This window comes from Tasmannia lanceolata, unplaced genomic scaffold, assembly GCF_043159265.1.
Source record: "Tasmannia lanceolata isolate RefF3 unplaced genomic scaffold, GAP_Taslan_0.1 ptg000037l, whole genome shotgun sequence".
Lineage (NCBI taxonomy): Eukaryota > Viridiplantae > Streptophyta > Magnoliopsida > Canellales > Winteraceae > Tasmannia > Tasmannia lanceolata.
In genome coordinates this window covers 20,430,457-20,494,405 of record NW_027518714.1, presented here as the reverse complement: position 1 = coordinate 20,494,405, position 63,949 = coordinate 20,430,457, and the positions used below count along the sequence as shown (strand labels likewise).

Below are 63,949 nucleotides of genomic sequence, written 5' to 3'. Positions count from 1 at the left end.
GACCTAGAAAAAGTCTCATACACTAGCAATCATGCAAAACACTTCGTCTCAAGGACATTAACCGTTGCATCCTTACTCGGATAACACCATATCCTGATGCAAAACTGTGACCATAAAAGTCTAACTGGCACATACGTGCATATGGTAGATCCGATCTAAGAGTCAATACCATACTATGAATATTGACCCTCGTGTACACTAACACAGTCAATATCAATAATAAACTTGCATACTAAATCATATTCAATAAGTAGAATAAATGTGGTAAAACAAGTCTACTCACCTGTGGTACTTGTTTGATTTATTTCCCATGAACAAGATCCTTAAATTAGCGTGTAATGTCACCTACAGTCCATATTAATCCTTAATCAACACCTAGGATTAACATCTAAGTCCCCCGGGGCAGATTTGTGCCCTCCAAAAATTTATCGGAAACCTCTACAAATGTCAGCCCAATAGTACGTTCGGGCGTCCGAAATGGGCTTCTGAGGATCCCCTTCAGGCGTCCAAGCCACCCCCTTGGGCGCCTCTGAGATTTTCCCTCTCTTGGGAATTCTCGGGTTCACGCCTTCGGGTGCCCGACCCTTGCCCTTGAGGCGTCTGAGAGACCCCTCGGACGTCTCCTTCGTGCATCCGAGAATCGCAATTTGGGTTTTCCCAATTCGCACAAGAACACAATTTTTCTCCGGTTTCCTACCCGAAAACCTTCCTTTCTTCTTCCTTTAACCATATTAAATATCTTAATAAGTTATTTATCAATCTCCTCAATTGATTAGGGCATCTAACGCGAAAGAGTGCGAAGATCTTGCGGGAAAGCCAATTTTTCTCAACCCTAATCAATGGTTCTTCAATCGAAGAATGCAAAGCATGATTTAATCGCTATAAATACACCATAATCTTTATTGTCGAGAGATTTGAATATCTTTAGAGAGTAAAATAAACCGTAATTATATTTTAATTATATTTACATACCTCTTGGAAGATAGATTTCCCAAACTTTTCTTCGTTCTGCTCTCCCAAAAGCTCTACACAATTTCTCTTTAGAGTTAAAGTTCTAAAATCTGTAGCTTAAGAGTGTTTTTATAGACTCTCAATAAGAGTCCTAAAGTAGCGGTGTTTTAGAAATCCTAACCTATTCTAATTAGGAAACCAGTTTATCCCTTTTTTCTTTTTCTTTTTTATTAATTAAATAAAATTTAATTATTTTCAGGACAATAATATCCCTCCCCAAACGAATTTTTGTTTTGGGGTATTTCAAAAAGATTAGTCATAAATAGGCTAGATAGGAGTAGCCCGAGAAAGAAAGGCGGTGAATATATCGCTTCTCCTAAACAATTAAGTTCTTACTCCGATCCCCACTAATAGTTGGCATTAAAAGAGAGGAGTTGGAGGGTATTTTTGTCATTTTCAAAATTTTAACAGAATTAGGAATTTTGTGGCAATTATTTTACAAAAGTATAACTTTTGGCAAATATGGAATTTTTAAGGAAGTTAAAGTAATAATTTTGAAAAGTTGGGACTAATTATCAAAAATCCCTTAAACTATGTCAACAAACAAAAATAGAAGTTACGACAAACTATCACACCCCCTTATAACCTGATTTGACCTGAAAAGTGGGCAACTTTATGTCAAATCATGTTATAAGGGGGGTGTGCAAGTACTGCAGGGGGTGAAAGTGTGCAAGTACTGCAGGGGGAGTGAAAATAGCATCTCTCTTTCGAGAAACAAAAGATAAGCAATTTCACAAGAAGACAACGAAAAAGATCTGATATTTTTTCAGGAAATGATAAGTTCTCCCCCTTTTCTTCTGTTGTGCACCCCCTTTGCTCCTTTAGTCATAAATACACTAGAGCAGGTGGCCATTGGCAAAGGGAAGAACAAGTCTAAAATATATCACTCCCCTTCTTTTTTTTTTTAGGGCGATGATATTTTCATCCTCCTTGCAGTACGCATGCGCCCCCTTATAACGTGATTTGACATCAAAAAGCGGTAAAGTTGCCCACTATTCACATCAAATCAAGCTATCCTATCTTTTTGGGAAGGGATAAGCTCAAAATTCAAATAGGACTCTTTTCAGCGGTGGAGATCGAATAATTGTGATGGGCCCACCAATAAGGAGGTGAACGAATTTGACTTAGAAAGAGGTTGGAATTTATTTTTTTTAGTTCTCCCTCTTTTGTATGATTATTGTAAGATTAGCACAATCACTTAATTGCTATTATCACTTTCGATCTAACGGTTCTCATTAGTTTTATTAACACTAATTTAAAGAGGAATAAGGATGCCACATCATTTAATGGTCCCACCATAGAGAGTGAACAAATTCTCCAACTCTAAGGAAGAGTTTTAGACTTGAACACCCCTTGGTTGCATCTAAAACACCTTTCGATCCAACGATGGAGATAGAACCTTGGGATGATAGGAGTCCCATTGGGAACCCATTAGAACATGTGGCCCACAAGGGAAACCGATTAGCATAGGAAACATAAAGGAACCGATTGGAGTATGGAGTTTGATTGGATGAGGGACACCATGTGAAACCGATTGGAGCTGCTGGAGATCCATTATGAGAGAAAATATAGGGAGGATCGGTCATGATGGGAAACCGATTAGCGTGGGAGAAAAAGTAGGCAAGATCGGCCATATGGGAAAACCATTAGGGGAGAAAAGTAGGGGATAGTCGGCCACTTTTGTAGGGAATTAGCGCCACTTTTTTAGGTGAAAAATATGTTCCCTACTGAAATTTAAAGGGTACGAGAAGTTAGTTATTAATTCATAATACCAAGTATACTCTTTGTAATGTAACTACCCCAACCACCTTTTGAAACGATCTCAACCATTCAAATGACAGACTACATAATGCATCCAGATATTACCTCCAAATCAGCCCCTAATAATGATCCAACCGTCGATTTAATACCATATAAAATAAATCCATTTGTAATCCATATCCCATTTTCATCGGATAATCCGAACCCTTCATTTAACAAATTAAATGCACATCACCATGTAATTCATACTTAGACCAAAATAAGATGATCTCCACCGTCCATTTGATGATCCACCCCCTTCATCTTGCGAATCACAGTGTATTCAGGCTCTAATCTTAAGGAAAACTAGATCCAAACAAGTTTCAATTCATTCTTCACCAAAACAATGTGCGGGGCCCCCTTGGATTAACCCAATCCAAAGCAATATATTCAAAACTTTTCCCTCATCCGAACTCTTTGTGAGACAACCTCACTCCATACTGGATGCTAATCATGAGGGAAATAACCAAATTACCCCTCAATGGTACGAACCCTGAAAAATGAGAAAAACCCTAGGAAATCCCTAAAATAGCGCTCTGCATATTCGATTAGAAACACCAAATAACATCCATCGGGACCTTTTAGGACACCCTGGAACCTCTCAGGATCACTCTAGACTTGACAAACTTACCCAACTCTTTGCTTTCTAAAGCATAGGAAAATGAAGGTGTCTACAAACACTACTAGAATTCCTCTAACTAATGACCCCCACTTGAGGTCGTTCAGTTTGTTTCAGGTCATATAGGTACCCACACGTCTTGTCAAAGGAAAGGTACTGGAAGACTAGTATTGGCCAGTTCTCTGGACTTTATGAGGTGTATCTCAAAAAGTCTACCCCTGTTTACATCTTACCAACAAAAAGATAGATCATTTCAAAACTTGTAAAATATAAAAGATTAAGGGAAATTTTATCAGCACTGTCGTATTTTGATGAGGGCACTCCTCACTTTATTAAAAGTACGGTATGGCTTACACCATACGATGATCCAAACCGTCCATTAGATGGGCCACAGTCTAAGTACGTTGTGCCCCAAAAGTTATTTCCATAAGTTGATCCTAACGCTCCGATCTTTAGAAGGTTAGGATCAACCCTGTAACATTCAGATCGGAGGGCTAGGATCTGTTAAACCTAGGATCATGATGTTCAATCTATATTCCATGATTGTAACAAATTAATAAAATGATCTACCATGCAAAGTACTAGAATACAAAAGAAAGAATTGTGAAGCTTACCACGATCTCCCACGGTCGTGGACCGAACGGGATGATCTTTTACTGTCTTTCTACTTTTACTGATCGCTTGTGTGGGAGATCTCCTTATGACAGGTTACACGGCAGCAGAGACCAACCCTTTTATTTATAGATCAAGACCTCCTAGAGTAACGCCCCCAATAGAGAACTCTAGTTGGCTTAATCTTTTTAACCAACTGATACAATTGAATCCAGGGCTACACTAATAATCCATGTCTCAATAAAGATGAGATGCACTGATTACCCTAATACCCCTCAATGATCACAATGGAAATGGGTAACTCTAATAATTTCACACTTAATCTCATTCTTCAATATAGACCGTAGATCTTATATCAATGATTGCCCACATAAGAACTTACATTCTCCCACTTGGGCAAGCATTGAGCATAAGACTAACCGTGATACGTATCTAGACTGGGAAACCTTTTGGCCAAATAAGATTAATGTGATAACATCTCACAAACAGGATCCTGTCTAACAAGATTCTAATAACGAACCATAGAGGTCAATACTCCAACAAACGGTGTATGACCAAGTATGATCACGAATATCAGAAATCTCGTTCACAAATGATTGCCTACAAATATGGAACGTGTAGTATGGAAATAACGCACCTTTATGTGATCCTTTACGCTAAATCTAACATTGGTCAACCTTTATCCTTCTCTCCTGAAGCCCTTATGTGACTAATGACCGTCATGCTTAAGTGTATAACTTAATGCTCTTTTGCTTCTTACCTGAAGCTCTTATGCGACTATTACCGTCATGCTTAAGTATGAAACTTAAGGCTTTCATTCCAGGAATATTCCCATACTTAACCAGTGAATACACATATTCCTTTACTGATATCAGAATTTTATTTTAATAAATCAAACCAGCCACGGTCTAATTAACCTTGAGCTATCCATGGCCCTAGAGTGGAATCAAGCCCTTATCAAGTTCTTATAAATTCTTCACAATAGGCCAAAAGAAAATCAATTATTGTCCCACTAATCCTGAGGTATATATACTGATCGATTAATATGGTGATCACAGGATGTAAATCCAAACACAATATTTGATTTCTTATCGAAAAAATTAATTGAGCTCCTTAATTTACAGACAATATAATGAGCGATCAATGAAGTATTATCAGAAAAGAATTTCAAAAATTATACACTCCCACTGATGTCCCCATCCATAACAAATTAGCTCATTATATTTCTATATCCCAAACATATGACCTCTACCTTGATAATCTTAAAGAAATCTTCAACATTGAATCAGGATCAATTTAGGAACATACTATTATGTTTCATATTCGTCTGGGTATTCATCCAAATCTATTGTTTGCTCTCTTTTTTTTTATGAAAAGCTTTGTCTAATGACATTTAAGTACTAATTCACTTTATCAGACTTTGAATACCTTTCCTGATGGCCTCATATATAAATCATCATATATACTATCAGACAACATATGCATTCCACTCTCATTTACTTTTAGATTTGGATTTCACATTATGAGAGCTATCAAAATAGGCTCATCCACTCTCAACAAAATATTTAAATTCTTCCTTAAATCAAATCTTACGGAGAAGATCAATTGGGAGTCCTAACCGCACCTTCGTAATCTTTCCTTTGGGACAAGAATACAATATGCAATGGTCCTCTCCAAACATACCTCAATGAAAACATAATAAATGCATTTAAGAATTGACTGGAAGTCCTTCCTGCACCCATATGATCCTTCCTTTGGGATAAGATCTCAATGTGCAACCGCCATGTCCAGAACTTTATCACTGGATCGGAAGTCCTTCGTGCATCCGACAGGTAAAGGTCCTGTCCAAAACTTTATCACGATGCCAGTCGTCGAAAATTCTAACAACTTTCGAAAATATAACACCTTTGGGCTGAAGAGATATTATAGGATGTTAGACTTCTGTCTGCTGCATGTGCCGTCTTGAATTGAGCCAAGTAGAGGTTTCCTTTGGGCTAACCTCTACCCGCTATAATCCAAAACGCAATTTCCTAACATGATTTGGAAAGTCCTTTAGTCTCCTGAATGGACCACTTTGGTGGTTAACCACCAACTCCAACTCTTTCCGGATCATGTGAATAGGACAAGTATATCAGTGCTTTCATTTTATCAATGATAATTCATTATCTAAAGCTTAATTATTGTTATTCGCATGCTATAATCCATAGATGGTTCATTTTAGCAATAGTACACCTAATAAAGCAATATTCCACGAATATCGATGTTAATTCTTCAAAATTATCCCACTATCTTTGATAAATAATCACGGGACAAATTTATTGGCAATTTATCATAATTATTGTACTGCCTTTAAACAAAATAATTACTACATTGCCATTGATCAATTTCAATAATTACTAGAATGCTCATAGATTAATTATCATGGTTAATAAATCACCTTTGGGCAATTATAATAATCACTAAACTTATCTAGAGCATTTTATCATAATTATTAAAATTAGATAATTTTTGTTAGCCCAAGGGTTCCCATGGGTTCAACTATTCACCTTTACCTTCTTGTTTTGATGCTAGCAAACCCAAATTGATTAGTCTTTATGAACTAATGTGTTGTCTTGGAGTACTGTGCCTTCAATAGGAACTGCATATGTCATATCGTCATTACACATTACAACACAACACAAGGGTTGATGATCAACATGTGCAAAGGAGAAAAGAGAGCTTGCACACATTGGAGGCATCATCCTTGGAAGATTTCCAAGCATAAAGCTCAACTTAAAGATCTGTAGACACCCCATTTTGACCGAACCCCTTTTGAACTTAATTTGATTAAAACCCAAGGAAATCTATGATATGGTGACCCAAATTTGTCCCTAGGGCAGATTAGGACCCCAAGAATCTCTTTGCAAAGTTTCAGAAATTTCCGATGAAAAATGGCACTAAGGACAGGGTAAGTTTGTGCAATTATAAAAAATGGGGGGTGAATTATCCAGGCAGATTCGCGCATTTGTGCGCCTATCAAAATGGAGTGTCAATATCAAATTCCTAAAAAAAAAAAAAAACTATAAATACTAATCTAACCCTCATTTTTTAGGATCGAGAGTTTTTTTTTTTTTTTACAAACTTAGAGAGAGAAAGAGTGGGAGAACAAGAGAGAAAACAGATCTAGGTTTTTCCAAACCCTAACCCCAATCTTCCGATCGTCTTCTCCGCTCTGATTATCTTCTTCTTCTCCGGCCAATCCTTCTTCTCTAAGTAGATCTAACGGATTCTGACAGGTTTTCCGGCCGATTTGTTTTCTCCGGCAAGCTTGAGTGTCAGTTAACTTAGTTTCTTCTTGTATTACATAGATCTGCCATTTTTCTCCATTAGAAATCTCCAAATTCTTCAAACCCTAACTTTTCTCCTTCGATCCTTTCTTCTCTGATGAGATTCCGGCTTTGCTCAAGTTAATCTCCGGCCGGCCTTTTCGTCAGTTTGCTTATGATTCTCCTTGCTTCATTAGAGGCTCATTTCTCATTTAAATTTCATCAACGGCTCAGCTTGTTCTTGTCTTCTCCGGGCAAAATCCGAAAAGAAGGGCAGAATCTGTAGAATTATTGGCATTAGCTTCAGCAAATCTCTGGACCTTAGCTTTTCCTTTGGAATTTCACTATCGGTTCTTCATTTGGAGGAGTACAAGGAAGTTTTTAATATTTTAAGAAAGAAGAGCAATTGTAAGATCTGGCATTGTGAAGCTTCACTAGTGAGATTGAATCTTCAGCAAGTTTCTTTGAGCTTTGATTAGAAACTATTTGATTAATTCCTCACTGATACGCTCAGGTAATTTTTGATTACTCTGCTGAGTGAGTTTTTACGTGTTATGTTGCTTGAATTGATGAGGAGTTGTTGTTCTGAGCTTGTAATGAAGTTTCCATATGTTATTTTTGCTTTGATCAATGAAGATCTGTGTTGCATTTGACATGATTTCTGGATGAGTAAAATAAATAAAAAAAAAAAAAAAAGAGTATTGTAGTTGATTAGAACCTAGTGATATAGTTATTAAGAGGTTGAGAACATAGGGATTGTCTATGTATAATCACCTTTTGATAAGTATTCTGATTATTCTCTTTGCTTTGTTTGATGCTATCAACAAGTTTGTAAGTGAGTGGATACCTTTGTGGCTAATTGCAACATTATTATGTTCTCATTAGTGTATAGATTATAATCATCATTCTTAGCCATTACTTAGCCATAGAATCCATTCATTTCTGTTTATAGTATATATATATATTAATATCTTTTCTTTGGAAAACAAGTGTCAACCCAATCATGTTCTATGGTCGTGTAGGTTTATTTGCTTAGATACGGATATTTCTTTTTAGTTTAATATTTATCCCATGGTCACTATGCACCTGCATATATGACTTTTATTTTTAACGAACAACAGTTGGGTCAGGGGTTTGCTTTGTATTCCACACTAGAATATAATTCATTTTTTTATATAATAAAATTTATACAAGCAGATTTTTTTTTGACCTTGTCATTTTGTATAAATATCATTGTGCCTTTTACTACACAGTTGGATTCCTAACCCTGTTTCTTCTTTGACCATGTTCTAGTTCTCTAACCCATCTAAGACAACCATTATTATAATCATCCTTGTCACCCGTCACACCTGCTTGATATGTATAGCCCTCACTCCTTGTAATACTAACAGCCCTAACCACTGTGATATTTGTAGCCCCTTAACCCTTTCTGATAATGGCAATCATTCTCTCATTTTGTCATTCTTGGAGTCGTTAAGCTGAAGATGAATTAGTCTTGATTGGATCACAGAAAGGACAGATTGCAGAATATTCTGTTTATGCCTACCCGGTTTACTATGGAGTCTTTTATTTCTCTCTGTCCAAATCATATACATAGGCACACAAAATCCAACTCTTATGATAGTGACTGCTTGTCCATTCCCACTGAATTTACTATGGATCTACTCCTCCTCTTTGATGATAGAATTAAGAGCTCTTGTATGATAACCGCACCTCCAAAGGATTGATCTCCAAACCCAGGCAGAGAATATTCTGTCTCTTAACTGTGGTCGTGTTTTTGACTTTCTGTGATAGAAGGAAGAATTTATGTCATTATTATAGTGGTGTTAAGTTAGAGGTTGTCTGGTAATTAGTGGTAAAATTATAGTATCTGTTTCCCATATAGCATAAGTTTTAAAAAGGGGATTATGATCTTACATTTGATATGAAAATTATGCATAGTAAGGTAATTGTCAATTGAAAATATGTCTTGTTCTAAATTTATTTGCTTTGGTACTTGTCATTTGGTCTATGGTTCTATGAGCTTTTCATTCATAGGCCCATTAAATAGTTTGTTTTACCACCTTCAACTCATTTAATACATGATGGTGATTGTTATAGGCATAAGAAATGGCATTAACATAGCCACATGATTGTTTTTAAGCTGGTTATAGTAGCTTGCTTTAAATGATTTATGCGATTGCTCTTGTGTACTTCATCCGCTGATCTTTATTTATCGAAAAATAAAGAGGTTGGGTTTTGATAGAGAATGGGTAATAATGTGATTTTCATGGTCTTTTTGCTTTAAAAACAATAAAGAAAAATGTATTTCATGGAAAGGAACTGACCTTCTTATTTAAATTGTGGACATTGATATGGACACCCAAGACTAGTGTGGACCCCGATCCGGGAGAGAGGTGGGGGACGAGCCCCCAGCGGCCTCTAGGATCATCCACGTGTGAAGGAGAGCTCTACCAAGGAACTCTCGAAACGGATGCCACCCTCATAGCATAGCACGAGTAGCGATATAAAAGAGATACCTTTCGATTCGGGAACAAGTCCGGATTCGAAACGTACCTAAACAAACTCAGAGTCGCCATCCACGGTATACGGCCATGGATCCTTTAAACAAAAATATGCTCTGTATACCATGGATAACCAGAAATATATATGGGTTCGTGCCTGATTACGAATGGAGAAGGTCTGAGAGCACCCCCAATTCGTCCGAGTGCAAGCACTTGGTCTCTTATGCCATTTATTATTAAATTTAAAGGGTTTCGGGCAAAAATCATATGAAATAGGAACAATTCTCAGGAATCGTCTACCTAAGCATGCATTTCCTGAGGATAAAGAAATAAGCATACAAAATGAAATGAAAAATGTGTCACCTAAGCAAAGCTAGGTTGTGAGTGACATGTCTAATGGGTGTCTAAATTCTGATGTGCAAACACATGCAAGCTATAGCTAAAGGTATAGGATCAGTACTAAAAAGTAAGAAAACATATCAAATCATACAATAATTACACAACAAATCCTAAAACTCTAAATTATTAGCCTGAGTCCTCGGATGGTCTGGTATTCATCCAAAGAAGCCTACGTATCCCCGCCTCCACGAGAATCAAGGCAACGTAGTTCTTCGCGCCTATTCTAAGCTAGGATGCCTAAGACACCTAGACCTCTATCCTAGACTCGATCTAAAAGACCGGACTAGTTATTAAAGTTTCTTGTACGATTATTTAACTTTCAGTGAATTGTGGATTTTAGGACACCCTATATGCCCTAACTAAATGCAGATTAGCCCTAGGCTAATGCAGGTGGTTCCTACAACCTATGTGTAACTAGGCTGTATTCCCTAAGGAAAACAAATGGTTGACTAACGCATCCTATTCTAGTCATCAGTCGGCGATGTGGATCCCCAACTGACAGGACGGAGGCGCTCCTATAATTCTAGGACAAACCCCTAACTCTAAAACAAACACAAACAAGCACACAACAAATCAAAGACAAACTCCCTAACTCTAAAACTCTCTATCTAGGACAAACTCTTAACTCTAGGGGAAGATTTTGTTGAAAACAAGGTTTTGAAGAAAAATGGTTAAAACATTTATTTACAAAGTTTGGCTGGACTTGGGATGTAAATCCCAAGCTGCACTACGTACCTCGTGGAAGAGGATCAAGCCAACGTAGTTTGAAACAAACTCTCCTAATACGCTATAAAACTCAACATTTTAGCTGATTTAAGGTTTTTTAAAGTTTTTCAAATGCTTTTGATATTTTTAAAATTTTCAAATATTTTTGAGTTTCAAATTTCTAATGTTTTTGGATTTTAAAGCTTTTCCAATGCTCTGGACCTTTAAATGCTTTCACTCTTAAAGGGAACACACAAGTACAATCACAAACTAGGGCAAAGCCCTACATCCAAAGGGAAAAACCCCGAACAAGCAACTAACGCCTCAAAGAGACGATCCACAACAAGTAACTAGTGTCCCAAGAACAATGAAAATGATCTAAGATCCCTAGCAGGTAAAAGCATCTTAAATGATAAACTCCTATCTAACAGACGAACCAAAAGGCTACGGGGCAAACTCCTAACATATAGGATAACCAACTCTAAATGGGAAGCCAATGAGTCCAAGACTCTCTATTGCTCTATAAGGGAGGGCAAATGAATCAAAGACTCGCTCTAAAAAGGAAGGCTCTAACATGAGGCTAGGTAAGCCTTCTAAAGGAAAAACTCTCTAAATGAGACAAGACTTGTCTCCAAAAAATGAAAACATTCTAATGAGACAAAGTGTGTCCCCTAAAATGAGACTCATGGAATTTGGAAGTGATCCTAGAAATTTAGATGTCTAGGTTGACATATAGCACGAGTTCCACTCATTTAGCATATAAAAAAAAATTTGAAAGCACTCTGCACAACATGCAATTTTCGCAAATAAGGCTTTAAAATATAAAGTAAATCATGAAAATTGATCAATATGTGATTTGTGACTTGCTAGCATGCTCATCATATCCCAATACAAGCATTAGAATCAATATAGGCTCAAAACAATCTAAAAAGAAAAAAGAAATGGTGAAATTTCCACCCAACATTTAATTTTCACCAAAAATGGTCAAAAATGCCAAACAAATCATGGGAATGATTCAATATATGATTTAAAACTTGCTACCAAGCTCAAAACATCCCAAACACTCATTAAAATTGAATAGAGCTCATATTGCCCATGATTTTCAAGAAATGGCACAGTTATGTCATATAATGTGAAAAATGCAACTTTGCACTGACTTTTAGACCCCTTAAACATCAAAACCATCAAAAACTCTACTAATCAAAATTGTAGATCTCAGCATGAATGACATTCTCTCAGTTGACCATTTTGTTTGGATCTGGCCAGAAGTGGCCGGAAAATTGTCTCTTCCGATCCATCGCCATTAAAAGACATATTAGTGTTTTTACTGAAAGTTCGGGCTCAGTTTTGACACTTAAAACATCGCTTCAGGAAAAATTCACTCAAGGACAAAGTATTAGAAAAAAAATTTAAGAACATTTTTTGTTTATATGGCTTCGGACGAAACAGACCTCGAATAGCCTAAAAATGGCCAACAAGCTGCTGTTGCAGAAATGACAGTTGTTTCAGGAAAACTGAAGCTTGCAAGTCGTTTTTGACATATTAAAAAGCATTTATAAAAATATTTGCTCAATAAGACAGTTTTAGGAGATATTATAACGAACACTTTTCCAGTTGACAGTTTCGAACAATTCCGATCAAAAGCACCCCAAAAATTACTCGACACGAAAATTTCTAAACAAAATTACTCGACAACGTTATGGGCTGAAAACTTTAAACGGGCATAACTCTCTCGTCTTTTGGCCAAATTTGGGCCGCCATATGTCGAACTGACCGGATTGACGAGATCTACAAAATTGTTATGTTTGTTTTGGGTAATTTTAAGCTTTAGAAATCCGAAAATAGAAAACAAATGGCTGGACAGCAAGCATTTAAGGGTATTTTCTAAGCATACAAAGTGTAAAATAAAAGAAACATTCACTTTCATTGTATGAACAAAATGACACTCAAGCAAACATGGAAACAGGGATGATGCTAATATCATAGCCACATGTTGAGGCATGCATTTTAACCCAATGTTCAAACGAAGTTTGGTTAAAAATTGTTAGGGACAAACGATTAGATAAGCTAAGCTTGTGTCATTATAAGAAATGATGATAACCTTAATAATCAAGGGTCCTTACCATTCCTAAAAAGGATTCTCACAAAATTCATCTAGAATAAATAGAAACATCACCAACTCATAAGCAAAATTTGAAGGAAAACAAGGTGGGGCTGCTATGGGCATCGCCATGCCTCACGAATTATACCAAGGTAAACCACCTAAACTATTGTAGTTTCACGAAAGGATATGATGAGCAATTGATTGAAATAACAATGGCAGACCCGTTTCATACTATTGCTGAAACTGACTAATGCTATAGGTTAGGACATAGAATAGAGCAATGATATGAACAAAAGCTTGCATTTCTTGTCTTGCTCTCGGTCAAAATGACCACCTTTCTGAGAATTCAACCAACTGTCTAATATGATGGGAGGAACAAAAGGATTCAATGCCATTAAATGAAATTGATGGTGTATATACATGAAAATCCCCTGCTCAAAGCTATTCCCATAAATTTGGTGAGCAAGAACCAATTAACACATAACATGGCTATGAATATCAATAAAGCTTGACAGAAGACACTTTATATGATACAATCACATTCATATAATCATTTATCCCAATTGAAATATAGATATTTATAATACCTTCTCCTCTTTATCATATGAACCAACTATACACTCACATACTCATACATATATATGTATACACACACACATAACTTGGGCTGAAATATAAATTAATGAGCTGACATTATGACACAGAAAACTTGGGCTGAAATGTGCATAAAAACAAGGGCTGAATTTTGGATTCGGACTGTGCATAACAAGGGCTGAATTGGTGGACAGAACTTGTGCCAAACAGGGGGCAGATTTGGTGGACAGAATTTGTGCTATACAGGGACAGATTCTAATCCAAAACAGGGACAGATTTGGTGGACAGAATTGTGCCAAACAGGGGGCAGATTTGGTGGACAGAATTTGTGCTATACAGGGACAGATTCTAATCCAAAACAGGGACAGATTTGCGCCTCAAACTGGGGCTAAACTGTGGACAGATTTGCGCCAAAACTGGGATTGAAACATGGAATGAATTTTATGCCAAAACAGGGGCAGCAACATGGACTGAACTGGGGACAGAATTTGTGCTAAAACAGGGGTGAGAAATGTACTTAAAATGAGGCTGAACATGGGCTTAAAAACAGGGAGCATATGCTCTCTTCAGAAATTCCTCTTTTGTAAATTCTAAATGAAGTAGTGATGGAGGATTTTACAGATCTAAACACTAACATGATTTCATACAATTCACAGCAGAGCACAACCACATATTAAAAAATAATCAAAACGAATTTCAGTACTACATAAATTCTCTGTTCTACTTACCTGCAATTTTATGCTTCCCGAGCTGAAAATTGCAAAAGGATCGCATAAGCCTCACAAAGAGAATCGAAGAACGTAGAACCACGAGAAATTCGCCAAATCCGAGTGCTCCAATTGAAGTGATTGTGAATTCAATGATTCAACCTTCTTTTTTTCTTTTTTTAAGAAACTCAAAGCTTGATCTACTGTTCTCCTTCTTGAAACAGTTTTTTTAAGTAGAAACTTGTAGAAATTTGACAACGCTCGTTAAAGAAAAACAGTGATCTTTCTTGTCTCTTTCACTTGAAAATCCTAATTTTACTCCTTTCTTTTTCTTCCAGCTCCCTTCTTTCTCTAGCTCTTTGATCTTTCTTGTGGATCTATCCCTCTTTACATGGATCTAAGGTTTCAAAGTGAAATCAACAGATTTGAGGTTAATGAATGTAAGGATCTAGGTTTTCAAGGGAAGAAATAAGGTAGAAAGAATGGCTGAGAATTTCATAGCACGAATTTGACCTTTCATAGCTTAGATCTAGAAATTTCAAGCTTAGAAAAAGAAAAAAAAAATCTGCTAGGGTTTGAAACACGAAAATGAGGTTTGGATCAGGAATTAGGGTTTGAGTTTTTCAAGAAGAATGAAAAATAAGAAGAATAAATAGAATATCAAAGTGAAACAAAGCTAAAAGAGTATGCCAGTGGTAAAGGAATGGCCGAAATCTTGTCGGAAGTACACCGGAGAAGATGAAGTTAAGCTAGGCTTTCAAGATTTGGGTTTTTCTCTTCCTAGAACTCTCGCTCTTTCCCTCTCTAAATTTTCTTACGAAAATGAAAAAATGAGAAGAAATGAAGGGGGACACCTCTATTTATAGATGTTTTTCCCCATAAATTTTCACCCCCATAAGTTGTCTTGGACAACCCTCCTCTAAATATATTTTAACCTGGCCTTGGTTAAAAGAGGTGGTCCATGGAAAAAAAGCTAAATGAAAATTAGGAGAATAAATTCGAGCTCTATTAGCTGCCCCAAGACACCTTCCTGCAACAAATTACCCTTGTTTTATTCCCAACAGGTCACCTCCTGGTCAGGATAATGCACACCCCTTCTGCGACACTATCTTACACTACGCTCACGAACTAAACTCGTTCGCTAGGCAAACTGCGACGGATTTAAACGAAATTTTAAAGAGACCTTCCTAGGATCTTAAACTACCCTAGGGTAAGATTTGGGACTTTAGTTTACCTAATTGATTGGGTTTTGATTAAACGCACCTAATTAGGGTTCGGTCAAAATGGGGTGTCTACAACTAGTTGGTGCTAAACCTGGTCTATCATTCTTGTTGTGTATTATATTTTGGTCTCAAAATCATTTCCTATTTGGCGGGCACATTTCTGCCCTGTTTTGAAACTAGTTTAGCTCATTTTCAGTGCACAATTCAGCTCCAGTTTTGCTACACATAATCCCTATTTTTCTGCAGCCTTTTACTTCAACCCCTGTTTTCTACCGCCTTTGTCCCCCCCCCTGTTTAGAACTTGGGAATTTTGCATCATTTGATTTATTTTGTGAATGGTTAAATCTATCCTTTTCTTTGATGGTTAGATAAGGCTACTATCAATAGGGTTGTGGATATTAGATTGATAGTGGTTCTGTTTGGAAATCGAATGATAAAATATAGTTCTCAGCTGATCATGTGTTTTGATCCTTCAGTTTATTTCATCATTTTTCATCCTTTGCCGGGTTTTGTTATGATTCGGTAAGTGATTTTATTTATTAATTAGGACAGTTGCTTTGCCATATCAAGATCTTTCCACTTTGTCTATGAGAATTGCCATATAACCTGGAATCTATTAGCACATAATCTGGAATATGTTAGCACATAATCTGGAATCTATTAGCACACAACCTGGAATGAGTTGCCATATAACCTGAAATCAGATAGTATAACCTGAAATTAGTGAATATATAACCAGAAATCAATGGCATATAACTTGAACCAGCTAATAGGTAAATGTGAAATAAGTTAGTGCATAATCTGAAACCAGCTAGAAGATAACCTAAATTAGTTGGCACATAAGCTGAAATGAAATGTATATGCTAGCATAACCCCGGTATAAAGTGAAATGTGTTTAGTTTACTTTCAGTTCTCGATTTTTTATGTATGTGTACATGTCTGTGAGTACTACGTATTAGTATAGTCTCTTTTGGTTTAAAAGGATCGAATAAATTGTCAAATTCTTTACAGATACCTTGCTATAATAACAACACTTGTCTGATTTGAATCTTTTGTTTTAAATAAGATGATGTCAACTCATAAAAATAGATAAGAATGATAATCATTCACCTTTTTCATGTGAGTCCACATGGCACACCACATTGACACTCGTATGCCACTGGTAACTAATAAATCTTTTTTTGGGAGTTTAGTTAGGAGATACATTAATAATTTCTTATCATAGTTTAAAGATGAGTAGTGATAGATGTTAGTGCAGAAGAAAATTGATGTTTTTGTTATTTTTTTATGACTCCAGTATTCCTTTATATGTGCAAATTTGGATTTCTGTAGCGTGATTATTCATTTTCTTGCATCAGTTTCATTGCGCCAGTTTAGTTATCGATATGAAAGAAGATAATATTCATTGGTTCAGCTATGGGTATTTATAGTTTATTTTTAATAGTTATTCATCATACATATAACATGGAAATCACTGCAATATGGATAATTTCTTTATTGAGACTTAGTCTTTTAGATGTGTTTTTTTTTTTTTTTATTTGATATTAGAATATCATTTTAAGGGCGAGGAAGGCGTTAGCCCAAGCCCATCCTTAGGGGACTTACATAGTCTGTATAGTGTTCCCCTTTTTTATTTAAAAGACTTGCCCAAGTCTTTTAGATGTGTATCCCCTAGACATTAGGTTTCCCTCTATCATTGCAAGGGCGATGAAAGAATCATCTAGAGCCACTGGTTAGAGAGACAAGCTATTGTCTCGTGCAGAGAAAATCATACCTTTTGAAGACAAGCTTTGTCTCATTAGCGAGTCATTCATAGGAGACTACCCAAGTCTCAAATAGAAAATCTCCTTTAGGTTAAAGACCGACTTGGTCTGTTAAAAACCGTACCCATCTTGTCTTTGCAAGGGCAATGTAGCCCATCTCTGTGTTTAGGAGACTAGTCTAGTCTCACTAGCACCATTCTTATCTCATCTTCTTTTAGGAGACTAGCCTAGTCTCATTGACACTCCCTTCTTAGGTTTGTGCACTAGGAGTCAGTCTTAGCATTTGAGTTTGTCTTTAGTTAGAGAGTCAATTTTTCAGGAGTCTGTCCTATCATCCTAGGGGTTAGAGTTCTGTCCAACCTCTCGTCAAGTCATATGATTTTATCCAGTTCTTTGCAAGGTATAGGATGCTGTCCAACCCTTGCAGAGCTGTGTTTCTGTTCTTTTCCCCCGCAAAGCATAGGATGTTGTCCAACCTTTGCAGGATATCAGGAGTCTGTCCTCCCTTTATGATGATAGGATTATGTCCTCTTGTGTCAAAACATATCAAAAACATCTGAAAAAACCAAAAATCTCATAAATCTTGAGTCATTAGGAGAGTAGTTAGGAATTCTATTATGAACTACGTTGGCTTGATCACTTTCCATAGGGTACGTAGTGCAACTTGGGATTCACATCCCAGATCCAGCCAAACTTTTAAAAATAAACATTTTAAACATTCCAAAAATACAAAACTTCTTCAAAACCTCATTTAAAAAGATCTTCCTCTAGAGTTAAGAGTCTGTCCTAGCTGTTTGGGGTGTATTAGAGTTAGGAGGCTGTCTTGATTTGTATTGATTTGGTATGTCCTGTTGTGTGAGTGTCCCTAGAGTTAGGAGGCCTCGAGTTGATCGGTTAGACATTTAGTCGAACCGGTGGCTAGACTAGGAAGCATATAGTCAGCCCATGGTTTTCCTTAGGTTGCACAGCCTAAATACACATAGGATGTAGGGCCCACCTGCATTAGCTTAAGGCTAACTAACTTGCATTAGTTAGGGCATATAGAGAGTCCTAAAAATTACAATTCACCTGAACTTAAGCAATAATGCAAAAAGCTTTAAAAATCAGTCGAGTCTAGTGGATCGAGTCTAGGATAGTGGTTCTAGATGGTTAGGCATCATAGTTTAGAATAGGGCATCGAACTACGTTGACTCCGATTCTTCCCGAGGCCGGGATACGTAGAGCAGCTAGGATGGATGGCCATCTTGGTCCGAGTCAAGTCGCATTAGAGTTAGGATTTGTCTTGTCCTGTCATATATATAGGATTGATTTATGCTTTATGTTTTGATGTGTCTTCTTACTTTCTTGTACTGATACTATACCTTTAGCTGTAGCCTGCATGTGTATGTCCACCAGAACTTAGACACCCATTAGGCATGTCACTCATAACCTAGCTTTGCTTAGGTAGACGATTCCTGAGAATTGTTCCTATTTCATATGATTTTTTACCCAAAATTCTTTGGATTTAATAATAAATGGCATAACTGACCAAGTGCTTGCACTCGGACGAATTTGAGGCACTCTTCGGACCTTCTCCATTCGTAATCAGGCACGAACCCATTCATTTCTGGTTATCCATGGTATACAGAGCATATTTTTTTAGGGATCCATGGCCATATACCATGGATGGTGACTCTGAGTTTTGTTTTTGTTTCGAGAGTTCCTTGGTAGAGCTCTCCTTCACGTGTGGATGATCCAAGAGGCCGCTGGGGGCTGGTCCCCTACCTCTCTCCCGGATCGGGGTCCACAAGATCCCACAAGCATGCCTTGCACAATGCCAAGAGGAGCTTGAAGATGAACAAGTATTGGTGACTATCTCAAGCATTCAAAGTGAAAATGATGGAAGAGAGATGGAGTCACATGGACCAAAGCAATGCAAGTGTTCACTTACAAACCAAGAGCACAAAGAAGACCTTTGAAGCCAATATGATCAAGATACTAAGTAGTTGAACTTTATAGATTGTATTGGAGATCTATTTCAAGTGGTTTTGCATTTCAAAGTGTTTTTCAATCCTCTTTCAAAACCAATCTTGAAACCTATTTGTATTTCATGTAAAATAATTTCCAAAGGTCCTAAATGTTATTAAAACAAAAGTCCATAGCCCAAGAACGAAAGCTCGAGTGCTAACCAAAGTTTACAAACGAAAATGAATGACATTTGCACTTGAATTGTAAAAATAGCAGCTTAAACCTGATTTTATGGGTCCAAAACATTTTCAATATTTTTGAAAATATTTTTAACAGATAGGTCTCATTTTTTTCATGTCCGTAGAGTATAAAAATATCAAAATCCAATAAGAAACGAGGGAGATATGAATTTTACAAGAAGCGGCTGAAAATTATTTTTTGCTGAAACAGTAAACCAGTGGCGGGCTACCGTCGAGAACCGCTCGACCGGGACAGTAAAAATCCTGTTTTTTTTTAATTCTAGTCCGCCCTACCCCGGTCGACCGCCACGTCGCGAGAAATTAGTCGTTGGGGCATAACGGCTAGCTGCTTTTTTGACCCATTTTTTGTCTTTTCTTGCACAAACTACCTCCAAACGGTCATGAGTAATTGTGGGCTATAAATATGTTATTCTATCATGGATTAAGAAACTTTTGGGCTTATTGAAAACCTCATTTGAGCTTTAACTTTCAAATCCATTAATTTCTTCAAAGAGCTTTGAACTTGCATATTTCATTTTGAAGAAGATCTCCACTGGGCTTTCATTTGTGTTATCTTTTGGAGAGTTTTGAAAGCTATTATCTTTGTATCAAACCTATCAAGAGGCTAAAGAGAGTTTTTCTTTATTTGTTCTTCTTTGTATTGAGGGTCTCCGATTCGGCTCAATAAGAAAGGTGAATCTAGGAGTTGTGAGAGGGGTTTCCGCTTCGGCTTTAAAGAGAAGCTTGATTGTAAGATGATCTTTGATTCGACCCATTAAGAAAGGTGAATCCGGAGCTAGAGGGTTTGTCCCCTCAGAGGTGGAGAAGGGGTGTGTAAAGCTTTCAACATTAGTGGAGAAATCCCAAGGAAAGACCAAGTACTTGGGTAGTGGAGTAGGTCCGTTAGTGACCGAATCACTATAAATCTCTGTATGTGGTCTCCTTCCTCTTCTCTTACCTCTTTGTGGTGATTGGTAAATTCTAACATTTCTTGTGTTTATGTTTTTTTGAACAAGGGTTAGAAAATATAAATGATAAGAAATATCTAAACCCTAATTGTGTTATCTTGATAACTTGAACTAGGGTTTGATATAAATAGCTTAAAATTGGCAAATTGATTTTAACCTTCACACCTAATTAAGCCAAAATTTCTAATTGACCAATTCACCCCCCCTACTTCTCGGGTTGCCACACTTGCATTTCAAATTTATAATTCCAAATTGCTTTTAATCTACTTTAATAATTCCTCAAAATCCCCATTTCAAAAAAATAATTCCTTAATCAATTAAAGCATAACATCAAGGGTATTTAGGCAAAACAACACCTTAATTATCAAAATGGAACCTTGCACATATATAAAACATGGCAGAGCGACAATATCAAAAACTATAAATGTGCATGTCAATATACATGTAAAACAAAGTGTGAAGGAACCTTTATCAATGTGAGTGTCTATGTATGCATAAACAAAACAAAGGTGCCGATATCAAAATAGATGCTCAGTTAATAAACTTCCTAATTAAAGGAATAACGAGTTTCATTATCAAAATAGTAGGTCCCATTAATTTATAAACTCCAATACATTTTAGTTGAGTGCCCAAAACAAGTAGTGTTTAGTATTAATTTATCCAACCTCATGATGGGAATCAATATCAAAACAGAGTGTCTGTGTCATTTTAAGATTCTGAGTTTATAAAGGCTCTACTATAACATATCCAATAAAAAAAAAGGCTTTACTATAGTCTGTGTTAATACCAAAACAAAATCACCAAAACTAACAAGCTGTTTATATTATCAAAACAAAGGCGGTGTGATCTTTCCTTACAGTAATGATTCTCTTTTCAAAGAGACATGTACCGGGTTACTCTACTGTTCAACAATTTAAACTTGCCCATATAGTATGTTCCTCTACTGTTCCTCTACTGGTACTAGGCACAAGTGCACAGAAGAAAATCCCTAGAAATTTGGATTGAACATACCCCCTTTAATTTCCTTAGATTCGGATGTGGGCTATTTTAAACTGAGGTTCCCAAGTATAGTTATTTAAAGTGTCATGACAAATGCATGTAGATGCGATGTATGCATGCACAAAAGTGAAATTAATACTTCCATATATGTCCATAGTTTCTCAAGTTAAGACGTGCATAAAAATTAAAAAGGTAATACATGACCAAAAAAAAAAAATGTTTCAAAACCCAAGCTGAAAATTAACTCATGGAAATGCAAAACTTTACTATATCTTCGGAATCTTCCAGTTGGCATAATTTGGAATCACTAAAAAAACCGCAGGAAAACTTATCTCGTTTGGTGCCGTGTCCTATAGTTCTTTCTCATAACTTCTTAGTCGCTGCCCAACAGTTGCACTCAAATGGACTGAAAAACACTAGATCCAACCCACTACCGGCATCAGTTGGTCCGTCTCACGCTGTTGATTCATTGCCCAAAAGGAAACCACAGGCAGAGACAGATTTTCCAACCAATCCATCACACATTAATAGGGCAATTTGGATTAACTCCAGACCGAATCAAAATGATGGCAACACAAGAAGATATATGCTGTGGCATGGATCTCCAACGATTAAAAAAACTTAGTGGCTAACTATAGTTAATACGGCACCAACGATGTTGGCTAAATAGCAAGATACCGGCCAACAAATGGAGATTTATCAAAGTTGAATAACCCTATAAACTAATCATCCAACTCTTTCTTCCAACATGAAATCCTAATCAGATCCTAGATTTGCATGGTTGGCTTTGATACCACACTGTTAAACTTAGTTTCTTGGTGTTCAATCTATATTCCATGATTATAACAAATTAATAAAATGATCTACCATGCAAAGTACTAGGATACAAAAGAAAGAATTGTGAAGCTTACCTCGATCTCCCATGGTCGTGGACCGAACGGGATGATCTTCTACTGCCTCTCTACTTTTACTAATCTCTTCTGGGGGAGATCTCCTTATGACAGGTTAGACGGCAACAGAGACCAACCCTTTTATTTATAGATCTAGAGTCACGCCCACAAAAAAACTCTAGTTGGCTTAACCTTTTTAACCAACTGATACAATTGACTCCAGGGCTACACTAATCATCCATGTCTCAATAAAGATGAGATGCACTGATTACCCTTATACCCCTCACTGATCACAATGGAAATGGGTAACTCCAGTAATTTCACACTTAATCTCATTCTTTAATATAGACCGTAGATCTTATATCAATGATTGCCCACTTAAGATCTTACAGGATCAACCTATTTGAGTTGTGTCCCATCAAGTGGATTGTTTGGATCATCATACAGAGTGGCACGGACAATACTTTTTGAAAAAAATGTACTATACAGGCTTTACACCATATAAAATCTCTAAATCTTATTTGAGAGAGAGAGAGAGAGATGTTGCCTTGGTTTAAGAGTGAGAGAGATGTTCAAACGATTTAATGTAGCTTTTGAGAGAGAGATTTTTAAACGATTTAATGTAGCCTTTGAGAGATTTTAGGGATTTCTACATTACTGATAACTAAAGGCAATATAATCAAGGGTAAATTGGGTAATTTAAAAGATTAGAAGCTTTTTTTAGCACAATAACGTGGTATTAGTAATTAAGAAAATTTGGTAGGATTCTTGTAGATTTGTTTTAATCCAATGGGGTTTCTAGTAGTTTTCCCTTTGAACTTTCTTCAAATTCATGCATCGGGTGGGCCCAGGCCTGGTCACTGAAACCCCTTTGTGAGGAGGCACCCCTTCTCACAAAGTTAAGGGGCTATTTTTCCGAGTTCCTTAGAGAGAGTTGTCTCTCGTCCCTTGGAGAAGATTATTCTTTTTACCAAAATATGCTGATCAAGTCACGATCTTATAATAAGAACAAGAAATCTTTCTCGATCAATCCCTTTGCCCCTCATTCTCCGAGAATAAGAAAAATCCTCGTCTTTTGATGCGTAGGTCCCAGGGGCCACCATTCTACAGCTCATATTTTTCACATGCATGCATCACATGTGCCAAGAATGCTAGGTTTTTCTTTTCACATGTAAGGATATTTTTGTCATTTTATGAGGAAAAAAATATACCATGGATGTAATGGTCACAAATTGATGGCACTACCTAATTTGCAAAATTCACTCAAGTGGATGACTCTATTTGCAAATTGTCAAACTAAACGACTACTTTTGCAAATAAAGCAAAGTAGAAGACTTCTTTTACATAAAACCCTGCTTTTATCTAAACTTTCCTATTCATACCCTATTAGCATTCTTGGCCATTCTATGCATGTGTGCAAAAATAATGAGCCAAGAATTACATAAACATTAAAAACTGGCACTGGGGATCTGTTATAGCCAAGGTGCCTTCTTCCGATTTTTCATTTCTCATTCATTGCGCCTAGAATAGCAGGTGGAGATTTCCGAGAAATCGGTGGTTAATATCCATGGTTTTAAATTTCAGTTTTGGAATGGGTTTCAGTCCTCACCCACACCAAAATTTCGGCCGAAATCAATTAAAATAGTATTTTATTTCATACAAAATTTTGGAAAAATATTATTTAATTAATAAAATCGAGATACTTGAGCGGAATTTCTTTGAATTTCGGACGAAATTTTGAGATTTCAGCCGAAAAAATGTACCTATACCCCGGTTTCGGTTTCGACCAAAATTCGAAATTCGGCCGAAATTTAAAACCATGCTAATATCTACTTAAAATTGTTAATATACAAAGATGAATAAAGATCAAAGTGGTGCCCCATCAGCATTTTATTTTAAATTGCAGAGAAATCCTAACAATTGTAAAATCACAGATACAATTGGTAGTGCAATAGAAGACTTGGAGGCTGATGTGGACATATATATATGATGCCACCTCAGCATCGGTAATAACAATTGCAATTCACCCCAAGGCACTGGGAACCGAACGCAACAAGCCCATATATCTTGAAACATAATTGACCACAGCTAACATCATTGCAATGGGGTAAAGATTGGAGCTGCGTACATGTCTTATCTTCTGAACTGACACCGACACCTGTCCACATAAAAAAAATGAAGAGATTGATGACCATGCAGGGATATTTTCTTCATTTCTCAAGCATACGTACAGAGACATATAAGCACATCTTCGCCATCATATGATGAGAAAGGGAAACCAGGGAAAGAGGTAATGGCACAAGGGCTGGGAAATGGGTGAATATTGCTTCAATCGTTTTGCCGCCCATGAGGTGGTATTCTCATTCCAACTCGATTGGAATGAAATTTTTATTAGTATTTTCCTTTGGCAACTGATATTGACAATAGAAAGTTTGGATAATTGGACAAAACCACCTTATCTTTAATTCCAAAATGGCTCTAGGTAGCAAATTAAAAAAAGAAGCAACAACATGAGTTCTGCGGTTCTACCAATTATTAAAACTTGATTTATTTTTATTTTTTTTTGAGAAAAGGGTTCATGCACTCGAGCACAGATAGCTTATCAATGCTCGAGTGCTGGAAACATGGGTGGAGCCACATTGTTGGGCACAAATGAATGCTTTGGATCCCCCACTCTTGATTTTGCACTCAAGAGCAGATAAGCTCGAGCGCAGGAACCCTTTTCTCTTCTTTTTTTTCAATTTTGAATGTAACATAATCAAAATAGGAATCAGAATAGGATGCCAATTCCGATTCCTGATTTCGAGAATCAATGCCAGTAAGGTTATCATTTTGCAACATTCAACTGTGAAGAAATCTCTCTGCCGGCATTACGTACATACAAAATCATTTTCCCAAAAAAGTTTGAAACTATATCCATGAAAATTCCCTACTCCTTAAGTAATTTCCAAAATAAAAAAACAAATAGAAAGATATATTTTACCGAAGCAAATGGGGAGCAGCAGAAGGCCCAAAAGCAAGAGAGGTGCAAAGGACTTCATATTTGTTTGAGGAGGTGATAACACATGTATTCGTTTTTATAGGCTTGCGGAAATCTATTTTTGGTGATAACACATGTATTCCTAAATATCCATGTCAATAGAAATGGAAACTTAGCTGCACAACATATTTGCAAAATCTAAATTCATTATATCATTGCCTTATATTTGTTCTATTTCCGTGGAAAGACAAATAAGGCTACTAAACGTGTTTCATTCGTGGAATAAGGCACGAAACCCAAATAAGGCAAAAAAGCCCAATAGAATTGCTATTTGTTTCAATCCTTGCAAGTCTACCATCTTTGTTTTATCTCCATTGATTTATTTTTTTTGTAAAAATCTATTTTTTGGAATATTTTTACTAGAATCTTTCCTAGATTTATTTTTGGGGTTTATGCAGAAGAAGTCTCCCACTTCGCCTTTTCTGCAAAAGCGGTCTTCTGGTTTGTTAGTTTACCAATACCCTCACCATGTTTCAGTTATTTTTGTCAATTCAATCTTGTCATATTCTGGATTTGCGAAATCTAATCTAACTATCTAATCTAATCTATTCTAATCTAATCTATTCTAATCTAATCTATTCTAATCTAATCTAATTTAATCTAACTACTATATTCTAATCTAATCTAATCTAATCTAATCTAACTATACTTATACTTACTTACTATATATCCATGTCAATAGAAATGGAAACTTAGCTGCACAGCATATTTGCAAAATCTAAATTCATTATATCATTGCCTTATATTTGTTCTATTTCCGTGGAAAGACAAATAAGGCTACTAAACGTGTTTCATTCGTGGAATAAGGCACGAAACCCAAATAAGGCAAAAAAGCCCAATAGAATTGCTATTTGTTTCAATCCTTGCAAGTCTACCATCTTTGTTTTATCTCCATTGATTTATTTTTTTTGTAAAAATCTATTTTTTGGAATATTTTTACTAGAATCTTTCCTAGATTTATTTTTGGGGTTTATGCAGAAGAAGTCTCTCACTTCGCCTTTTCTGCAAAAGCGGTCTTCTAGTTTGTTAGTTTACCAATACCCTCACCATGTTTCAGTTATTTTTGTCAATTCAATCTTGTCATATTCTGGATTTGCGAAATCTAATCTAACTATCTAATCTAATCTATTCTAATCTAATCTATTCTAATCTAATCTAATTTAATCTAACTACTATATTCTAATCTAATCTAATCTAATCTAATCTAACTATACTTATACTTACTTACTATATATCCATGTCAATAGAAATGGAAACTTAGCTGCACAGCATATTTGCAAAATCTAAATTCATTATATCATTGCCTTATATTTGTTCTATTTCCCTAGAAAGACAAATAAGGCTCCTAAATGTGTTTCATTCGTGGCAAGTCCAAATAAGGCACGAAACCCAAATAAGGCAAAAAAGCCCAATAGATTGATATTTGTTTCAATCCTTGCAAGTCTACCATCTTTGTTTTATTCCCATTGATTTTTTTTTAAATCTTTTTTTTTGGAATATTTTTACTAGAATCTTTCCTGGATTTATTTTTGGGATTTATGCAGAAGAAGTCTACCACTTCGCCTTTTCTACAAAAGCGCTCTTCTGGTTTGTTAGTTTACCAATACACTCACCATGTTTGAGTTATTTTTGCCAATTCAATCTTGTCATATTCTGGATTTGCGAAATCTAATCTAACTATCTAATCTAACTATCTAATCTAATCTAATTTAATCTAACTACTATATTCTAATCTAATCTAATCTAATCTAACTATACTTATACTTACTATATATCGATGTCAATAGAAATGGAAACTTAGCTGCACAGCATATTTGTAAAATCTAAATTCATTATATCATTGCCTTATATTTGTTTTATTTCCCTGGAAGACAAATAAGGCTCCTAAATGTGTTTCATTCGTGGCAAGTCCAAATAAGGCACGAAACCCAAATAAGGCAAAAAAGCCCAATAGATTGCTATTTGTTTCAATCCTTGCAAGTCTAAATAACTTGCAAGTCTACCATCTTTGTTTTATTTCCATTGATTTTTTTTATTTTTTTTAAATCTTTTTTTTTGGAATATTTTTACTAGAATCTTTCCTGGATTTATTTTTGGGGTTTATGCAGAAGAAGTCTCCCACTTCGCCTTTTTTGCAAAAGCGGTCTTCTGGTTTGTTAGTTTACCAATACACTCACCATGTTTGAGTTATTTTTGCCAATTCAATCTTGTTATATTCTGGATTTGCGAAATCTAATCTAACTATCTAATCTAATCTATTCTAATCTAATCTAATTTAATCTAACTACTATATTCTAATCTAATCTAATCTAACTATACTTATACTTACTTACTATATATCCATGTCAATAGAAATGGAAACTTAGCTACACACCATATTTGCAAAATCTAAATTCATTATATCATTGCCTTATATTTGTTCTATTTCCCTGGAAAGACAAATAAGGCTCCTAAACGTGTTTCATTCGTGGCAAGTCCAAATAAGGCACGAAACCCAAATAAGGCAAAAAAGCCCAATAGATTGCTATTTGTTTCAATCCTTGCAAGTCTTAATAACTTGCAAGTCTACCATCTTTGTTTTATTTCCATTGATTTTTATTTTATTTTTTAAATCTTTTTTTTTGGAATATTTTTACTAGAATCTTTCCTAGATTTATTTTTGGGGTTTATGCAGAAGAAGTCTCCCACTTCGCCTTTTTTGCAAAAGCGGTCTTCTGGTTTGTTAGTTTACCAATACACTCACCATGTTTGAGTTATTTTTGCCAATTCAATCTTGTCATATTCTGGATTTGTGAAATCTAATATAACTATCTAATCTAATATATTCTAATCTAATCTAATTTAATCTAACTACTATATTCTAATTTAATCTAATCTATTCTAATCTTCTAACTATACTTATACTTACTTACTATATATAAAGGCAAAATGATGGGTTAAGTTGTTCCACCTTTGCCGTTATTTCCGCCTGTGTCTCACTGCCATAATTCCAATTGTATTCCACATGTAAGGGCATTTGTGTCATTTGCCGTTATTTCCGCTTGTGTGAGAAATTATTTGAGGGTAAAATCGTAATCTACATACGAAAAGTACCGACACAGGTACTTGTCTATGACAATTACGGCAAAAAACTACCAAGAAGAGGTAAACAAATATGACAATGACGAAAGAACTACTTTATATTACGCATGCAGGACACTTGCAAAATATTGATGGATTCCGAGCACCTTAAGAGGAACGACAATTATGGAAACCCCTATCAATTGGAGGGCTAGGATCAACCTATGGAAATGATTTTACGGGCACAACCGATTAATGTTGTGTTCCATCACATGGACGGTTTAGAGCAACCTATAACCCTCTATATATCAGAGGGTTCGGATCAACCTATGAAAATTATTTTTGGGGCACAACCTATGTAGGAAGTGGCCCATCCAAAAGAAATTTCTTTTCTTTTTATCTGGGATTTACACGTCAGCATTACTCAGCGTATGTGCCATACCGTACATTTTAATAGAGTGAAGAGTGCGATCATCAAAATACGGTGAGTAGTGCCATTATAAAATATGGTAGTGAGGATATTAGCACTATATATAATTTCAAACCGTTGTTGTTACTTGGATGTTCCCACGCAGGTCGGGTTCAACCCGTACCCGACGGGTTCAACAAAAATAGGCTGTACCATGAAAATATTATTCTTCATAGGATGATCCTAACCTTCTGATCGGTAGGTGTTTCTATATAGTGTAGTTTATCTACATGTTAGAGGCTTAGAATCATCCTATGGGGATTGTTTTATAGGCACTGCCTTTACATTGGGGCACAACAAGTGAATGATTTGGATCTTCAAACAAGGTGGGCCAAGTGCTGTTAAAAAAATATGCACAACTACTGCGAGCACCATAAAGAGTGGAGCACATCCATCATATCGTACAGACAAGAGATATTATATGGCATCCAGGAGTAGGTGAACATATGTTTTTTTTTGTAAATCACACTATAACGTACCTTGTTTGAAGATCCAAACCACTCATTTGTTTGGCCTCAATGTAAAAAAAAAACTGTGCCTAAAAAATCATCTCTATTCGATGATCCTAACCATTCGATATGTCAATGGACGAGGCCATAAATAAATCTATATGTATCGAAGAGTTAGGATAATCCTATGGACATAATTTTCATGACAACGCCTATTTACATTGGGGCCCAACAAATTAACGGTTTGGATAATCCTATGGTGCGGGCCGTATCGTAGTTGAATAAAGTGACGAGAGTGATCATCAAAATATAGTAGACTTAAAAACTTATTATTGGTGACTCGCTATTGGTTCTCAAAATCCAAAACAACCCGGCTTGAGTTGAGGTAGTCAACAATTGGTACCATATCAAATTGGGTCAGCCCAACCCAATCCAACCCGAATTGGGTCGGGTTGACACCCAAGTTGCACCCCTAACGATGACGAAAAACAACTTTTCCTTATTCACTATGTGCGGGTTAAATTACAGAAATGTTGATATTACGAATGCAGGACACCTGTAAAAATATTGACGAATTCTAGGCACCTTAAGAGGAACAACAATCATGGAAACCTCTATAGATTAGAGGGCTAGGATCAGACTATGGAAATGATTTTACGGGCACAACTTATTGATGTTGTGTTCCATCACATGGATGGTTTAGATCAACCTATGATGTGGTCTGTACGATTTTAAATGGATAGCACGTGCATCACACGTGCATTTTTACTAGTTAACTCTAATGCGGTGATTATATTTTAAAGGGAATTGCTAGGGTCCATCACAAAAGGCACTTTGCGGCCGGTCTATCGTATGTCAGACCAGCCAACCTGTCTCCATTCACGAGTTGGCCGGTCTGACATGCAATAGACCAGCCACGAAATGCCATTTGCGATGGACCCTAGCAATTCCCTATTTTCAATTGTCAAATTAGAAAACTGCTTTTGCAAATAAGGCGAGGTGGGAATCTTCTTTTGCAAAAACCCCTTATCAGGGGTAAAATAGGCACTTCCCTTAGAAAGGCGACATGTGTCACCTCCATGATTGGTGACCAGATTTGTCTCCTAATGATAGAAATCCAAAAGGATTCTCCACATCTCCGGAATACCAACTTCTACAAGAAGGAAAGAGCCTCCAAGGGAAAGTCCTTCTGATGGGTGGTAACTTTCTTCTAAAGTCAATGACCCAAGATATAAACCAATTCCCATGACGAAACTTGGTAATTATTGTCATGGAAATCGTCAAATAAGGAAAGACTCCTACTAAGGCACGTCCATGTAAAATTAAATTTAGGGGTGCAACTCGGGTCGGGTTCAACCCGAACCCAAATTTGGGTTGGGTCGGGTTAAGCTTTTTTTAAAATCGGGTCGGGTTGGGTTGGGAAAAACCAACCCGAATTGGAAATCGGGCTGGGTCGGGTTGGGGTGTTGGGCAACCCGACCCGACCCGAAACCCGACAAGTATTCCCATATGTATAAAATTTTAAAAGTTAAAACGGCAAACGAGTGAATACTCGAATTTGAAATTTCCGGATTTTCTTCCATCTTTCCCGTAACTATTTTCTAGTTTCTATCTTTCCCATATGTTACTATTTTACTATTTTTTAATTACCTCAAAATAAAACATATATGTATAAGAGGTTAAAAAACCCTAACCCTAAGAACCAAAAACAGAAACGTAAGCTCTCTCTCTCTCTCTCTCTCTCTGTTTTAACTTGTTACTCCTCCATCTACGCTGCCGATGCTCTCCGCCTCTCCCCTCCTTGCAGAGTTCTCTCTCTCTCTCTCTCTCTCTCTCTCTCTCTCTCTCTTTCTCGTTTTTTTTTCTGGTTTATTCCCCTCCTCTTGTCTGCAAATGGGAGAGAAAATCAAAACCCTCTTTAGATCTAGGAAGAGTGAGAGAGATTGATGGAAATCAAAGTGGGTTTTGAAGTGGGTTTGGTATCCAGGAGAGAATGATGCTAATGTTAAAAATGGGGGCTGCTATGGGGAAATGGGTGGATGAAGAAGAAAAAAACCCCTCCCTTTGAAACCCTCATGAGCCTCTTATTAGGGGAAATGATATATTCAACCCCCGCCCCGCCCACACCCCACCCCACACCCCACCCCACCCCCCACCCCCGCCACCCCCCCCACCCCGCGCCCAAACACACACACACACCTACCTTGGACAGCCTCCCTTTGTAGTGGATTTACAACTGCTCTTTTAACCCATATGGGTGGTCTGGATAAGGGGAAGGAGCAAGGCAAATGCTCTTTTTCTATGTGATGATTTTAGTACACTATACTTTGATAATTGCACCAATTCATTTGTCTTTTCCTCGATTTATCTTCAATAACTTTGATAATTACAAAGAGTTTTTATACGGTGGATGCCTGTATAGGAATGTGAGCCAAAAAAAAAAAAAAAAAAGTGGGGCCCACAAAAAAAAATGTGCATGATGGGCGGGTCAACCCGACCCAACCCAACCCGAATTGGAAATCGGGTTGGGTCGGGTTGGGAGGCGCATGCGTACTGCCTCCCGTTTTTTATTGTCTCAATTCAATCATATTACCCAATCTCAAAAATAGTTGTCTTATCTACGTTTTTGTTTTTTCCATCTGAAAATGCTGGTGATCGTCTTGATTTTCTTCTTTCTCGCTGCAACCCTCGCGCTGTTCGTGAAATTCGCAACAGCAGATGGTAATATTTTACCCTAATTTCGCCCTATTTCCTCTTTATTTTCATTTTCCCTCTTAATTTTGTCTTCATTTTCTAGCTTTTCTAAAGTACTGATTTGAAAGTTTCTTTCATAAAAAAGAATCCCTTCTGTGTATATAAAAGGAAATTAGAACTTTTCTGATAGATTTTTGGGGAATTTCAGGAGATTTTACGTTGCTTTCGAGAGGACATGCGAAGAGGGAAGAAATCGAAGATAAGGTGAGCTGTTTGATTTTTTTTCCTTTTTTCTCTTTGTGGTTTTTTATTTGTTTTATTGTTATTCTGATTAGCTTTAGAAATTTGGGCCATACTTAGGTTGTTTGGATTACTGGCGCCAGCCGTGGAATTGGTAAGCAAATTGAAATTTTTACTATAAATTAATGAAATTATTGCTGTTAGACTAAAAATTATGCTTACAATGGTCATTGAATGTGTGAATTTCCCGACTGTTTAGTTTATTATAATTTAATTTTAATGTTATGCAAATGACTTTAAAATAAAATCTATTCAATTTTTAGCCACCCACAACACATGGTTTTAAATTTCGACCTAAATCCGAAATTTCGGGTCGATTTCAGTCAAAACCGAAATCGAAATTACACATACCCAAAAATTGTGTATTAAATAAAATATTATTTTAAATTGTTTTGTTGGATTTTGGCCGAAATTTCGGTTTCGGTTTCGGTGAGGACCGAAACGCATTCCAAAACCGAAATTTGAAACCATCCCCACAAATGCATCGAATTGCAAGTTAAGTATTTTATTCTATTTTGATAGATTGCTTGATCGAACATAAGGTCTTTAAAATCAGAAATGTGCTTAGAAAAGTGGGATTCAACGGCAAATGTTTGGCAAATTAGGAGGGTAGAGAGAGACAGAGGAGGGGGGGGGGGGGGGGGGGGGGGTGGGGACGCAGTAAACCTTGAAAAGAAAAGTACATGTACATGCATTGGGTTAGGCTGGATTTTGTTCGAAGTCAAAGTATGGCTTCTTGTTATTTAAAATTTTCGTAGTGTTATCTACTTTGATTTTCTGTGTTCACATGTTTTATCATCTGTGACAGGATCCGTGAGCTTCGATCTATTAAATTTAGAAGTTAAAAATCAGTAGAAAGTAGACTTATTTGGTGGAGGACTCTGCATTATTATCCTGCTTCTTGTATTTCTTTTTGTTCTCAATTATGGCAGCGTCTCTTCATGTACACACTCCCACATATACATATTTACATAACACTCATATATGTATGCATGCGTCTATTTTGATTGACATGTTGGATTGGATTTTGGTCTCAATGAAGTGCTCTCCAACTTCTGATTGGTTGGTAACGGGCCTTGTCATTTGAGGATTTGATAGCAGTAAAATTCCGTATGTTTATCTTTGGTTGGCTGTAAGAGTATTCTTAATGTTTTTTTTTTTATGGGTTGCATCCTTAATGCTGGATCGACTAATTTTAACCGTATCCTTAATGTTGGATCGACTAATTCTAACTGTGATAGTGCTGGAAAATGGTTTGAAACATACTTTTGCCTGCATATGAGGTGTGATTATAGGCAGAGTTTCAATTTATTATAGACGTTGTTGCAATCCCATCTACCTGTTAACCTGACATAGATTTCCAATGTGATATTTCTTTTTATACCCAGGTGAGGTTCTTGCAAAACAATTTGCGAATTTAGGAGCAAAGCTGATCATTTCTGCTCGTAATGAAGCTGAATTGGAGCGAGTCAAGAAAGAACTTGTTGGTATACAACTACTGTGAGAAATTTTTATTCGCTGAAACTTAAGAAACCTTGAGCTAATGTTTACACGAAAGTAATTTTTTTTCTAATTTTTTCTCTGATATTTTGCTGTTTGATCACAGGTAAGCATGCACCCGGGGAAGTAAAAGTTTTGCCTATGGATTTGGCTTCTGGTGAAGATTCTCTAAGCAAAGTTGTGCAGCAAGCAGTGTCTTCTTTTCCTGGTGCAGGAATTGATTATATGGTCCACAATGCAGCCTATGAACGCCCTGTAAGTGATCATTTTTCGTTTCAACTTTTTCAAATTAGCTCATGGAAGGTTATTTCATATATTTTCACACTAGTATTGTTGGATCATTTTAACTTTAATGTGCTCTACGTTGACATATACACAGTATACTATATGACTCCCTCCTTTTTTTAAACAGTTGTCATGTCGTACATACGTCAGACACATTTAGAAAATTATTAACACAGCTAGAAGAGGCGAAAAACTTAATTTATCTTGTTCTAACTTCTTTGGAAAATGATACCTGCAATCCCTTGTTTTGATAATGGCACTCCTTGTTTTATTAAACACTTTTTTGATTAGATGTTGATAGATTTTGGGGAATGATGTCGGGTTTTAACAATTATCTAGAAAATTTGTCAATTGAAGAGAAGAGCACCATTACAAAAACAAGGGAAGCATATGTCATTTCTCATTTTTTGGTATTACGATTTTTCTTCTCAGTGCTTTTGGTGATTCTTTTGTCTGATTAAAGTTGTATCTTGAAATCATAAAGAGCATTCAAGTAATGTTAATGCTGAAGATAGAGTCCAACTATGCAGACAGTCACCTTAGGCTTAGGATCAATTCTAACGATCAACATCGGGTCCCACAAGGGGACATGTGTGTCTTATCAGGACTGTTGATCTGGTGTGGACCGTCCTGAGGCGGCCCACTGATCCTGGTCACATGCCAAACAGACATCCCATTCTTGGGATTAAGACCTACAAACATCAACCTTTAACTTCTCTTGACGGAACTATAACGAGGCCTAATAGATCAAGGTGGGTCCAACCTCAATGGGCCATACTTGTTTTGTTGGTAGGGTCAACATACATGATCATGTCCTTGTGGCACACATGAGCTCTAAAGTGATCATTTAAATGGTAAAAGAATGAATTAATAAGGAGAACCGAGAAGGTCCTCAAGGATACAAGCATAAAGAAAGAAATACAAGACATACTGAGAATTCAGGGGGAAGGAAATCAAACCATTCCAACCCCACCCTAAACACACCATCCCTAGCTAGAGAGCCTGCCTCAGAATTAGCAAATCTCCTTACATGCTTAAATACAATAGAGGATCCAGTAGTTAAGTCAGCAATTTCCTCAAAGAAAGAGGAAAATCTCCAAGGGGAGCCGCAGAACCCGAGAGCCACCGCACCACATTTTTAGAATCACCCTCTACAATTGTTTTGTTATAGAGAGCCTTGTCAATTTTAATAAGTCCTTGATACACCGCTTTAATCTTCGCCTCAGTTGCATCCCCAACTCCAATGGGGCCAGAAAAGGACCATAAAGCCGACCCAAAAGAGTCTCTACATAGACCTCCAATACCTACCGGCCCCGGGTTGCCCAAACTCGACCCGTCAAAATTGAACTTGAGACAATCCACCGAAGGAGGCTCCCAATGTTCAATGATTCGAGATCTAGCTTCACTTTCATTACACACTATTTGCCACCCCTCCCATAAATCAAAGGCCGAGACAAATTGAAACAATGAAAGGCTCTTCGCCCAAGCAATAGAAAGAGCAATTACTTTGATATATAGCCAATATGGAGATTTGGTCACCCCATTAAAGACTCTAGAATTTATCTCATTCCAAATAACCTACCACGAGGCAAGAAGACAAATATTCCATAACACCTTCCCTTTTTTCTTCCAAGGGACAAACACCCAATATGCCATCAATTCAGGGATCGACCGAGGAAAAATCCAACAAATGCCAAACTGTCCTAGAATGCGGCTCCACACCTCCCTAGTGACCTTACAATGGATAAATAGATGGTTAATAGATTCACCATCTTCCAAACATAAGGGGCAATGATCCACGAGAGACATGCCTCGTTTCCAAAGAAAATCAATCGTTTGAATCCGGCCATGAATCACCGCCCACCCAAAGAAACTAACTCTAGGAGGACAATGAAATTAACATACCTTGGCTGAGATAGAGGGTACACCGCAGGGCATAAGATGATGATAGAAGGATTTAACAGAGAAAAAGCCCGACGAATTCCAAATACATACTCTCTTATCAAATCCGAATCTTTTGATGTAGCATCCCCCAATCAACTTTAATAGCTGGGAAACTGAATCCAGTTCCCAATCGAAAAAATTCCTTCTAAAACTCGGCATCCAATTCACACTGCTTCCCTCCCGAACAAAGCATTCACAAACTAATGCCTCTTTCTGGGAAGCGATCACATATAAGTCAGGGAACAAAACCATAAGAGGTTCACTCGAGCACCACGCATCAACCCAGAATCTAATATGGTCACCAGAGTAGACTTTATATCTAATACCACCATAAAAAAGGTGCCCCAGCTTGAAAATACTCCGCCACACAGTCAATGACTTTTTATAATATAAATCCTCTGAGCCCCATTTACCACCCGAGAAACCGTATTTACTCCCTATCACTTTCACCCATAATGAAGACTCCTCCACCCCAAACCTCCATGACCATTTTCCCAAAAGAGCATGATGAAGTCTCCAACTCTTCTAATGCCCAGACCCCCCTTATCAAAAGGAAGGCAAACAGATTCGCATTTAATCAATGGAATTCCTTTCTTATCCTTAGATCCCCCCATAGAAATTTTCTCTGAATTTGCTCAATCGTCAACACCATACTCTCAGGACACTTGAAAAGAGATAGGAAGTAGATAGGGATGTTTCCTAACACCGCTTTAACAAGAGTTAGCCGACATCCTTTAGATACTAAATTCTTTTTCTAGGTTTCTAATCTTCTCTCAATTCTCTCAACAATAGGCTCCCATAATGCTTTATCGGGTCTCCCAACTCCAAGGGGGAGGCCAAGATAAGAAGACGACCGGGCCTCCACCTTACAACCCAAGATTTGAGCAAAACCACATAGATCATTCTGTGAAGAAATCAAAGCGTACAACCTCGATTTCTGGAAGTTGGTTCTCTGACCAGAAATCATTTCATAACATCTGAGAGTGGCTTTTAAGTTCAAAATCTGATTTTCCTCAGGAGCACAAAAGAGAAGGGTATCATCAACAAATTGAAGTAATGACACTTCTACAGAGTCACAACCGATCTTGAAACCTTCGAAGAGCCCCAAAATATTGCCCTTTTTTATTAACCTGCTTAGAGACTCGACAATTATAACAAACAAAAAGGGAGAAAGGGGGTACCTCTGCCTTAGACCTCTAGATGATTTAAAAAAGCCTCTAGGGGATCCATTAATAAGAATAGAGAACCAAGCAGAGAAAACACACTCTCTTATCCATCCTCGCCACCGGCTACCAAAACCCATCCTCCTAACCAGGTAGTCCAACCAATCCCACTCAACTCTATCATAAGCTTTCTCCATATCCAATTTGCATAAGACACCACCTTTCCCAGACTTCTGATAGTAGTCAATTGCTTCATTCGCTATGAGAGAACAATCCAATATTTGCCTCTTGCTAACAAAGGCGCTTTGACTATCCGAAATAATTGATGGAAGGACACTTTTCAGTCTTTGCCAAAACTTTTGCCAACAATTTATAAAAGCATCTCACCAAGCTAATGGGGCGGTATTCCGACACCTTTGAGCCTCCCTCCACCTTAGGGATAAGGGTAATAAATGTAGCATCTGTTCCCCTATCCAGAGACAATCCATCATAGAATTCATTAAAAAACTGTAGAATGTCGAACTTCACATACAACCAACACGATTGGAAGAACGCTAAACAAAACCCATCTGGTCCAGGAGCCCTATCCTTACCCGTAGAAAATAAAGCTCTTTCTATCTCTTCTTCAGAAAGAAGTCTTCAGCAAGACCTTCAGATACCTCCTCCTCCGGCCGGAAACCGCCGCCCACATCAACAGTAGCACTCCTGCTCATCCCAGGGTAGTTAAAATCCAAGCCAGACCAGATTTTGCCGCACTGACGACATTCAGATCGTCTCCTGAAGTTCCTAAATTTACAATGGTACACTTCCAATCTCCCAAACCCTCTCTACTTCTTTTTTGGCTCACCCGCTCGATTCTACAATCCTTCTTCGAGAGGGTACGAAACCATTGACCACCAGTATCTTCCACTCTCTCCATTGACAATGTAAATAGGTTGTGAAGCTATCATCTTAATAGCATTTTTTTTTTTTTGAAACAGATCTTAGTAGCATTTTTTTTCTGAAGATGATGACAATCAGCTTCCAACTATATTTGCTTGCAGAAAACAACAGCTCTGGATGTAACTGAGGAAGCTCTTAAGGTATTAGATATCACTTTGTGTTCATTTTTTTCTGAGCTTTTCTAGGAAAATAATCTTCATAGGTATTTTACTTTGTGATTAGGCCACATTTGATATAAATGTCCTCGGGACAATATCTCTCACTCGGCTCCTTGCACCTTTCATGTTGAGGAGGGGGGCGGGGCATTTTATTGTGGTACGTTGGAACATAAATTCAGTTTTTATTCCATCACATTAGATAATTTTGTTCTTGAATTGGCTCCTGTTCATTGTGGTTTTCTTATTTTTTATTTATTTAAGTGTATCCTCTCTGCAGATGAGCAGTGCTGCAGGGAAGACACCTGCCCCAGGTCAGGCCGTGTACTCCGCTTCTAAGTATGCTGTAAATGGATACTTTCATTCCTTGCGTTCTGAGGTATATTTATTAATTAGGTCTGTGACTGCTCGAATTTTGCAATCAGTGTATCGGGCCTGCAATTTTTGAGTGAGTTTGAGGAAATTAGCGGTGCCTACCATTTGCTAATGTTTTATACGATATATACTATATAGGTAACATTTAGTCAACCCCAACTAGTTTGGGACAAAAGCTTAGTTGAGTTGAGTATATAGGTAACATTTCTTTCAGTACGAATAATTATATAGAACTATTGCTTGTCAGTTGTCATTTTATGTGTCAATGCTTTTAATTGCAAAATGTAGTGTCACAGTGACACAATTTTAAAAAATAATAATAATTCTTCCTTCTGCACAATCCTTTTCGTGTGATTACTGTCCATAAATGTTTCACTTTCTTTTTTGTTAGGTGTATTGTGCCTTTTAATGTAGCTTAGCTATGTTCTTATTATTGAACTGAGAAAAATCAAAAGAAATAGTTACAAGAAACTAAGATAGTGTTATTTGATTTTAATCTGTGATTCAACTTATAATTCCTCCATCTTCCAAACCTTTTTTTTGGTTACGTACAATTCTGTATAATTAAACACTCTCTTGGATGGACCCACTTTATTGTATATTGCAACTTAGTTTACGTGACATTTTGACCTGTGCCTGATATATCCTTTTGTAATTACAGCTGTGTAAGAAAGGGATTAAGGTGACAGTTGTTTGTCCTGGGCCTATAGAGACATCAAATGGTACTGGAGCTAGCTCATCAGAACAAAGTGCTTCTTCCGGGGTAAGATTTTAGTTTTTTATCCACTGTTGATATGCATTCATATTTGATGCAGTTTGAGTGGAAGGAATAATTGACATCCTGCCTATTTCAGCATATTGGTGAAGATTTTGGACATATTTGAAGAAATAGACTACTTCATACCTGCACGAATCTTCAAATTTCAAATGTACTCCATTTTTTTTTTCTGTTGATAGTTCAAACATAAAAGTTGAATGGTCTTATTACTGATAGGTAGCAGTTTTTTATTTTAAATGGTGTGGCTAATCAGTATTCTGGCTGGCTGCAAGAGACAAACTAAGATGACCTTGGCTAAAGAGGTGGTGTGGTTGTGAAGCATTTAAAGCAACTTCACCATTGTATCTGAAAGCCAAACTGAAAAGGGATTCAAATTATTGGACGCTGGTGCAAATCCTTAATGATTCAAAATTCAATTCATATTATTACAAAATTATGAGTATTGGAACCATGGTCAACACCAGCATGCTCATCTTGCCATATCAGGGCATAAGATAGAAGTCTCTGTTGGGTATGGAATTAACTTTGGAGCTTTTGTGCTTAGATTTGGTTAGCCCACCAACAATTAATCAGTCAAAATAACTAGGAGAAAAGAAAATCTGAACCACAGTAGTGCACAAGATTTACACAAATCACCGCAATTTGTGATGCGTCCACAAGGCAGCAATGATCTAACCTTTGCTGTTGTCAAAAAGGAAATATGGGATATTGATAGCAAAATCACTTTCAAACCGAGTCTTTGCTCTTTGCTGAATGCCACCACATAGAACTCCAAGAACTAGGTTTCTTCATGCCACAAGACCCCTAAAGAGTGATACTTTATGCAAAACCTTGTCTGGATGCCTTTTCTCGGATTCTTATATCAAGCACAACTGTCAAAGCATAATTACATATATGTATATATGTTGTTTATTTAATTTGAGGACCTTTAATGATTTTGTAACCATCATATAAATCCTCTTTTGGATGCACAATAAGGTCAAAAATCTGTTTAGCATGTTGAATTCAATCAGATTAGAGGCAAATGCTGGGATCGCAATGTTGGGACTTACCGCTCTTTTGATTGGCACATGCTTAAGTGTGTCTAATAACAAATGTATGCTGAGTTGTCTTGAAATGATTAAAAGTTACAAGCAAAGTTTAGCAACATATGGCATTCAAAAAAAAAAAGTTTAGCAACATATAATACATATGGTTTTTTTTTTGAATGGTTATAATACATATGCTATACTGAATTTTCTCTCCTATAGGTTTGTATTCGAAGTGATTTATTGCGTTTGAACTTACTTGAAGACTGATATGGGAAGTTATCTCAAGCCACTTGAATCATTAAGGGCATATGAAGAAAAAATAGTATATTGCTTATGGCTCCTTGACACTTTTGCATCTAAGAGCCCATCTTTATTTTTAACAGAAACGTGTGACATCAGAAAGGTGCGCAGACCTAACGATCATTGCAGCCACCCACGGATTAAAGGAAGTTTGGATATCAAATCAGGTTGTTCTCATGCTTTGTGTGCTTTCCTTATAACCACTATATAGAAAACATATCAATTCTAGGTGCTAAACTATATCAATACGTTTTCTATTTTACACCTGTGATATCATTTTCTAGAAGTAAGAGCAAGTGATGAGAATGGAAGAACAAGCAAAAATAGTTACTGTTCTTTCCTTTTTAGTTTTATGATGTTGAAATTTATAGTACAATTCTAGAATTTTTTGTACTTCTTAATTTATAGATTTAGTCTCAGAAGATGCCTTATGCTTGTGTTTCTCTTGCAGCCTGTACTTGCTGTGATGTACCTTATGCAGTACATGCCAACCATTGGCTATTGGCTCATGGACAAGGTAATCTCATTTACCTGGGTAACTGACGCATAGAGATGTGTCAATACTAGATGCGGACACATGTCAATACTAGATGCTTTTGTTTTGTTTTCTTTTTTTTTTTTCTTAAAATTTTTGATAGGCAAGGATGACATTTGATAGGCACTCTAGCCTTACAAATCCAAGATTAACATTTTAAATGTTTACATGAAAATATTGAAAATAAATTTTCTGTAGGAATGAGTAAATAAAAGCATGAGATGTAAGAAACATATTTAGAAAAACAAAACGGCATGAAAAGTAGATAAATATTGTGTGAATTTATTTATTTTGAAAGATAGCATAATTTTTATAACTGATAAGAGGAAAACAGAAACCAGTGGGCATTACCGGGAAGCAAAAGAAAGCAGCAAAACAAAATAGGGAGGTCTATGGAGACATATGGTCTTTTATGACAAGAGATGGAATCGCGTCGCCCCTCCCTCTTTGCATAAATGGTCAGCTTCCACATTGACCGCGCTTTGCACGAGTGAAATCACCTGATGGCCTGCTGGGCAGTCTAACACTTCTTCAAATACATTCACAAGGCTCAACGGATAGCATCGTTTGATAAAAAATTGCCTTGTTCCCTTAATTTACCAGGTAACCTAGCTGTATTGGGAAACAAAAGAGGAAAGTTTTTCTAGGTTTTCTAAAAACCTATTAAAGGGAGAGAAAATATGTTTCTCTTCGGCTGGAGGCTCTTTGTGTGGCGACTGCAAAGAGGAGACAAGGGAGGAGAGAGAGAGAGAAAGAGAGAGGGAGGGAGTTTTTTTCCTCGAGTTTATCTCTTGGGTTTTTGCTCGGGTTTCTCTTCTGTACAGTATTGGTTGAGAGGGCAAGCAAAGAATTCTGGTTTGCGGGTTTGCGGGTTAATCCCATTGTAATCCTTGTACTTTGTTTTCTCACAGTGGAAGATCGTGTTCTTACTCTTGGATGCACACATTCTGGCTAAACCACGTAAAACCTCAGTATTCATCTCGGATTTTATTTTTTACTTTTCTATTATTTGTGCACGATCGGATTGGATTTGCCCTAAGGATTTTCTGAACAAGTGGTATCAGAGCTAGGTTGGAGTGGTAGTCGTTGGGCCGCAATTGGAGCGATCGGGGCTATTGTGGTTGGATCGCAGTCAGACCGATAATTGGTGGCAGAAAGATTGTCTGAGAAATTCTTGTTCGAGGTGGATCTTCACAACGAGGGTGATATGAGATGACGGTAAAACCAGCCTTTACCTAATTTAACATCGGGAGGTTTAAGGGAAAGGTTAGTTTCACCCTATGACAGATGAGGGTGAAGGACATCCTTGTTCAACGTGGTCTGGTTAAGGCATTGAAGGGAAAGGATGGGAAGCCAAGGAAGATCGCGGATATCGAGTACTAGAAGGAGTGTTGACACGGGTGTCGTGTCGGACACGACACGACACGTGTCAGCAATAAATTCAAAGTGTCGGCTAAATCATAGAGCCAGACTTGCCTTTGTTGCCCAAGTAGGGGAAAGAAGCTCTATGGAAGAGGAAGCGATAACTTTGAGGCAGTGGGTCTGATGCAGAACTAATAGAGAAAGCAATTCAACATTCAACTATGCAAAAATCCATCAAAATCTATTTGATCTAGGGTATGTATGAACTTCCTAAATATAGCTTCAGATCTATTATTCAATATGCGTTGAAATCTTAGATCTAGATTAATCTTAACAATCCAAGGTCAAGCAATCAAATTCAACCGTTGGATCTCGAGATCAACTCAATCTATAAATCTGATGGTCAACATTAACTCAATCCATCCGTTAGATTTAAGATCAGAACTATCTAGATTGCTTTTGTTAATGATAATGGTAAAACCCTAGCATCCACGAGAACTTTAAAATTCGAAATCAATAGTTATAGACTTCTTGTTTTTTTTTTAAATTTTCAAGCAAGGCTAAATTAGAGTTATGGAGAACTACTTTGGAATCTAAAGGTTTTAGACTGAGTAGGACTAAGACAGAATATATGGAATGCAACTTTAGTAATGTAAGGAGGCGGGACGAGGACGTAGTAAATATGAGTGGACAGGAGGTATCTAAGAGGGATATATTTCGATATCTTGGTTCAATTCTACATAAGGAAGGAGAGATTGAAGAGGATGTTAACCATAGAATAAGAGTAGGTTGGTTGAAGTGGAAGCTTGCCTCAGGAGTTCTGTGCGACCGTAAAATCCCTACCAAGTTGAAGGGAAAGTTTTATAAGACAGCTGTGAGGCCAACCATGCTGTACGGCTCAGAATGTTGGGCCACCAAAAAGCAGCATGTGCATAAGATGAGTGTAGCGGAGATGTGAATGCTTAGATGGATGGTTAGATATAATTAAAAATGAAGACATTCGTAAAAAGGTGGGGGTGGCTCCAATCGAGGAGAAGATGAGAGAGCACCGCTTAAGATGGTTTGGACATATCCAACATAGGCCTTTGGATGCTCCGGTGAGAAGAGGTGACTCGTGCCAAATTGAGGGAGTAAAAAGAGGTAGGGGTAGACCGAAAATAACATGGGTAGAAACAGTGAGGAGAGACTTGATAGCTAGGAACTTAACAAAGAACATAACCTTGGATATGATAGAATGGAAGAAAATGATCCATGTAGAAGAACCCAACTAGAACCAGGATTAGAGCCGGGTAGATCCTTTTTACCTTCTTCATGAATTTTTTTCTAAAGGATTCATTTAGCCGACCCCAACTAGCTTGGAACAAAGGCTTTGTTGAGTTGAGTTTCAAGCAAGTAGAAACTTGAAGGTGAAGATATTACCTTGGAATTTGGAAGATGGAGAAGATAAGTGAAGATATTACCTTGGAACTTGGAAGATGGAGAAGAGAAGATAGAATTTAGGGCCTATCACCACTGGAACTGAAGGTATCACACCCAAGCAATCGAGAAATCACTTCAAGATCAAACTAGAAGACTCTTCGTGATTGCATAAACAAAGGGTTCTTTTCATTTAACATGTAACGTGATAGAAAATACGATCCTAAGGCAGCATTAAAAAAAATATGGTCCTAAGGCCTACACATGTAGGACTCTAAAGAAATCTAAAAAGTTCCTGAACTTGAGTCAAGAAAACCCTCCACACCAAACCCTAACATCTAGAGGGTTCTCACACAAAAACTTATTTAAATAATAAACCCAACCCTCACCCCACAACTCAAAGCTCTATCCCTTCTAAAATCTTATAACACTTGATCGATGCCATTTGTATTCGAATCCAATCACATGATTTAAGATCTTAAATCTAACAGGTGGATTGAGTTAATCTCAACCATCAGATTTATAGATTAGATCGATCTCAAGATCCAAAGACCGGGTTTGATTGGTTTTACCTTGGTTTGTTAAGATAAACCTAGATATAAGATTTCAAGGAAAATCAAAGGTTAGATCTGAAGCTATTTTTAGAAAGTTCATACAAACTCTAGATCAACTAAATTTTTGTGGATTTTAGCTTAGTTGACTATTAAAGTGCTTCCCGCTATTAGATCATATTTGGTATCAAAGGTACAAGAATCGGGATCTTCCCTATTGGTTCTACAATCTACACTAGGGTCAGACTGCTCATACCATTCTTCATTTAATGTGATTCCCTCAGTATAATTAGATTGATTTGATTGAAAGAATGTTGAGAAAATCCGTCCGGCAGCAAATCCAATCTGATCGTGCACAAATAAACAAAAATTAAAAAATAAAAGTAAGCCAAAATGAACACTAAGATTTTATGTGGTTCAGCCAAGAAGTCTACATCCACGGGCAAGAACACGATGTTCCAATATGAGAAAACAAAATATAAGGATTGCAACGGGATTAACCTGCAAGCCCGTAAACCGCAACCTTTTCGTTGCCCTCTCAACCAAGACCGTACACAATGGAAACCCGAGAAAACACTCTCTCTCCCTAGGTTACCCAGTTAAGATAACTTTTTTTTGTATCCCACCACAACTAGGTTACCCAGTTAATTTAGGAAAAAAGGCAACTTTCCCAACAATCTCCACCTTGGCTTGTTTCTCACAGTGTTTTAAAACTCGCCTACTCAACTCGGAACTTGGCCGAGTCGACGCGGATTTGAAGTAGCTGCATTTTGGAGTCGGACTCGCCGAGTCCTGGACGAGCTTTGGCCATTTCCAACAATTGCTGCAGTGAAATGTCAAATCCATGAGGTTGTCTCGAATAAAAGAAAAGGGTATCCCAAGTAAAAGCAAGGGGCAAATAATTATTTAACTTCTCTTGGGCAGTGTGCAGTGAAATGTCAAATCCTTCTGCTTTTGTCGTTTCTCTGCTTTTGTCATTTCTCTACTTTTCCTTCTCTACAGTATGTATGCATGTAAACAAGGATATAACCTCTCTTTTCGTTATTTTTTAAAGGATGCTTGTGTTTAACACAAACTCACCTTGTCTTATTATGTAATCAATTGGCTGTTTAGAGCTTCTTGGAAATTGTAATAGCTTTTGACAGCTGGTTAAATAATAAAAGACAAGGTGAGTCTGTCTCATTATTAAATAATGGTAGTGTGAATAACATAGCCAAAGTATCAACGATTAATAGCTAAAAATTAATATTTAAAAAAATAATATTTTAAATCTAGGAAAATGATATTAGCACAGCCCTAGTTTTATATTTCACTAACTCATCTTGTCTTTTAGAATTTAAAAAATTAGTGGGCTCCCACATGTTCAGATGATCTTTACCATTCATTTGGTGTGCCCTAATTGGTTTGGATTTTTGTATTTTATTCATTTAAAAATTAAAAATTACGACTCATTTGACTTGACCGCGTCAACCGTGTTATTGGCCGCGTCCGCGCCGAGTCGACAAGGATTTTCTTTGGCCACGTTCCGCGTCACATCCGCATATTTAAACACTGGTTTCTCAGCCACATGAAGATTTTCCATTGATGTCGCCACCGGCCCGCTATCACTGCAAATGGCCATTGGCCTTCTGAAGTAACCTCTACACACCCTTGAATCACCCTGGTTCTGACTCCACATGATTCGATCAACACAGCCAATGCACGTGTGTAGCTGCCAATAAATTGACTCACCTAGTCAACCTTGGAGAGGGGTCTTGACCCATCCTCCCCAACGCAGGAATTGTCGCCTCGCCATTGTCTGCAGCTTGGAAACCCATCTCTGTTGCAAATGTGAAAGAGGCCCTATGCGTGCACGCCACTCCATTTCCAGCCAGCCATCAAGACCTTAAGAACATTAGTCATCGTGTATCCAAACGATAGCATCTGATACAGTGACTTTATGTATGTATGTGTATGAATGTGACACTATTTCTAGATTTTTAGGGGTTGCCATATTAGAAACCCCGAGTCCGTGTCGAAACTCGACACACAAATCTGTGTCTACAAGTCATGATTAACTGTACTTTCTATTTTAGCCGTGTCCCTGCTTCTAAATTTTGAGAGTTTGCCGTGTCCGACACTCTGTGTCCGTGTCGACAGGTGACACTCGTGTCTGTGTCCACAAATCATAGTTCTGGCTTCATTGTTCCCATCTCTTAGTATTCCACCAACACGAGCAAGCTGGACCTGGGTTGCCTCAACTTGAACCTTCAAAGTTCATCTTAGTGCTTCCCCAAGGTGGTGGCTTTCATCTAGGCAGCACTATTATCCTTCTTCGTTCTGTGCTGAACAGGTAATATTTTTTCTGAACAGGTAATATTTCGAGATTCTCTGAATCATCGACTCCTTTGTCCCTTTGAACAACTTAGAGAGGATATATTATTCCTAGTTAGAACCAGATATTTTATACTTGTAGCTTTGCCTCTGAATGCCCCACTGTTACTCTCTTTCCACATTCCACAAGACAGCAGGCTCCACACTAATCTTCCTTTTGCTGACGGAACTAGCCAACCACACTGCTATTAGTGTGTCAACGGATTTGTCAGCACCCACTAACAATTAAACATTACAAAAATAAATTTTCAAAAACAATATAAGAAATATACTTTTTGCCTCATATCCATGTTGATGTACGCCAATTCATTTTAAAATTAATATTCATTTTTATATACTCTGTTGTGGCCAAAATCAGGGATCTGTTGATGTGGCACCGGAAGAACTATGAACCGCCTTCGCACGTAGCAAACGGTTAGAAGGCCAACCCGGGGTTTTTAACTCCAGGAAGACCCTTCGATGTTTAAGTTAGTGATTGCAACAGATAATAGAAAGATAGACTAGAATAGTAAGTTTTTTTGGGATCAGAACCCCCCCCCCCCCCCCTTTGAGCCTTAGGAGGCTATTTATAGTAGTGGGCTAAAGAAGGGTTAGATGTGAGATTACCTTAATGCCCCTGGACAAGTGTCGTTTTGTCATTGGGTAAGGGCTTGGTCTAGAACTTTCCAAATTAGGTAAGATTACACACATAACCTTTGCCATGCGACGGCCTATGATTGGACAGTTATTTTTACCCCCATCAGTTGCCCCCCGATTCCTTAGGTTGAGTTTCGAGCTGGGGAAGGAAGAGAACGTTGACGGGCTAATCATTTGTGGCCGGTGTCGGTTCGTGCATCTTGTTTCATTGTTTCTGCTTCAGAGGGAGTTCCAGTCGTAGTTTTAGTCACATTGGGACTTATAAGATTTTAACTTTTCTTCTCCACTAGTGCCCGCTATGGGGCTCGGCTATCGTTTTGTATGAACTGTGCCTTGGCATTTTTTCATATTTTTTCGGGCATTTAGGCTCTGCAGGGAGTTCGGAGTTCTGACTTCATTTTGTATGAACTATGCCTTGGCATTTTCCCATAAACTTGGGCCCTTATGCACAAAAGTGAGAAACTTTGGGTTCACATGCTCACAAAATGAGCCGAGCTTGCTCCTTTTATGAGCTAGTGCTTGCAATTTTTCGCGAAATTTTGGAAGCAAACGCCCTTAAATGAGTTCGGCAGGCTTATTACTTGAGCTAGTACTTGTAATTTTCCGTGAAATTTCGGGTTCAAATGCTCTTAAGTAGTTCGTCGGGCTTTTTATATGAGCCGCAACTTGTAATTTTGACATTTGCATCTTTTATGGGGCTGTGTGCTTATGATATCTGCACCCTCCATTAGTATTGTTTCTACATCTATATGATGCAAATATCTTTATCTTTTGTCTTAGACAAGCTGTGGTTTGTGTTTGTGATATTGCCACACCTATTGTTATAGGACAATTAGTGGCCTATGCTTGTGATATTTCCACCCCCAAAGGGTCAAATTTACCCCCAGTGCCAAATTTAGTTCGGATTTTGCTTTTGCTGAAGTGCATTTTGAGTGTTTTGTATATTTTTTGATATCTCAACTCCTCCCGTCTTTACAACACATTTCCTTTGTTTTGATATTGCCACACCCCTATGAGGCAACATTGAGTTCGGAGTGCGTTTATGCCGAAGTGACTGTAGCTCATTTTGCTCATTTTTGATATTTGTACCACTCCATGGTGTCATGACATTTTCAGCATGTTTTATATTTGCACCACTCTATGGGGCCATGTTTAGTTCGTACTTCATTTTTGCTGAAGTGGCCTATGCGCATTTTGCGTATTTTTGTGCATTAGACATATTGTTTGATATTTCCACCCCCTCAACCGGCCATATTTAGTTCGGACGTCTTTTTTGCCGAAGTGGATTTTGAGATATGTGCCAACTTGAAATTTTGAATTTTTGGCATGCCCGGCACACGGTGTGGAGTTCGTATACCAAATGTACAGAGCCTCAACTTCCGAATTCCGAGTCTTTTCTATGTCCACAGGGGAGGCCTCAAGTAAATAAACTTTTAACTAGAGGGGTGTATCTATCAACAATCGGTTGTCAAAATTTCAGCCCTACACTCATTTTAAGGAGAAAGACAAAGGGACTCTCTTCCTGCTCTCTTTTTTCTTTTATTCTTTTCCTCACCCCACTTACTGTAGAGTCTTATATTCAGTTTGTTCATTAAAGTGGGTTTTCCTCTGTCTTTAGGTCTCGTGAGCTATACCCACTTCGGTTTTCTTTGTGGAGTATCCACTTCGGTTCATTATTCGAAGTGGGTGTCATCTGTACTCCCAAAGTGGGCTTCCCCAATCTTTGAGTTTTGTGTGATATACCCCTTCGGCCATACTCTCTTCCCAAGTGGGTTTTTCTCAATTATTGAGTTTCAGCCATTCCTTGCCCATCTTGGCTCCATTTCTACTTTGGCTTGAAAGTTAATCGAAGTGGGTTTCCAAGTTGCTACTCGTGGTTCTTGGGGTTTTACCCCTCATTGCGCAATATCTGCCTCGGATAGAGTCTTGGATGAACTCCCACTTGGTGATTTTCAAAATTTGTGGGCCTTGTTTGCGCCATATTGAGCTCGGATTGGGTTTTTGAAGAGCTCCCACTTGGGAATTTTCAGAGTTTTTGGGCCTCCATTGCATCATATTGAGCCCGGATTGGGTTTTCGAAGAGCTCCCACTTGGGGATTTTTGGAGTTTTTGGGCCTCCATTATTTGTGGCTTGTTGTTCGGGCCAATGGGAGAGATGCACATGGCGCATTTTTATTCTAGGATTTAAAGGAAATCGATCCGGGCCCTCGATTCCGTTTTCACTTCTCTATAAAGGAAGTGTATCCTCTCATTTTTCCTTTTCATTTTTACCTGTAGCGTTTGGAGCTAGGGGGCTTTCACCGTTTTCGAGTGGGATTCAAGAAGGGTCTTTAACTTCATTTTCTTTTTTACTGGTATGGTGCTCCATCCGTACTCTCTCTCTTTTCAATTGAGTTCTTATGTTCCCGAAGTTTCGTAAAGTTACATTTTTTGTCAAGAGCAAGTCAGCCCCTAGTGCGGGTCCTAGTTCGCGCCCAGCTCCTCATCTGAGGGAACCGTCTCTGACTCTTCCCCTCATAGGGTCGTTGGAGCGTCGATTAACAATTCCCCTGGTATGGTGCTCCATCCTTACTCTCTTTCTCTTTTCAATTGAGTTCTTCTTATGTTCCCGAAGTTTCGTAAAGTTACATTTTTTGTCGGGAGCAAGTCAGCCCCTAGTGCGGGTCCTAGTTCCGCGCCTAGCTCCTCATATGAGAGAACCGTCTCTGACTCTTTGAGTAACAATTCCTCTGAAATGAGTGGGAGTAGTGACAAGTCCGATCGAGATGAGCTTTCGAGCGTCCATTCTGTTAGGCAGGAGGCTGAGGCGATGGATGCCAATGAGGCCAAAGTGATGGATGCCGATGAGGCCGAAGTGGTTGGTAGGATTATTCTCCCATGTCCAACTGTTATGAATGGGAGATGGTGCGACGTTCGAGCGAAGGCAATAATGGATGCGCAGCCTCAGCTCAGGGTCGCCGCCTTGGATGAGCCTAATCGATTGACTGAGGAGGACCTTAACAGAATCAAGATAATGTATTGCATTCCTGATGAATTTTCACTTAGGCTTCCCTTAGCAGGGGAGAGGGCTTGCCATCACTTTGCTGAGGTTTGTGTGTATGAAGAAACATTGAAGGGAGGTTTCAAGAATTCATCCTTTCGTTGCTGAGGTGGTCAATTTCTTTGGCTTAGTCCCCGCCCAGGTCGCGCCAAACTCTTGGCGTATCCTATTTGGCTTCATGTACCTTCTTAAGCTCCCAAAAAAGACCCCCACTCTTGACCTATTTCGGAGGTGTGCTTCATTAAAACGACATCGTCGGGAGTCAGGTTGGATTTACCGTAGTCAGCATTCCTATGTCGGCATTGTGGATGGTAGGCCTTCCACAATTCATGGTTGGAAGAATAAGTTCTTCGTTGGTCACCAGGGTGATTGGGTGTTCCCCACCCATTGGAGCGACTTGAGGATCGAGGCTCTCAATGTCCCTCCTCAGTTGGAGGTAGACGAGGAGGCAATCTTTAAGAAAATAGTGGATCATGACCTTGCCCTTGCCAAGGATTTTAATTCAGAAGAGCAGTTGAAGTGGATTGGTGTCAGTTTGGCTACTGGAGCGTGTAGGTGCTTTAAAATAGTTGTACAATGATTTATCTCTTTATTTCTTTATTTTTTTCGCTCAGTTTTCCTGTTTCTGATTATTTCTTCTCATGCATTCTAGAGATGGATGCCGCTACCGAGATTGCCCTTAGGAATGCAGCGAAGGTCGCTAAGACGAAGGCTTCCGAGAATCGTGCCTCAGGAGGCCCATCGGTGGCTAAGTCTTTCCGTCCTCCCCAAGGAGGGAAGTCTCCTAGGGTCATGGAGGCTTTGAGAGCAGAGATAGGGTCTAGCCAGCGGAGGATGGAGCAGGTTGACCTGCCGAGCGAGCCAGTCGTTCCATCTCCAGATGTTGTTCCTCCGAGTGTCACGTCTGCACAGGTGGTTGTTGGTGCCGATGTTCCTGCAGAACAGAGGGGGGGCCGCTTTGATAAGATTTTTCGTCCTGATTGGACAGTCAGGCAGAATGATTCGGGCTTGGCGACGCTTTGGTTCACCGTGAGCTCATCATGAAGGGAAGACTGAATGCTGATAAGGCTCGTATTTCTCGCGGGTCGCTCGAGACACTGATGGAAGGATCTTGGGAATCCATGTACTCTGTAAGTTCGAGTGCCTGCCTCATACTTTTCTTCTTTGCTTCATTTAGCGTGTGTGTCGAACTTTATTAATAGCTTCTGTCTGCTTTGGGTGTAGGGCCAAGTTTATAACTGCGAGTTGATGAATCGGTTGGATAAAATGTCGGCTCGCATCGACAAGGATGATGAGACCATCAAGGGTCTAGAGCGAGAGAAGATTCAGCTAAAAGGGGTGATTGGGGGCCTGAAGCAGAAGGTGATCGATTTGAGACAGGCTGGGAAATCGGCCCTTCAGAAATTGACCGAGACAACTCGTCGAGCTGAGTTCGCAGAGTCAGAATTGCAGAAGTTGGAGATGAACTCTCTCGAGGGTAAGAAGAGAGTGATTGAGGAGTACATGGGCAGACCTGAGTTCTTGGTTGTGATTGCTAAGGCCCAGGCGGAGGCAGTCGAGGAGTACAAGGGGGTTCGGCATGTCATGCTGAGAAAGTCAGCTTCTCTGGGAAGGTGTGGCTAAAAGGGTACGACGCTTGTCGAGCGAGGTTGATGGAGAAGCATCCCGACTCCAATTGGGACGACATTGACCTTTCTGATGACGAGAGGGAGGACGACGAGGTCGCTCATGGCGACCATGCGGCTTCAGCTGAGACGATTTCGATGGATGCGAATCTATCCGAGTCTCCCGCCTCCTAGAATGTCTTGATCTTCTTCTTTATGCTAGAGATGTAGTTGATGCTCCAGTCATCCTGTTTTGGTTATGGAGCTTTGTTCATGGATTCCCTTTTGATGTGGTTATTACCATGGTTTTAAATTTCGACCGGTCAGGACCGAAACGAAATGCCACCGAAACTGAAATCTTCGAAATGTACTAAATTTCGGTTGAAATTTCCGGAATTTCGGAAATTTCTGCGAAATAATCAATAAAATAATATTATTTTAACCTTTTACCAAATTTCAACCGAAATTGCCAAAATTTCGGTTTCGGTAAGGGCTGAAATTTTGCCCAAAACTGAAATTTAAAACCTTGGTTATGACTTTCTAGACATGTATGGCTGTTTATGTTTGTTTTTGAGTTTTGGTTGGAACTTTTTGTGAGCTCCTCTTAATTGAGTGGAATGTCTTTGACTTTATGTTATAGCGTATCCCCTTTTTCATTTTTTTTTTGTATTGAGTTAAGCTTTATGAGATTTCTCGAATTGGTGGACTCGTGGGTCGAATGTTGAGCCTGGCCAACTCAAATTATGAGCTAGGACAGAATTTTTATCGAAATCTCGGACTTAGAGGTCCAACTTTTAGTTCAGCCAGCCCAAGTTATGAGCTAGGACTTAGAATTTTTATCGAAATCCCGGACTCAGAGGTCCAACTTTCAGTTCGGCCAGCCCAAATTATGAGCTAGGACTTAGAATTTTTATCGAAATCTCGGACTTAGAGGTCCAGCTTTTAGTTCGGCCAGCCCAAATTATGAGCTAGGACTTAGAATTTTTATCGAAATCTCGGACTCAGAGGTCCAACTTTCAGTTTGACCAGCTCAAATTATGAGCTAGGACTTAGAATTTTTGGTGCCCGTAGGTTTTAGGTGCCTAAGGTTGAGAGCTTAGGTCTTTGGTGCCCGTAGGTCTTAGGTGCCTAAGGTTGAGAGCTTAGGTCTTTGATGCCCATAGGTCTTAGGTGCCTAAGGTTGAGAGTTTAGGTCTTTGGTGCTCGTAGGTCTTTAGTGCATGTAGGTCTTAGGTGCCTAAGGTTGAGAGTTTAGGTCTTTGTTGCCGCTAAGATAAAGATAGAAGGACGCTCTGGTACTTTTGCAAGCTAGCAGATAACTTTCATTGATTAATTGGGAGATTACATGCATTATCAAGACTGAGTTCTGTTTTTTTATTGAAAACAAAAGATAGGTGGTACTACATCGACTGTTCATTTAGGTCCTTTAAATAGTCTAGGAGCCTTTGTTAGCGGCCCTTAAAGGTTCTCTTGGTCGGACTACTAATAGAATTGTCGCAGGTTCTTGGAGTTATATGCATGCGAGGGCGGTTGGCCATCTAGTGTCTCGAATCGGTATGTCCCTGGCCGGATGATCTGGGTGACCTTGTAAGGTCTTCCCAAGTCGGGGAAAGTTTTTCGGCTTTCTTTGGCTACGATACGGCTGCACGTCTGAGGACTAGATCTCCCACTCGATGCTCCCTGCTTTTTTATCTTGGAGTCACAATACTTTGCCACTCTTTGCTGGTAAGCTGCGACCCTTAGCTGTGCTCTTTCTTGGGCTTCTTCGAGCAGGTCGAGATTGGACCTTAGTCCCTCGCTGTTGCGGAGCTCGTCAAAGTTGTCCATTCGGTATGATGGGATTCCAATTTCTACTAGGATGACAGCTTCTGTGCCGAAGGTGAGGTTGAAAGTGGACTCGCCTATCGAGGTACGAAGTGTTGTGCGGTATGCCCAGAGGACATTCTATAGCTAATCTGCCCATCTCCCTTCTCTTTCATCTAACCTCTTCCTGATTCCTTGTAGAAGAATCTTGTTTGTCACTTCCGTCTGTCCATTAGTTTGTGGATGCGCTACCGTTGTGAATCGCTACTCGATTCCTAGGACTTGGCAAAACTTCTTAAACATGGCATTATCGAACTACTTCTCATTATCCGTGATAAAAATTCTTGGAATTCCGAAGCGGCATATTACTGACTTCCAGAAGAATGTCCTAATGTTCTGTTCGGTAATCTTGGCTAGTGACTCTGCCTCTACCCATTTTGTGAAGTAGTCTATGGCCACAACAACAAATTCTCTCTGTCCTGAAGCGCGAGGAAAGGGTCCGAGGATGTCCATTCCCCATACAGCAAACGGTAGAGGACTGATAATGGGAGCGAGGGCCACGGCTGGCTGGTGACTTACTGCAGCAAATTTTGACACTTTTTTGCATTTTCGCACAAGTTCTAGTGCATCATGTCTCCATGTAGGCCAATAGTAACCTCGCCGGAGGAGCTTTAGAGCTAACGCCTTGCCCCCCAAGTGTACGCCGCAGATTCCTTCGTGAACTTCTTAGAGTATGTAAGCCCCGTCATTAGGGCGGAGGCACTTTAGGTATGGCCAAGTATATGATCTCTTGTACAAATTTTCCCTATCGAGAGTGAATCGGGCAGCTCGCTGGATAATCTTGCGAGCCTCTTTTCGGTCCTGAGGTAGCTCCCCTGACTTCAGGTATCCAATAATCTCATCCATCCAGCTGGGTTCATGATCAATCTGCATGATCTCTACTTCAGCTGACCCATATCTTGCCTTTTTTAGAAATTCAACACAGATGTTCCCCAAGTTGCGATATCCTGATGCCGCTAGCCGAGACAAAGGCATCAGCTTTCATGTTTTTTTCCCTCGGGATTCTGATGATTTCAAACATCTGGAACTTTGTTGCTATCTGCTTGACTTTTGCCAGGTATTTTGCCATTCTTTCATCTCTAGCTTCATATTCTCCCTTAACTTAGTTCACAACAAGCCGGGAGTCACTGTAGGCTCTCAGACCCTCAGCGTATACCTGTGTAGCTAAGGTCATTCCTGCAATTAGGGCTTCGTACTCCGCCTCGTTGTTAGACGCGTGGAAGCCGAATCGAAGAGCATACTCTACAATGAACCCGTCGGGTCCCGACAGAATCAAGCCAGCTACGCTCCCCTGTGAATTAGATGATCCGTCCACATGGAACTCCCATATGGGTTTCTCGAACTGTCGCTCGGAGTTCGGTTCTTTGAGCTTTGTTCTCTCTTTTCAACCATCTCTAGGTTGGTTCTTGACCCCCGAGTGTTGGTGCTCCAGTGTTATCTTGGGTCTGGTTGAAATCTGCTTCTTGACTTGCTGGTGTCCCTCCAGGGATGGTGCACTCCACAATGAAATCTTGCTAAGACCTGGGCTTTTTTTGCTGGACGAGGTTGATACTGGATGTCGAACTCACTTAACTCCACTGACCAACTGACTAGCCAGCCCGAAGTGTCTGGCTTCTGCAGTACTTGCCTCAACGGATGATCAGTCAAAACTTTTCGAACGCCTCTTGACAATCTTGAGTCCAAGGGGCTGTTTTCACCCCTCTTAGCGTTTTGAAGAAGGGAAGGCACTTTTCTGCTGATTTTGAAACAAATAGCCCTAGAGCGGCGATCCTCCCTGTAAGCTTCTGTATCTCTCGGATGGTTGGCAGAGCCATTTCTAGGACTGCTTTGATTTTTTCGGGATTTGCTTCTATTCCCCTCTGACTAACCATGAATCCAAGAAACTTCCCCGATGTGACACCGAAGGCACACTTTGTAGGATTCATCTTCATCTTATACTTCTTTAAAACTTGGAATGTTTCTTCTAGGTCAACTATGTGGTCTGCAACCTTCAGGCTTTTGACTAACATGTCATCCACATATACCTCCATATTTCGTCCAATCTATGCTTGAAACAACTTATTGACTAATCTCTGATAAGTTGCGCCTGCATTTTTCAGCCCAAAGGGCATCACCTTATAGCAATACAATCCCTGGTCTGTCACAAACGCCGTTTTCGATATATCTTCTTTGTACATTCGAATTTGGTTGTATCCGGAGAAAGCATCCATGAAGCTCAACAGCTCATGACCCGAAGTGGTGTCGATGAGCTGATCTATCTTAGGCAGGGGAAAACTGTCTTTGGGGCAGGCTTTGTTCAGGTCGAGTCTATGCAGATCCTCCATTTTCCATTTGGTTTCTTGACCATGACGACGTTGGCCAACCAGTCTGGATATCGGATTTCCCTGATAAAATCTGCGTGAAGAAGTTTATCTACTTCTTCTTTGATGGTTAGCTGTCGCTCCGAGGTGAAGTGTCTTCTCTTCTGTTTGACAGGTTTGCAAGTTGGATCTACATTCAGCTTATGGATACTAACTTCTGGGTCGATCCCCGGCATATCCACGGGTGACCACGCAAATACATCTGCATTCTTCCTTAGAAATTCAACTAACTTGGTGCGGAGTGGCTCCCTTAGCATCGAGCCAATCTGAATTGTCTTATCTGTATCTTCCTCATACACCTCATACAGTGGTATCTTCACAAGATCTTCAGCCGGCTGGCTTCTGGCAACTTAGGTTTCATTTCTGAGGTCAAACATCTCGACTGGGAGCACTTTGGCTCCCACTTTTCCTTTAAGAGCTGTAACATAACATTCCTTAGAGTTGACTTGGTCTCCTCGAACTTCCCCAATGCCGCTAGGGGTAATAAATTTCATCTTCTGATGATACGCCGACGTGATTGCTTTCAAGAGGTTTTGCCCTCGGCGGCCTAATATTGCATTATAGGGAGAAGTAGCCTTTACCACCAAGAAGTTGATCATTGCTGTCGCTTGGTGGGGAGCAGTTCCTACCAATACTGGTGTAGTTCAATAGATCCTTCAGCCCTAACTGCATTTCCCACAAAACCGTATAAGTCTATGTCGACAGGTGTAAGACGGTCGTCTCCTATGAGCATTTGCCTTGAAGCGTGATAATAGAGGATATCGGCAGAACTTCCATTGTCCACTAATATCTTCTTCATTTCCCAGCTTGCGAGAAGCATTGTGATCATCATAGCATCGTCATGCGGTAGTGGGACCCCATCTAGGTCCTCTTATGAGAAAGAGATCACCTGGTTGACCTTCTGCTTTTATTTGGCATGTGCGCTGAACTAATTTGTCTGGCGTATGCTTTCCTTGCTGCTTATGACTACCCTCCTGCTGTTAGGCCACCTACAATCGTATTAATGACCCCAGCAGGTTGGAGACGTCGCTCTTCTCTGCGAGGGCTTCTAGGTAGGGGAGATCTCTTTGGACTTTCCTCAACAGGAGGTCACTGAGGGCTTTTTCGTTCTGAAGGGCTACTTGCACAAGGTTCCTTTTTGGGGCGCCCTCCGCCTTTGACATAAGCCTTGAGATATCCTCTTTGTATAAGCTTTTCGATCTCTTCCTTGAGATGACGGCATTCTTCTGTGTATGGCTATGGTCTTTGTGAAACCGACAATATTTCGACTTATTTCTCTTGTCCCTGGGCGTCTGCAACTTTTGAGGCCATGTGAGGAACCGTTCTCCTTGGATGGCAGTTAAGATCCGCTCCCTCCTTGTGTTAAGGGGCGTGTACTCTTCTTCCCTGCGGAGCGAGCTTCTTTCCCTGCGGGGTTGCCTCTCGTCGCGACGAAGCTTTGGAGCCGACCCCGACCCATTCTTATCTTCATCTCTGACTCTTCTTTTTTCATCATTCTGGCCACCTAGGTTCAAGTTTAGGGCAGCTAGAGTTTCTTCAGCTGTGATGTATTTTTCAGCCCGAGCGATTAGGTCAGCCAGGGTGGAAGGAGTCTTCTTGGCTACGGAGAGTCTGAAGTCTGCAAACCTCACTCCTGTCAACAAGGCATTCATTGCGACTGATGGATCTAGATTTGCAACCTGGAGGGCTTCCTTGTTAAATCAGTTGATGTAATCTTTCAACGATTCACCTTTCTCAGCTCCATGCAACAACATCAATGTTTTGAAAGTCTCCAAATGATCAATTAGATCTGTGGTTCCATCGTATTGGGGGTAGTTGTGGCATTTTGAATCCGCGGCACGGAGGCACTGAGAACCTCTTCTGTAAAGGGAGGTTTGCTTGAAAATGACCGTTGTCCGACCGGGGTGCCCCCCTTCAAAAGCAGCCCAATGCGATGGTCCATCTCCTCGAACTTGCGCTCCACGTGAACATCTTTTTTATCTACTCTCTCTGATTTTTGAACCGATGTCCTCCTAACCATTCTTGTCAGGTATGGACTCGAGGCAGAGTTTGAGTAGTTTTCAGGACTTCTTCTGCGGTGGTGGCGCTCTATTGGGTCTGGATGGCCCCTCCGGGAGCGCGAATGGCGATCCCTCGACCTTGAGCGCTCTCTATAATGGTGTGGACGATAACTAGGGGACGCCTGCCACTCATAGGTATGCTGAGGATGTCGGTTGGACGACATGGGATGGCGCCCGCGATACGTGTGTGCTACTCTCTCTTGTTGTGCTGACCTTTCCTCATGCCAAGATCCAGCAGAGGGTGCTCTTCACGGTATCTAAGCTGATCAGTTAGAGTCGCAACTTGGTGTACCAATGCGTTGAACTGCTCTACGGTCGGTGGAGCTGTCTGCATCTGAGGCTCTTGTTGTGGGGGTCATTGTTCCTCAGGTAGAGGGGGAACAACGACATGAGAGGCTAAATGTCGCTCCTGGGGATCGTTTCTAGGAGTGGACTTAGCGCGTTGGGCTGTGTTTGTGCGTACGCTCTTCCGGGCAGCCATGCTAAGATCAACTAACAGCTTTTTGTTCTGTCCCACGGATAGCGCCAATCTGTTGCGGCCAAAATCAGGGATCTGCTGATGTGGCACCAGAAGAACTACGAACCACCTTCGCACGTAGCAAACGGTTAGAAGGCCAACCCGGGGTTTTTAACTCCAGGAAGACCCTCCGATGTTTAAGTCAGTGACTGCAACAGATAATAGAAAGATAGACTAGAATAGTAAGTTTTTTTGGGATCAGAACCCCCCCTTTGAGCCTTAGGAGGCTATTTATAGTAGTAGGCTAAAGAGGGGTTAGGTGTGAGATTACCGTAATGCCCCTGGACAAGTGTCGTTTTGTGATTGGGCAAGTGCTTTGTCTAGAACTTTCCAAATTAGGTAAGATTACGCACATAGCCTTTGCCATGTGGCGGCCTATGATTGGACCGTTGTTTTTACCCCCATCAGACTCTATTGCTAGTTTTGATTTTATAGATACACTTACACAAATTTATGATCAATTTGAATTACTGAACAAATGATTATCATAATTCGCATCAAATTTGACACTCCTTTTGCATCATGGGAATTTAATATTAATATATTTCTGTGGTTTCTAATACAACCTTAATAGGAAAATGAAATTTCCAGCAGTAGAAGTTCACAAAAATAGCAGAAAGTAACTATCACAGGACCAACCGTATTAGAATAGCGTCTCAACTCAACTAAGTCTTTGTCCCAAACTAGTTGGGGTTGGCTAATGAATCCTTTAGAAAATTTTCATGAAGCAGGTGAAAGGATCTACCCTGCTCAAATTGACTAAGTCTAATCGTGATACTAGTTGGGTTCGTCTACATGGATCATTTTCTTCCATTCTCTCCTATCCAAGGTCACGTTCGTAGAATCCGAACATCAGAGGTAAGAGTAACCATATTAGTTGGGTTCGTCTACATGGATCATTTAACAGCTTAAGCTTTTGGAGAAGTTGGTAAGTTAACATGGTATCAAAGCCAAAGGTCTCGAGTTCAAACCTGCTCAAACCTCACGAATAGAAAAATCCACATGCGATGGTCGGCCATGTGCCATGTGTTAGCCAAGTGGGCCACACGTGCAGGGGAGTGTTAGTATAAAAAGATAAATAACCCTTAAGCTTTTGGAGAAGTTGGTAAGTTAACAATCTAGATAAACTTTGAATTTTGATTTCCAATATTCCAGTATCTCCAAAAAAAATTCCACACAACTACATAGAAGTAAACTTCCTTTAACTAAAGCCCCAACTTTAGCTCCTATTCCTAATAAAAAAGTTGTCGAAATTATAGTAAAAGAAGTACTCCAATAACTGGGAACATAAATTTGTGAAACAACCCCTAATACTTTACTCAAGTCTCATCCTTCGTTATCATCAATTCTAGACATTCATTATAACCATCTCCTAAAGATAGAAGAACTTCATAAGAATTAACTTCGGGCAATTTGATAAGAGTTTTTGTGTTCTCTTTGGATCTGGGTGCATGGAGGTGGGAGGAATTAAAGAGAAAAGAAAAAAATATATGAAAAAAAGAGAGATAAATAGAATTGCTTTTAGGATAGTTTTGATGGATGACAGAACTTGGGATCTTTATATATGTGAAAAAGGCGGATAATAAAAATGAGAGTAGGATGGATGTATGGATGCTCTGGAGGCTGTTTTAAAGTAGGGAGAAATATAGGCTCTTTTGGCGCTTCAGTATTTTTGAGGAGAGGGTCCCATTTCTCTGGTAGTTCAGGCCTTCAGGGTATGCCCTGAATTGCCTATATAGATACTGTGTATTGTGTCCAGGGACTCCTTGTCCCCAATGTACGCTTCATGGTATCAATATATTTGTCACTTTTCAAAAAAAAAAAAAAAAAGATAGAAGAACTTCGTAGAACTGAAATTATACCGAAAGCAATCAAAACTCTAATTTTCACTACTAATCCCACAATGAACCTATGACCCACATTTTGACAACTGAAGCAGCAAAATTCAATAAGTATTTGTAAATGTTCAAAAACTATTTCAAACAAGCTTTGGATCACCTAATTGATATTTTGGCAGAAATTTACTATCGGAATTTTTTGTATCAATTTGAAGGACCCCATGTTTTCTGAATGCATCACTTCCGAATGGCTTATGCCATGTTCTGCACCCTTTATCCTGTGAGTATGGAATTTAATTCATGCTACAATTAATTGTTTGTCTGAATGTACAAAGAAATGTTTTGGAAAATAGCTGGATAATTATTTATAAAATTAGAAGATGATTCAAATATCCTAAAGGATAAGATGGGACTAAAACAATCATGCTGTAACATTCCATGTCAAGTTAATCCATATATAACATTCTGTGGCATTTCTGTATAATAAATAATGAACTATATGGCGTCCAAAACAGTCATTGGAAAAAAGCTGATCCTGAAATTTACTTACAAGTCCATTACATTTACCCTTTTTTTTTATAATGACTGAGATGATGTGTGTCCAGCAGTTACAGAAGTAAGAAGTGTTATAGGAATTCTTGTACCTTTTTGTTTTTTACTGTGATTTTTTCAATTGCTTTGCCGACTACTCTAAAAAATGCCTCTCCATTTGAAACTCTTATTCAATCATCTCTTTCTCGCATTAATACTCTTTCTCTGTATCCATACCGCATCCTTCATTTTCTTTTGTATGCTAATTAACGACACAAGAAAATTGTGGGTTTATGATGCCAATATCCAGCCCATAAAATTATTCCAAAATTATAAGGACATGCCACAAGGAAGAAGAAAAAGGGGTGATAGATTTGAGCCCCAAAGGAGGCCATAGTGCTGATGTAAGCCTGACATCTTTCTGAAGACATTGTGGATTTACGCGCAGTTTGATTTGCCCCAGTTTTCTGTGATTGTTGTTATTTTGTTTTCCCTGAACTTAGAACAACTTGCCAGAATTTTCTGGAAAGATTTCATTCGATTTCTAGAAACCTAACATTTCAAGTCTATGGTCTGCACTATTAGAATATGAGATAGATCAAATTGGAAAGGATTTGACATGGAAACTTGAGGATTTGAGGAGAGTTTTGGTTTCAAAATTGGAGTTCTAGTTGGGTTAGGAGTTTTGGGAAATAAATTTAGAAGTTTGAACGGATTGTTGGTGATTTAAACTATGATTGGAGGCTGGTTTCTGGTTGCAGTCCAGAACTTTGGTGTTTTTGCTATTTCTTTGTTTAAGGGTCCTTAAATTTGGTATCTTTGTTTGCTAGTTTTTCTATGCGGTGTAGATTTGGCATTCTATAATAATTCTCTGATACCTTATATATTGCCCATTATATAATTGTCATTTAGATTGGCGGGAACCGAGTAGAAGCTGCAGCACAGAAGGGGAACACATATGGATGGGGCCTGCTCTTTGGCCAGAAGAAAAAAGCGGCTTGAATGTCTCTACTCTCTGATTGTCATCGCGGCAGATGGTTCTGGTTTGATCTTTATTTCAGACTCATGCACATGCTTTTGTTACATATCTCACTTTAGCTGAAATACAGTTAATCTGCTCTCATTTGGGTTTAAACAGAATTTTCTTATAATATAAATGTTATATTTCAACCAGTACTGGAAACTATTCTTCTACATTCACTATCAGAGTATCAGTCACTTGATGTACAGCACAGATTAGACCTGGCAAAAGCGACCCGGGCCCGCGGGTCGACCCGACCCACGCGCAAATTTGCGGGCACGGGTCTGAGTTTTAGTGACCCATCAAAACTAACCCGCGGGTGACCCAACCCGCAAAAACACGGGTCGGGTCGGGTCAACCCGCGGGCACCCGCAAGTCACTTGGCTTTTTAAAGGGTGGTGATTTTGTTACGCTAATCTAGTTAGATGGCTTTTTTTTCTAATGCAAAGGATGGTGATTTTGTCATGCTAATCTATTTTTTAAGGGTTTGATGCCTAAATAGGTTATGGCTGGCACCATAGAATATAAATAGGTTGTGGCTAGAACCCTTAGGTTGATCCCAACCCTCCGATTTGAATGTTAGAGGGTTGATCACTTGATTCTAACCCTCTATAGATCGGAGGGTTAGGATCAACCTATTGAAATGATTTTTGGGGCACAACCTATTTAGGCTGTGGGCCATCTAATGGACGGTTTGGATCATCCCACAGTGCCGGCCATACCCCCCTCATCAAAATCCAGTGATAATATTTTCCAAAATAAACTACTGTTTGAATTTGTGGGTGACCCGTGGGTTGACCCGGCCCACCCGCGGGCTGCGCAGGTCACCAAAATTCTGACCCGCAAAAATGCGGGTCATCTCCTGACCCGACCTGTGTGACTCGCACCCGCATCACCCGCGGGTTGACCCGGCTGGATCATCTTTGAGACGATAAAGGCCGTGTACTTTTTTATGTAGGAGGACTAATGATGAGAAGGGATGAGTAAGAAATGATTTTGAAGTTTGATAAACATCCTGATGCTTATCAAGGTAATGGTTATTGGCCTTATGGCTATTTTCTCAAGATTTATCTCTCTCTCTCTCTCTCTCTCTCTCTCTCTCTGGTGTTTTATCTTTCCAAGATTTGAAGTTACTACAGATTATTTTGAGAAGCTTTGTAATCTGCCTTTATACAGCCATTTTCTCAAGATTAATACCTTCATTATCTACATGCTTTCTGAAATCTGAACAACTCCCTATAGTTTTGTTTGGAGGAATTAATAGTGTCTTGCCCTGCTGAAAAATCGTTTACAAAGAAGTAAAACATGAAATTTCTCTACCTATAAGCATCATTGAGAGAGAGAGAGAGAGAGAGATTTATGGGGAGG

At 38.9% G+C, this 63,949-nt stretch overlaps 1 protein-coding gene across 2 annotated transcripts; it reads left to right on the top strand.

Moving 5' to 3' along the window:
• Nucleotides 1-31,972: 31,972 nt before the first annotated feature.
• Nucleotides 31,973-62,736, top strand: LOC143859947 (uncharacterized). Of its 2 annotated transcripts, XR_013239521.1 has the most exons (13): nucleotides 31,973-32,128; nucleotides 32,310-32,365; nucleotides 32,462-32,495; nucleotides 33,790-33,888; nucleotides 34,008-34,156; nucleotides 38,337-38,375; nucleotides 38,458-38,550; nucleotides 38,671-38,769; nucleotides 39,427-39,528; nucleotides 40,958-41,041; nucleotides 41,326-41,391; nucleotides 51,440-51,917; nucleotides 52,012-53,023. XR_013239521.1 is itself a non-coding variant. In XM_077370419.1 (12 exons), the coding sequence occupies exons 1-12, from the start codon at nucleotides 32,053-32,055 to the stop codon at nucleotides 62,560-62,562; spliced, it is 987 nt and encodes a 328-aa protein (XP_077226534.1). In that variant the 5' UTR covers nucleotides 31,974-32,052; the 3' UTR covers nucleotides 62,563-62,736. The 2 variants fall into 2 exon arrangements, 1 of the variants encoding a protein (XP_077226534.1); XM_077370419.1 differs by lacking the exons at nucleotides 51,440-51,917; nucleotides 52,012-53,023 and adding an exon at nucleotides 62,473-62,736 and having other exon boundaries at nucleotides 31,974-32,128.
• Nucleotides 62,737-63,949: the final 1,213 nt, after the last annotated feature.

Coding starts and splice junctions, on each gene's coding strand:
- LOC143859947 (XM_077370419.1), top strand. CDS start 32,053: ATGCTGGTGATCGTCTTGATTTTCTTCTTTCTCGCTGCAACCCTCGCG. Junction 32,129..32,309: donor GAAATTCGCAACAGCAGATG/GTAATATTTTAC, acceptor GGGGAATTTCAG/GAGATTTTACGTTGCTTTCG. Junction 41,042..41,325: donor AAGTTTGGATATCAAATCAG/GTTGTTCTCATG, acceptor TTTCTCTTGCAG/CCTGTACTTGCTGTGATGTA.